Source organism: Triticum urartu, chromosome 4A, assembly GCF_056163025.1.
Source record: "Triticum urartu cultivar PI428250 chromosome 4A, HENAU_Tu73, whole genome shotgun sequence".
NCBI classification, from domain to species: Eukaryota; Viridiplantae; Streptophyta; class Magnoliopsida; order Poales; family Poaceae; genus Triticum; species Triticum urartu.
Window position 1 is genome coordinate 595215901 of NC_141876.1, and position 71052 is coordinate 595286952.

The following is a 71052-nucleotide window of genomic DNA, read 5'->3' on the forward strand; positions in this document are numbered from 1 at the left end:
AGTTCGGGGCCAGATCGTGGAAATCCAGGCCATAGTAGAACATGAGCCCCAGACAAATGGGTGGAGAGGGAAGCCCAGTCCGCAGAGGAAATGGGGGAGGAACACCACCCTCTCATGGGGCCTAGGGGTGGGGATGAGCTGCCCCTCTTCGGGAAGCCGGTGCGCAATGTCATTAGACAAGTATCCGGCCTTCCTCATTTTTTTGATGTGTCCCTCCGTGACGGAGGAGACCATCCACTTTCCTCCTGCTCTGGACATGGCTGGAGAAGGTTGAGGTGGGGTGTGCAGACTTGGGCGCTGGAGCTCGAGTGCGCGGAAATGGATAGGAAAAGGAGGAAGAAGGTGTGGATGAAAAGGTGGATCCTTATCCTCTTATATGGGCGGACGTGACTATGCATCCCCACCAGCCTGGTAAAACTCGCTTATCTTCCAAGCACCCTAATCAATGGCGCGGTTGGGTTACCCATGCCCGTATTGATGAGAATCTCAGAATAAGGGGACACGATCTCTGCTTTGACAAGACGTGCCAAGGAAACCGCCTCGCTAAACGCGCTGAGGTAGAACAGTAAAATGATTTGAATAAAGACTTGGCCGTGGTGTGATGTCACGCTACGGAATACGTCAGCAGATTAGATTTGTGTAAATATTATTCTCTCTATGGCAATATGTGGAAACTTATTTTGCAGAGCCGGACACTACCTTTGTGTTCAAAATCTTCTATGAAGTACTTGGAGGAGGAACTCGCCTTGCAATGCCGAAGACAATCTGCGCGCCGGACTCGTCGTCATTGAAGCCTGGTTCAGGGGCTACTGAGGGAGTCCTGGATTAGGGGGTGTCCGGATAGCCGGACTATACCTTCGGCCGGACTCCTGGACTATGAAGATACAAGATTGAAGACTTCGTCCCGTGTCCGGAAGGGACTTTCCTTGGCGTGGAAGGCAAGCTTGGCGATACGGATATGTAGATCTCCTACCATTGTAACCGACTCTGTGTAACCCTAGCCCTCTCCAGTGTCTATATAAACCGGAGGGTTTTAGTCCATAGGACGAACAACAATCATACCATAGGCTAGCTTCTAGGGTTTAGCCTCCTTGATCTCATGGTAGATCTACTCTTGTACTACCCATATCATCAATATCAATCAAGCAGGACGTAGGGTTTTACCTCCATCAAGAGGGCCCGAACCTGGGTAAAACATTGTGTCCCCTGCCTCTTGTTACCATCCACCTAGACGCACAGTTCGGGACCCCCTACCCGAGATCCGCCGGTTTTGACACCGACAATGATCATGTAGTTGACATAGTATTTGTGGCAAAGCCACCGTTCATAATTTCTTCATACTTGTCACTCTTGATTCATTGCATATCCCGGTACACCGCCGGAGGCATCCATATAGATTCATACTTTGTTTTAGAATCGAGTTGTAATCATTGAGTTGTAAATAAATAAAAGTGTGATGATCATCATTCAATAGAGCATTGTCCCGAAAAAAGAGAGAAAGGCCAAAGAAAAAAAAAGGCCCAAAAGAAGAAAATAAATAAAAAGGGGCAATGCTACTATATTTTTTTCCACACTTGTGCTTCAAAGTAGCACCATGATATAGCGAGTCTCATATATTGTGCTTCAAAGTAGCACCATGTTCTTCATATAGAGAGTCTCATATGTTGTCACTTTCATATACTAGTGGGAATTTTACATTATAGAACTTGGCTTGTATATTCCAATGATGGGCTTCCTCAAAATTGCCCTAGGTCTTCGTGAGCAAGCAAGTTGGATGCACACCCACTTAGTTTCTTTTTAAGCTTTCATACATTTATAGCTCTAGTGCATCAGTTGCATGGCAATCCCTACTCACTCAGATTGATATCTATTGATGGGCATCTCCATAGCCCGTTGATACACCTAGTTGATGTGAGACTATCTTCCCCTCCTTTTTGTATTCTCCACAACCACCATTCTATTCCACTTATAGTGCTATATCCATGGCTCACGCTCATGTATTGCGTGAAGATTGAAAAAGTTTTGAAAAAGTTAGAGTATGAAACAATTGCTTGGCTTGTCATCGGGGTTGTGCATGATTTAAATACTTTGTGTGGTAAAGATGGAGCATAGCCATACTATATGATTTTGTAGGGATAACTTTCTTTGGCCATGTTATTTTGAGAAGACATAATTGCTTTGTTAGTATGCTTGAAGTATTACTATTTTTATGTCAATATAAACTTTAGTCTTGAATCTTTCTAATCTGAATATTCATACCACAATTAAGAAGATTTGCATTGAAATTATGCCAAGTAGCACTCCGCATAAAAAATTCTCTTTTTATCATTTACCTACTCGAGGACGAGCAGGAATTAAGCTTGGGGATGCCTAATACGTCTCCAACGTATCTATAATTTTTGATTGCTCCATTCTATATTACCTACTGTTTTGGACTATATTGGGCTTTATTTTCCACTTTTATATTATTTTTGGGACTAACCTATTAACCGGAGGCCCAGCCCAGAATTGCTGTTTTTTGCCTATTTCAGTGTTTCAGAGAAACAGAATATCAAACAGAGTCCAAACGGAATAAAATCTTCAGGAACGTGATTTTCTCACCGAACGTGATCCAAGAGACTTGGAACCTACTCCAGGGAGTCAAAGAGGAGGTCACGAGGGTGGGGGCGCCCCCCCTAGGGCGCGCCCCCTGCCTCGTGGGCCCCTCGGTGCTCCACCGACGTACTCCTTCCTCCTATGTATATACCTACGTACCCCCAAACGATCAGAACAGGAGCCAAAAACCTAATTCCACCGCCGCAACTTTCTGTATCCACGAGATCCCATCTTGGGGCCTGTTCCGGAGCTCCGCCGGAAGAGGGCCGTCATCACGGAGGGCTTCTACATCATCCTAGCCCCTCCGATGAAGTGTGAGTAGTTTACCTCAGACCTTCGGGTCCATAGTTAGTAGCTAGATGGCTTCTTATCTCTTTTTGAATCTCAATACAAAGTTCTCCCCCTCTCTTGTGGAGATCTATTCGATGTAATCTTCTTTTTGCGGTGTGTTTGTTGAGACCGATGAATTGTGGGTTTATGATCAAGTCTATCTATGAATAATATTTGAATCTTCTCTGAATTCGTTTATGTATGATTGGTTATCTTTGCAAGTCTCTTCGAATTATCCGTTTGGTTTGGCCAACTAGATTGGTAGTTCTTGCCATGGGAGAAGTGCTTAGCTTTGGGTTCGGTCTTGCAGTGTCCTTGCCCAGTGATAGAAGGGGCAGCAAGGCACATATTGTATCGTTGCCATCGAGGATAACAAGATGCGGTTTATTTCATATTGCATGAATTTATCTCTCTATATCATGTCATCTTGCTTAAGGCGTTACTCTGTTTTTAACTTAATACTCTAGATGCATGCTGGATAGCGGTCGATGAGTGGAGTAATAGTAGTAGATGCAGAATCGTTTTGATCTACTTGTCACGGACGTGATGCCTATATACATGATCATGCCTAGATATTCTCATAACTATGCTCAATTCTGTCAATTGCTCAACAGTAATTTGTTCACCCACCGTAGAATACTTATGCTCTTGAGAGAAGCCACTAGTGAAACCTATGGCCCCCGGGTCTATTCTCATCATATCAATCTCCATCACTTTAATCTTTCTTTGCTTTTTTTACTTTGCTTTTACTTTTTACTTTGCATCTTTATACCAAAAATACCAAAACTATTATATCTATCAAATCTCACTCTCGTAAGTGACCGTCAAGGGATTGACAACCCCTAATCGCGTTGGTTGCGAGTAGCTATCGCATTGTGCAGGTACGAGGGACTTGAGCGTGGCCTCCAACTGGATTGATACCTTGGTTCTCAAACACTGAGGGAAATACTTACGCTACTCTGTTGCATCATCCCTTCCTCTTCGGGGAAAACCAACGCAAGCTCAAGATGTAGCACTCGTCCGGTTTAGACCAGGGCACAACCGCAGTAGTTCTCCCTTTACTACCCTAGCCGATGGAGCGGAACATAGGATAGCAAGCACACGAGTCGGGCAACCCAACTATTGACCCAAGACAATGATTCGGAGCTGATGCATATAAGGCCAAACTTGCGACGCCGAAGTATGCTATAGAGTTGTTCGGACTTTTACTGGCAACTCATTTGTTCCCACGCCAAGCCCCTGGCAGGTTATGCCAAGGTATTTCTGTGAAATAACTGTAGGAGCCATATTTGTTGGGGAAACAATGTGGGTGATTAGTTTGAATATTGTTTAATGGGAATTGAGCGATATGCCAATGATATATATATATATATAAGCGATCCTCCCGGCTATTTGACATGCTCGGGGTTGGAGGCGGAGGAACATGCATAGTGCAGGCTCGAGAAATAGAGAGTGCGGTCTACAAAAAGTTGTTTTGGACCTCCTATTGCACGACCGCGCCACCAGTCCTCGGTGGGGGGAATCCTTGATGGAAATAGCCCCTTAGGTGAGTGTACGGATCCGGACTCCGATAGAGCCAGTTTCCGATGTTTTACCCTGTTCGTCACCTGTTTTTAAAGGATAACGAAGGAAGACATAAAAAGAAAATAAATAATAATAATAAAAGGTTACTGAAGTGCTTGCAGGCTTGTCAGTATTGTGCTTCCGCCAATGCCCATGGTATCTTGAGTGCGTAATGATGTATGCGCGGTACAAACTTTGTAGGTGTACGGAGTGGGTGGCGGAAGCCGGGTTGCTATTTCCATTCTAGGAGTAGTTGATCCTCGGGTGGAGACTGCTTCTGACCCCCGGTTTTTTGTTGTTGAACCTTTCCGTCATCCATGTCGCTTGGCGGCCTCCTCCCCCTGTGTTCGGTGCTGAGCTTGCCGGCTTGTTTAAAGACCCAGCAGTTTCTGTTGGTATGATTAGCTGGTTTATCGGGGTGGCCATGAATCTGGCAAGGTCGGTCCAATATCCTGTCGAGGTTGGATGGTTCGTCTTGATTCTCCTTGAATGGCTTCTTCCGCTAACCGGGCTTGGGGTTGCTGAATCCGGCGTTGACCGTTGTGTCGCCTGATCTTTCATTGTCATTGCGACTGTTGTTTTTGCTTCCTCGTGGCTTGCCATTGGCGTCTCGGATTTCGGAGGTGCCCTGGTTGCTGGCGCTATTGCTTCTACGAGCGAGGCAGCTGTCTTCTCCCGCGCAAAAGCGAGTCATCAGAGCAATGAGGGCTGTCATGGATTTAGGTCCTTCTTGGCCGAGGTGGCGTGCAAGCCATTCGTCCCGGACGCTGTGTCTTAAAGTCGCAAGGGCTTCCGCGTCCGGACAGTCAACGATTTTGTTCTTTTTGACTAAGAACCGAGTCCAGAGATCCCTGGCTGATTCTCCGGGCTGTTGGACAATGTGACATGGGTCATCGGCATCCGGTGGCCGGACATGTGTTCCTCGGAAGTTATTGAGGAAGGCCTCTTCCAAGTCCTTCTAGTTGCTTATGGAATTTTCAGGCAGGCTGTTTAACCAGTGCTGAGCTGGTCCTTTTAGTTTTAGTGAGAGGTATTTAATGGCGTGGAGGTCGTCCCCACGGGCCATGTGGATGTGGAGGATGAAATCTTCTATCCATACGCGGGATCGGTTGTCCTATCGTATGATTCAATATTGATGGGATTGAATCCTTCGGGGAATTCATGATCCATTACCTCATCAGTGAAGCAAAGAGGGTGTGTGGCGCCTCTATGTTGGGCCACACTGCGACGTAACTCCGAAGGAGTCCCTTTGCGGTTTTCGGATAAGGCGTGGAGAGGTTTGACACATCCGAATAGGTAGCCATCGTCGCGCATCGAAGCATGCTTTTGCGATCCGTAGATCGGTCTTGCGTTTCCTGCTCTATTGTCCAAGTCCCTCTGCAGGTTGTCTGGGTAATTGTGACCTGTGTTGTTCTTGCCTTTACGGAGAGGTGGGGCGGTCTGGTGTTCGGCAACCTGCCGCATTATGTGACGATGGTATGGGCTCCAATGCCCCGTCATTGGACTGGTATAGCAATCTGTGCTTTGGGTAGCTTTTGGCTAGGCCGCTAAGGCCGTATTCTTCGGCGACCAGGACTTCGGTCCATCTGTCATTAAGTAGGTCTTGGTCAGCTTGAAGCTGCTGCTACTTCTTTTTCAGGCTCCTTGTCGTAGCTATCAGCCTGCGCTTGAAGCGCTCCTACTCGAGGGGCTCTTCGGGTACGATGAAGTCTTCGTCGCCGATGCTTACCTCATCTTCGGAGAGCGGAAGGTAGTTGTCATCCTCCGAACCGTCGCTGGGCGGGGCCTGTTCATCGGGGTTGGCTTGCCCGTTTTCCTATTCCTCCTGTCCGGATATTGCTCCCACAGGGTCTTCATTGCTTTCGGCACCGTCCGGAGTACTATTTTCTCCAGCGCCATCATTGCTGCGGCGTGACTTGGGGCGGCGTTTGGGGCGCCAGAACTTAGACCGTGTCTCAGGAGTTTTAGCTGGATCTCCCTTGTCTTTGCTGCGAGGCTTTTTAAGTGTATCGATCATGTACACGTCATATGAAGAGGTGGCCGTCCCATGCCTGATGACTGGCGGGTCTTGGCCTTGCTCCTTATCGGCATCGTCGTCTATGCCGTCAATGTCTTCGTAGCCAGAAGCGGGCATGTCGGTTAAGTCCTCGACAGTGGATATAAAGTGGGTGGCGGGTGGGAAGCGAAATTCTCCCTTGTTAGCCTCTAGCTCGAACCGGACATAGTTCGACCGTGAGTCTCCCATCGGGGTCAGGTTTTTCAACGAATTCAGCATGTCTCCAAAGGGCGAGTGTTGGAAGACATCTGCAGTGCCGAACTCGGTGATTGATAACCGATCCAGCTCGGTGTCCGGGAGCGCGCAAGGTTCGGAACTTATAGTCGGAAACGAGTCCGAAATTCCGTTGACGCTGATATTGCATGGTGTTGAGTTTGTGTGCGTCTCCAACGCCGCGAGCTCTGTGGCCTTGGATGTCACGATCTGCTCCGGTTCTAAGGCCGTTGCAGCAACAGGGACCATCTCCTGGATGTGATCCGATGATAGATTTAAGTCATGTTCATCGGGGCGAGGGGGAGCGATCGCTGCGGTCTCAAATCTATTGAAGATCAAGTCTCCACGGATATCCGCGACGTAGTTCAAGCTTCCAAATCTGACTTGATGGTCACGGGCGTAGCTATCGACTTGCTCCAAATGGCCAAGCGAGTTGGCTCGCAGTACGAAGCCGCCGAACACGAAAATCTGTCCGGGGAGGAAAGTTCCACCTCGGACAGTGTTACTATAGACAATTGAAGGGGCCATCAAAACTTTCGTTGACGGCACAATGGAACTCTCAATGAAAGCACCAATGTCGTCAAAACCGGCGGATCTCGGGTAGGGGGTCCCGAACTGTGCGTCTAGGATCAATGGTAATAGGAGGCGGGGGATACGGTGTTTACCCAGGTTCGGGCCCTCTCTATGGAGGTAATACCCTACGTCCTGCTTGATTGATCTTGATGAATATGAGTGTTACAAGAGTCGATCTACCACGAGATCGTAATGGCTAAAACCTAGAAGCCTAGCCTGTATGACTATGGTAATGAGTATATCCTTTCCGGACTAACCCCTTCGGTTTATATAGACACTGGGGAGGGAATCTAGGGTTACATAGAGTCGGTTACATAAGAAGGAATCTTCATGGTCAGTCATCAAGCTTGCCTTCCACGCCAAGGAGAGTCCAATCCGGACACAGGTACAGTCTTCGGCCTTCATGTCTTCACAACCCATCAGTCCGGCCAATGGATAACAGGCCGGATGCCCGAGGACCCCTTAGTCCAGGACTCCCTCAATAGGTTTACAAGATAATAAAGAGCACGTAAATAAAATCTAGGGGCTGTTTAGATAAAGACACAACTAAGTTAGTTTTAGTAGAGCTTTTGTCAACAAGAAAGTTATTTGTCCCTAGGCAATCGATAACAAGTACCGGTAATCATTCTTGTAATCTTATATGAGGGAGAGGCATGAGCTAACATACTTTCTCTACTTGGATCATATGCACTTATGATTGGAACTCTAGCAAGCATCCGCAACTACTAAAGATCATTAAGGTCGTGAAACCCAACCATAGCATTAAGTATCAAGTCCCCTTTATTCCCATACGCCATACCCCACCTACTCGAGTTTAAGTTTCTGTCACTCTCGCAACCCACCATAAGCAAACCATGAACATATTGCAACACCCTACAGCGAGGGCCCCTCACGTTTGCGCGAGACGAAGGGCATCGTAGGACAACACCATAAATAAAATATACAATCATACCAACCAAGATCACGATTAACCCATATGACAAAACGGATCTACTCAAACATCATAGGATAACCATAGATCATTAGGAAATAATATATGGATTTGAGCACCATGTTTAAGTAGAGATTACAACGGGGGGAAGAGGTTCTACACCGCTGCATAGAGGGGGAGAAAGTTGGTGTTGACGGTAGCAAGCTTGTTGATGTAGATCGCCGTCCCGATCGTTGCCCCGGCGGCACTCCGGCGCCACCGGGAGAGAGGGGGAGAGAGCCCCCTCCTTCTTCTTCTTCCTTGGCCTGCACCTAGATGGGAGGAGAGTTCCCCCTCTGTTCCATGGTCTCCATGGCGGCGGAGGGGCGGGAGCCCCTCCGAGATTGGATCTCCCTCTCTGTCTTCTTCTGTTTCGCGTCCCCCAGATCTGGTCGAAAACCGTTTCTTATATTTCCGGAGATCCGTAACTCCGATTGCGCTGAGATTTGAACATGGTTTTTTTTCGGATATAAGCTTCCTTGCGCCCGAAGTAGAGCTCCAACAGAGGTACGAGGTGGGCACAACCCACCACGGCACGCCTGGCTCCGGGACCGCGCCCTGGTGGGTTGTGCCCACCACGGGCCTCCGTTTGCGGTGATTCCAACTCCCAAAAATCACATATATTCCAAAATAATTCTCCGTGAAATTTTATTGCATTTGGAATTCCTTTGATATGGATACTCTGCGATACAAAAAACATGCAGAAAACAAGAACTAGCACTGGGCACTGGATCAATAGGTTAGTCCAATAAATCATATAAAAAGTTGTCAAAAGTATGTGAAAGTGATATAATATTGGCATGAAACAATAAAAAAATATAAATATGACGGAGACGTATCAACAGACTGCAGTTTCTCGCTCGAGTACCGAGGCTGAGTTGCGAACCATGGCTATGTTGACGGCTGAGATGATCTGGTTACGGTGATTACTTGAGGACTTTGGTGTGTATGTTGCTACCTCGACTCTCTTACCGTCAGACAGTACATGTGCTATCAGTATTGCATGTGACCCGGTGAAGTATGAGCTCATCAAGCACATCAGTGTGGATGCCCACTTTGTGCGTGCTGCTGTGCAGGATCAGACTCTCGCCCTCCACTATGTGCCCTCTGAGTTACAGTTGGAGGAGTTCATGAAGGCACAGACTCGAACGCAGCATGATTTTCTTCTCTCCAAACTTAGTGTTGTTGATCCACCATGAGTTTGAGGGGGGGCGTTAGATGTGTATAGTCCCTTTTCGGTACATCCCCATTGTATAAGGGGTTTCTTGTACTTTACCTCACAAGTATATGTAATGGCATTTGGCCCTCAGTGAATACTAGTTGCTCATTATCCAACAGGGACAAATGTTAATTTGGCACAAATAGAACAAATCAGATGGTTTGCGCCATTTAAATACTATTTGTTTCTAAATACATAATTTTATAAAATCTATTTGTGTGACTCTTGGTTCGTTGTTCGCTTGGTTTAGTGAATGTATAAACCTAGTACAGAAATACCAACCATATGTTGATCGGGCCAGGCCGAAGGGGAGCCCAAATACTTTACCATCATGATTAGTTCTATATACTTGGGCACCCGGCTAGGTGCTTTGTTTCTCTGTTCATATATGTCGCCTGGTGCACAAGTATTGTCATGCACCAAGTCAACATTTTGACTTTTTCTAGACTAACCACAACGGGTAGTAACATAGACTAGTAACATGCCCATATTACTAGTCTATGTCACTACCTCTATAGTGGGGAGTAACATATGTGTCGTAACATGGAGCACTTCATTTATTAGGCTATAGACACATCTTGCCTTGATATGTGTGATGTTACTCATATTAGTACTAACTAGCTATGTTACCACATTCATCTCTTTCTTTATTTATTAAATGCCACATCATCTATTTAACCTATATATGTGTGATGTTACTACCTATGTTACTCCCACTATGGGTAGTCTAAATCATCGATTCACTTTGAAAAAGGATGTCCAAAAAACAACAAACATGTGATAAAAGTAAAATTGATTTTGGAGGTATAGAATGAATCTCTCAATAACACCGTCTATGCCTTCTAGGCATAGCCGATCCCAAACCCGGGTAAAGGAGTTGATAGGCTTGGCGAGCCAACGTAAAAACTAGCCAGTCCAATAGATATGAAACCCATTTGATCGAGAAAAGTACTAGGATGGATGACCTCCTGGAAAGTCTTCATGAAAAGGTTTCATATCTAAGGGTTGTGATAGGCTTGGCATGATCTTTGCTTTCGTGCTTGATTATTCTATAGGGGCGAGCCGGCTCTATTAGCGGAGCGGTGACAGCGGCGCGTCGGCTGCTCGTTCTAGCGGCAGTAGTGGTCGTTCGATGGTCTTAGAATGTCAATATTTTTTTTGTTACATTTGAGGTGTTTTATACTTCCGATGAACTTTTATTAGAACTGATCCTTTTTGAAAAAAAAAATATGAGATTTGATGAAGCAACTCAAATATGTGTTTGTAACGGCAAAATACTTTGATAGTTTGCCTTCTTATATGTCGCTGTAAGGTGGACCCGGGCACATATGGAAGTGCTAAGAGAAGGAAAAAAATGCATTGCTAGCGTGCGATGCGCGCCGCCACTCCGTACTCCCGCCGGCGGAGAGCACGGGCCGGCGTGGGCGATGCGCTCGGCAAGGAGCGGCGGAGCGCCGTTGCCGTGCGAAGGCTCCTCTCGATGCCGTGCAGGGCCAGGCCACGGCAACGGCAGCGCCCAGATCCGGCCATCAGCGTCGATTTGGGGGAGGCGGCGGCGGCGTGGCGAGGGAGCCAAAGCAAAACGTGACCTGAGTGCGTTCGCCGCAGGTGAGAACTCCCGCTCATTCTCCTCTCCGTACAGTAACAGTAAGCCGCAGCGTCTCGAATCAGACCTCTAGCTGGCTGTGTAATCCGGTATATATACTGGTAGTCGTCCACCGAAATTTCCCGATTTTGGGCTTCGGATTCTTGTCCGTGTCCAAGCTCTCCATGTCCTAGTCGGATTAGAGCACTGCTCCTCGACTCCAATACGAGGTCAGCAAAGCCTTTAACCTGCCGTTGTCGTGCGGGTGCAGGTGTGTGTTGCAGACGCAGAGTCGGACCGGAGATCCAGTGGCGTGGCGTGGCGTGGCAGGCAGTTAAATATTGGGGCGAACTAGCTAGGGATTTTGAGGAGCAACTACTAGAAACGTTACGAGCGATTCGTTTGTCGGGCTCAAATAACAAGGTTTCGAGCAACCATGGCCTGCTGTCGCCTCGCCCACCCCAAGGTCCTTTCTTTCTTTCTTTCTGTGTGTTCATCCCAGCTTGCGTTACTTTTGTTGCTCTGTTCGATCAATATTGGTGTTGATGAGGCTCTTGTATAGTTGTATATAAAAGGGACGATTGTTGTTCTTTCTGTAGTTGATTGATGCAACATCGGTGCTGAAACCCCGCAACTGTCGGCTTGAGTTTCAGATTGATGCCGGTCACCTTTTTTAGATGTGGGGTTGCTTGGTTTACTAGCGTTTTGGATTGGGCGTCAATGCCATGCCGCTTTACGGACTGCCAAATTGCTAGCCCTGCACAAATAACACCCTGTTCTGCAAGACTGAATCCGTGCGCGTGTTTTTGTCACAGGCTGCTGCGACGCATCGACCGGCAAACACGGTTAAAAGGGAGGAAAGCGCGACTCCTTTCGGAGCACCTGCAGCTGCTGCAGATGCAACCACTACAGGTGCAGGTATATATATGGTTTGCTTCTTTGCCCGACCCTTAAACTGCAACTTATTAGTGTATAAGACGATCTATGCATGAAATATTTATGTGGTGGACTTGATTTCCTGTTTTTGACTTAGACAGTTGTCATTCACTCTTTCATAAGTTTCTTTCTGTATACGTAGGTGGTGGTATGCTTACAAATCGACAAGATTCGCGCCCATCAGGATTTGTTGCCAAACTTAGGAAGCAGCTTGCACGTACCTTCTTGGCTTGTGGCTTTGATGGTTTGAAAAAAGAGGTGAAGGATTCTATTAGCACAACAAAGTTCAGTGATGTCAAGGGGGTGGATGACGCGAAAGCCGAGCTCGAGGACATTGTACTGTGCCTGCGGGAGCCCAAGCGTTTCGCACACCTCGGCGGCAAGCTTCCAAGAGGTGTCCTGCTGGTCGGCGGGCCTGGCGTGGGGAAGACAATGCTGGCAAGGGCGATGGCCGGGGAAGCCGGCGTCCCGTTCTTCACGTGCAGAGGCAGTGAATTTGAGGAGGAGTACGTGGGTGCTGGGGCTAAAAGGGTGAGGGAGCTCTTCAGTACAGCAAAGAAGCGATCTCCTTGCATAGTGTTCGTCGATGAGATTGATGCCATTGCTGGGAGCAGGAGCTCACAAGATTCAAAGTCGCACAGACACACCGTCAATCAGCTGCTCGTCGAGCTAGATGGCTTGGAGCAGAATGACGGGGTGATCGTGATCGCGGCAACCAACAACCTCGAGTCACTGGATCAAGCCCTTGTTAGGTCTGGGCGTTTCGACCGTCACATTCAGATTCATTATCCAAATGTCGAGGGCCGACGTCAGATCCTCGAGGCTCATATGTCAAAGGTTTGCACTCCATCCTTAAAAATATTATTAGGCGTCGTCTTGGCAGCCTCTAATGACAAGCTTTTCTCCATGAAATTTTCGACGCAGGTGTTGAAAACCAAGGACGTGGATCTTCTGACCATCGCGAAGAGGACATCTGGGCTCTCAGGAGCAAGCCTGGCAAACTTGGTGAACGACGCCGTTCTCAAGGCTGCCAAGGACGCGGCAGAAGCTGTTGCGACGCATCACCTGGAGTATGCCACGGACAGGATTCTAGTGGGCGGTGAGCGCAGATCGGTGGCGATGCCTGATAACTGCAAGAGGATGACCACGTACCATGAGGCAGGGCATGCCATCGTTGCTATCCACACGGATGGCGCTGATCCTGTCCACAAGGCTACCATTGTTCCCAGGGGTGATTTTCTCGGCATGGTGTGGCAGCTGCCGGAGGAGGAGGATGAGTTTATATATTCAAAGAAGAAGATGCTCGCGGGACTAGATGTTCTCATGGGAGGCCGGGCGGCTGAGGAGGTTATCTTTGGCGGGAGCGAGGTGAGCTCCCTCGCCCTGACTGACCTGGGCGAGGCGACCCAGCTGGCGACGGACATGGTTGCCAGGTATGGCATGAGCAAGCAGATCGGCCCTGTCTCCTACGACAACAACGACGGCAGTTGGAATGCCAAGACCATGAGCTGGAACTCGACAACCATGGTGGACCAGGAGGTGAAACAGTTGTTGAGCAAGGCTTACGAGAACGCAAAGACGATCCTCGCGGCGAACAAGTGGGAGCTCCATGCGCTCGCTGTCGCCCTCCTGGAGCACGAGACCCTAACTGGAGACCAGATCACGGCGCTCCTGAATGAAACTCTCGCCAAAGACCAGACCATGAAACCGGCATCGACTGGCTGCAAGAGGAAGAAGAAGAAGTAAATGAATGGTCTACTCGGCAGAATCAGGAAACACGGCCTTGGTCATCCTAACAGTTGAGACACAAGACAAACAGTTTTGTCCTAGCAAGGATTTTCCTTCCTTTTTTTGGTTCATTATTTGTTGCATATAACATAAATGTGAAGATTTATGCTCTGGATTTCTCTGGTTTTTTCTCCTTTCCTACTACAGAATGTGTGATGTGTTTTGGCATATTATTGTTTTTCAAACCAGTATTTCTTTTGGTGGGAATCCTCCTGACTAAAACTGTTTTGAAACACAAACCACATCTTTCAAAATCTTGCAAACATCCCCCAACCCAAATCGGTTAAGTGAACAGGTTGCCCAACTTTAAGATCTCAGTGTGTACTTAATATACACCCTCTGTTCCAAAATACTTCAAGTTCTAAGTATGTTCTATGTCAAATTGCATAAGGTTTGACCAACTTTATGGAAAAATTGGTGAGTGCCTAGCTGTTGGATTTCAATTGTCCCAAGTCCGGAGCAAAATCGGCTTACACTCAATTTTTTTTCTACAGGAACCTTACATATAATCAGTCCCAATTACCCTCTTTAGGGAAAATCTTCATGACTAGCTTTATTATAATTTGATGAAAAGAGACACATTGTCCACAATTAAGGCTATTACATAATTTATAGGCAGATTCTCCATCCATGCACTCGGAGGATGAATCATTGCCAACTTAGCAAGCTCATGACCCACATGATTAGCATCTCACACACAATGTTCAGAGGTGATACATGTCCAACGTCCATCGTCATGTCTAGACAATCTTCAATTCACACTGCCGACGTGGACGAAGATCCTAGCCCAACCCTTGATACATGCAACAATCTCCAAGTGTGGCACCAAATCCTTTCACACTGCATTGGTCCATTCCTATTTAACGCATGTGCCACTTTAAATCTTGTGAACTCCTGCTCCCAGGATCACTTAGTTTCTGGCTGATGCGTGCCATGCTAGACGACGAAGAGGGGAAGAAGATGACGAGGCCAGTTGCATGAGGGACAGGCCTTTAAAAGGAAGACTTAAGGCCGCCACCTAAAAATACTTCTTGCGTATAAATTTGCCAAAGGTTTTCAAACACTTTCTCTCTATTTTTTACTAAAACATTTGAAAAAAATTATAAATCGGCACATAAATTTTTTAGTAGATTTGTTCTTTAACAAAAAAAAAGACGGCCAAAATGTAGCAAAATTGCCATGGTTTCTACAAAACAAAAATAATTTGTGTGGGACACATCACACATATTGATTTGCAATGGTATATACAATATAATACAACACAAAAATTGCAAGAGCTAGCAGAGAACGGCAAGGGGTAGAGCATAAATATGATTGTTTTGGGGGGGGGGGGGGGGGGGGGGCACAGCCCCCCCAGAAGTGCACATAGCTCCACCATTGATTGGAGCCACTAAGAAAAAAGCTCCGTCATTGATAGGAACACATTATTAAATTGATGGGGACACATGTTAAAAATTTAGCATTTCTTCTTCCTAGATACAAATTCAAAAATGCCATGTGGACACCCCTGTATAGCATGTTCAATCACATCCAAAAATGCCATGGAATTTCAAAAAACTTGTGTGAGTGGACTAATAATTTCTAAAACTGCAATGGTTTAAAATTCTGTATTCCAAAAATTGTCATGTCACCACTATCACAGTGTGTTCAATCGCATACAGAAAATGCCATCCTCTAACTAATAAAGATATCATGTTACCTTAAATAAAAACGTCATGTTCTCAATAGTAAAAAATGGCATGGTCTAATTACTGAAATTACCATGGTACCTATAATTAATTTGCACATGGCAAAAATAGCATGAGTCAACATTTATATGATGTTTTTGGTGATTACCTACAGAATTGCCACGAGAAAACAAATTTATCATGTGAACAATTCAAAACAAACAAACAAACAAACAACAACAACAACAACAACAACAACAACAACAACAACAACAAAGCGTTTAGTCCCAAGCAAGTTGAGTAGGCTAGAAGTGAAACCCATAAGATCTCGCGACCAACTCATGGCTCTGGCACATGGATAGCAAGCTTCCACGCACCCTTGTCCATAGCTAGTTCTTGGTGATACTCCAATCCTCCAGGTCTCTCTTAACGGACTCCTCCCATGTCAAATTCGGTCTACCTGACCTCTCTTGACATTCTTTGCACGCTTTAACTGTCCGCTATGCACTGGAGCTTCTGGAGGCTTGCGCTGAATATGCCCAAACCATCTCAGACGATGTTGGACAAGCTTCTCTTCAATTGGTGCTACCCCAACTCTATCTCGTATATCATCATTCCGGACTCGATTATTCTTCGTGTGGCTACACATCCATCTCAACATACGCATCTCCGCCACACCTAACTATTGAACATGTCGTCTTTTTGTCGGCCAACACTCGGCGACATACAACATTGCGGGTCGAACCGTCGTCCTATAGAACTTGCCATTTAGCTTTTGTGGCACTCTCTTGTCACAGAGAATGCCAGAAGCTTGCTGCAAGTTCATCCATCTGGCTTTGATTCGATGGTTCACATTTTTATCAATACCCCCATCCTCCTGCAACACTGACCCCAAATATCAAAAGGTGTCCTTCTGAGGCACCACCTGCGAATCAAGGCTAACCTCCTCCTCCTCCTCACACCTAGTAGTACTGAAATCACACATCATGTACTCGGTTTTAGTTCTACTAAGCCAAAACCCCTTCGATTCCAAAGTTTGTATCCATAAACTTCATATTTACCCTCGTTCGACTATTGTCAACTAGCACCACATCATCCGCAAAGAGCATACACCATGGGATATCTCCTTGTATATTCCTTGTGACCTCATCCATCATCAAGACAAAAAAATAAGGGCTCAAAGCTGACCCCTGGTGCAGTCATACACAAACTGCAATGCGAACGTTTCCTAAACATTCATACTATTGGCCCATAGGAAAAGAGATATATACACTATATACACTTTACAATACAAGTTTTAATCGCAATAATTATGGAGCTACCATGGCAAAAAAACTGACAACGAAAAAACAGGATTTAGATCACGATAATGAAAATTTTGAGCTGACATGATAATATATTTGAGTTTCCATTGCAACATGATACTTCACAAAACAAATGCCATGTGGGCTCGAAATTATTTCTGCAAATTGCCTACAAATTCCCATACATCTTAATTAGTATCACATCTTAGTCATTTAAAGTTGCCACACACGCATCTCAACGAATTTGACATGTTTTGTGAATTGGATAAAGTAGACATTCAGATATGTGTCGTTAAATGCGAAATTCTACTCTAGAAAAACTGGAAAAAAAATACCCAGGGGGACTTGGATCATACCCACACCGTAAGCAGACACCGTTGATGCGCACTGCTGCCCGGTCTTTGCCTCGTTGTCCTCCACGAGCACCGATGCAGCAGTAGATGGTGACGTCGCGGTGCTGCGAAATCTGGGAACATGGCCCACGCCGGCTCTTCGTCTTCGACACCTCGCACACTACCGCCGCTGCAATCTCAGCCGAGACGCCAAAGCACGAACGTGCCCTGATATGAGCACGTTGTCGGCGATGACGAGCACGGTCGACTCCTCTTGGAAGCCACCCCAATAGGAAGGCGATGGAACCACCTTGACGACCTTCGCCATATCCACGCCACCGTTGCCTTCCCGCTGCAACGGTGCAAGCAACCCAACAGTGGTTGCTGCCGAGATGTGTTGCCGTGTCCACCTCTGGCTCGAGCTCCCCGCGGGAGCCAGTCCAACACGCTGAGGTGTCGCGCCACCATCACCCTGACCGCGGTCGCCGGCCAGGAGGAGAGCTGTGGGCGCGTGTGGGTGATAGTATAAGGTCGTGTGGTGTGACACTACGGTGTGAGAGCGTTCATGGGAGGAAGCACACAAAGCGAACGTTTGCTTCCGGCTGACGTGCCAAGCGGCCTACTTCAAGATTCGTGCAAAACGATCCAACGGACGTCGAGTAGTTCGCTGGGAATGTCTAAATATCATCGTCGATTTGGGGGAGGCGGCGGAGCCAAAGCAAAGCGAGGCCTGAGTATGAGTAGTTCCGGCGCAGGTGAGCGAGAACTGTCGCTGATTTCCCTGTCCGTACACCACCGTGTCACTCAGCGCTGGTGGTTCTTCACTGAGAATTTCCCGATTCTTGGTTGGATTCCTCTCCGTGTCAGCGCCGGCGGCGGCCGTCAAAGCTCCCGATGTTCGAGTCCGGTACGAGGTAGGCGAGCCTTTGGCGTTGCCGTGCGGGTGCCGGTGTCGGTGTGCGTCGCAGAGTCGGACCGGAGGTTCGGTACGCGGTTAGATCTTGGGCGTGTATATATATGCGAACTATATATGTTATTAAGGAGCAACCAAAAGCTTTCGAGCGATTCTTTTATTTTCTCTTCTCGGGCCGAGACAATTATATTAATCCAAAAGGTCTCTCATAACCATGGCGTGCCGCCGCCTCGCCCTCCCCAAGGTCCTTCCTCTCAATCTTTCGCTCATCATTTCATGGCTATTACTCTTCTTCCCAGCGTGATTCTAATTGCTTTGCCCGTCGCATCGATGGGGATGGTCTAGTAGTCTTTCTTTCTAAGCTGATGCTCATCGACGCTGAAACAGTGAAACTGCAACTGCTGCAAAGCTTTCAGATTGACGCCACCTTTTTTAGATTCGGGGTTGGTTGGTTAGCGTTTTGGATTGGGTGTCAATGCCATGCCGCCTTATGGATTGCCAAATTTCTAGCCGTGCTTGCTTCTCAGTTGCTGTCAGAATCAAATAACACCCCTGTTTTGCTGTCGACTGAATCTCCATGTGTTTGTGTCACAGGCTGCTACGACGCATCGACTGGCACTGGCGGAGAACGCGGTTAACAAGGAGGAAGCTTCTTTCATAGCACCTGCTGCTGCTGCAGATACAAGTACAACCACTACAGGTGCAGGTATGTGTGGTTGCTTCTTTGCCCACCGCTTAAACTACAACTTGACAGGGTAAATCCACTTAATTTCCTGTTCCTGAATTGGAGTAATACTAGTAGTACTAGATCTTATCGTATTCTGTACTAGCACCCATGCATTGTTGGTTGATTCTTGCCATTCCCAAGTTCCTTTCTATAAGCTGGTCTGCCTGGTGCATGCTTAACGCAGGTGGTGGTGTGCTTACAAGTCGACAAGATCGGCGCCGATCAGGATTTGCTGGCAAGCTTAGGAAGCAGCTTTCACGTAGTACCTTCTTTGCTTGTGACATTGATGGTTCGAAAAAAGAGGTCAAGAATCCAACCAGCACAAGGTTCAAAGATGTCACGGGGATCGATGGCGCGAAAGCTGAGGACATAGTACAGTACCCGCAAGACCCTGAGCGTTTGGCTTGTGACTTTGATGGTTCGAAAAAAGAGGTCAAGAATCCAACCAGCACAAGGTTCAAAGATGTCACGGTTATCGATGGCGCGAAAGCCGAGGACATAGTACAGCACCTGCAAGACCCTCAGCATTTGGCTTGTGATTTTGATGGCTCGAAAAAGGAGGTCAAGAATTCAACTAGGACAAAGTTCAGCGATGTCAAGGGGATTGATGGCGCCAAAGCCGAGCTCGAGGACATTGTGCACTACCTACGAGACCCTGGGCGTTTCACACGCCTCGGTGGCAAGCTTCCGAGAGGCGTCCTGCTCCTCGGTGCGCCTGGCACTGGGAAGACAATGTTGGCAAGGGCGCTGGCCGAGGAAGCCAGCGTGCCCTTCTTTGCGTGCAGCGGCAGCGAATTCAACGACGACTATGTGTTCGTTGGGGCAAAAAGAGTGAGGGCGCTCTTCGCCGCGGCGAAGAAGCGATCTCCTTGCATAGTGTTCATCGATGAGATCGACGCCATCGCTGGGAGTGGGAGCAGGAACTCATATAGTTCAGAGTCGCAGATGCATACCCTGAACCAGCTGCTAGTTGAGCTAGATGGCTTCGAGCAGAATGACGGGGTCATCGTGGTCGCGGCGACCAACATCCCCGAGTCGTCACTGGATAAGGCCCTTGTTAGGTCTGGGCGTTTCGACCGTCACGTTCAGATTCCTTATCCAAATGCTAAGGGCCGAAGGCAGATCCTTGAGGCCCATATGTCAAAGGTTTGTTTGTACTCCATCCAAAAATGTTAGGCAGTCTCTGATGGAATTTCTTTAACAACCTTTTCTCCATGACACTTTCGATGCAGGTCTTGAAAGCCAAGGATGTTGATCTTAAGACCATCGCCAATGAGACGTCTGGATTCACAGGTGCAGACCTCGCAAACCTGGTGAACGAAGCCGCTCTCAAGGCTGCCAAGGACGGGGCAGAAGCTGTCACGACACAACACCTCGAGTATGCTGCCATGAAAAGGATCATCATGGGCAGCAAGAACAAAACGGCGGCGATGCCTGAGAGCTGCAGGAAGATGGTCGCGTACCATGAGGGAGGGCATGCTGTTGTTGCCATCCACACGGACAGCGCTGCTCCTCTTGACAAGGCTACCATTGTTCCCACGGTGGATAATCTTGGCATGGTGACGCAGCTGCCAGAGGAGGACGATAAGTTTTTATTGTCAAGGGAGAAGTTACTGGCACAACTGGATGTCCTCATGGGAGGCCGGGCTGCCGAGGAGGTTATCTTTGGCGAGAGCAAGGTGAGCTCCCTCGCCTTGTCTGACCTAAGAAAGGCGACTAAGCTGGCGACGGAGATGGTCGCCAGGTATGGTATGAGCAAGCGGGTCGGCCCTGTTTCGTATGACAATGACGGCGATGATGACGGTTGGGATGCCAAGACCATGATCTGGCAATCGAAGTACCTGGTTAATGAGGAGGTGAGAGAATTGCTAGGCAAAGCTTACAATAACGCAAAGACGATCCTCACGGCACATAGTAGGGAGCTTCATGCGCTGGCCAACGCCCTCCTGAAGGACCAAACTCTCACTGGAGACCAGATCACGGCCCTCCTGAAGCACGAGACTCTCGCCGGAGGCCAGACCACGAAACAAGTATTGCCTGCCCGCCAAAATGAGTTAATCGTGTAGTCAGCAGAGTTTAGAAACATCTTTCTTGCTCCTAACAGAATAGAACTACTTTTTGTACTGTTGTTGGTAGCCTGTGGTTTTCACGGCGTCATGCCATTTTTTGGCTTTGCAAACTGCAAAGTAGTGCTGTAAAAAAACAATGCCTCCCTTCCTGTCTATGTATACTGTACCACACATGTAGATGAAAGTTTATTTAGATTCTGCAGATCAAACACTGCCAGAGTTTCTTCCGAGTTATATCAAGGAACCTCCTTGCCTAAAGTTTTAGTCATCTGTAATCTGTTATTGGTCTGGTGCTAAGTTACCACTTAATTTCCTGTTGGGCGTCTGAAGCCGTTTTGCCATAGATAACTGAAGTTCAGTATGCATTGTGTCACTAGAACTATATGACATAACATGAGTTTACTTGCTAAGCACAGCCGTACAATCTCTTATTCTGGATACTTGATCTGGTCATAGAGATTTGTTTTTAAAGTGATCTCTTTATGGAATTTCATGGTTAGATATGACCTATGGTAACATTACCTGAATGGTTCAGGCTAACACAATTTTCTGATATGGTTCAGGCCATGCAAGTCATTTTAGTTCTATACATAGAGTGAACATGATGTGAGCATTATGTATGTGTATGGTGTGGATAGGGATCAGCTCAAGTTTATTGGTGGATCTTCGGCTTATTTAGGATATTTGCAACATATGTATATATGTGCTTAAGGCACGTGTATGCCTTTACTGCAGAATACACCCATGGCCAAGAATATACACCCAAAATACACACATGTAACTTCAGGCCTTACGTTCACCGTCAACAAATACAAAACTTCGGGCCTTACTATAGTCAATTCCAATTCTTTTTTTATGGAAAGCCTGCACGGTGTCCTGAAGAGGCGGGCACTACAACATCCCATTGACAAATTCCGAAATATCTCCATGCACCACAATGTTCTAGATGGAATTGTAGTCGTGTCTTTTTTTTAGGGAATCATGACTTTCCATGGTGTGGGCGTCAACTACCACGTTGGATGGCACAACACGTCCGAACAGCACGGTCCGGACATTGCGGGCGGTTTGAGGATCGGCGTTGAAGATGCCCTTACACGGCTTGCTGGGACATGGGCTGATCTTGGCTCCGCTACTAACAACAAGGTCACCCACTTTATCGCGAATAATAGAACCACAAGATCGTGTATCGTCTTCATCACAAAGCATGAGCGTTCGATTTAGCCATACTGGCTGGTGGCTTCATCTGGTTTTTTTTTTGGTTATCGGATCTGCTACAGTGCTTTCGGGTGGTGAAGTAAATCCTACATACTCCCTCCGTCCGGTAAAGAGTGTATATTTGGCTTCAAAATTTGTCCACAAAAGAGTGTATTTCTATCTTCCCAATGCATTTTAAAGTAGAAAAAAATACTTCTCTCTCATCACACGGTAATCAAGACAAATAAAAATCTACACATGGTCTTTTTAATTTCTACATGCACTTAGCTCATTGGGGGTTCGTTAATTAAAGAGAAGAGAGATGGTGACTTGCACTTTTTCAATGCATTTTTTACTTGACTCCATAATTTGTTCTAAAATCTCTAAATGTACACTCTTCACCGGACGGAGGGAGTACATTAAGTGAAAGCGGTAAAGTTTACATTATTTATGGTACAGGCGGGGAAAATTGACACAGGAAGAAGAAGCTCATAGCGCATCTCAAGTTGGCATGGCAGTGAGATGCTTTGCAGCAAATTACATTATCTACTATACCTTGATCAGATGTTTGGTTGAAACCAAAATATGGTTATGTAAACTTAAGCGTGGGTGTGGGGTTTGAAAGTGACACACTCACAACATCAGTTGGAGCATTTATTTAGGACCATAATGGGAAATTTATAGCGGCCGTTAATGTAAAGATATATCTATCTTTTGACAGACTCACAATAGAGGTAATTGCGGTAAGGTTTGGCTTGAACCTTGCTATGGAGTAAGATTGAAGTGAATTCAGATAACACGAAGGTTGTGAATGTGTTGATCGATGGCCATTCATCTTCAGTTGCTTCTTCCATCATAGATGACTGATTTTTCATGTCTTTAGATTTTTCTCATGTCACTTATGATCATTTAATAAGGAGTGTAATCGAATAGCTCATGAACTATCGAAAAAGGCTTTTGCCTTGCTTTATAAATAAAGCAACAACCAGTACATATGAGCCATACAAACACACACCAACACCAACTCTTTTCGGGATACCAGATATACAAGAGAGAAGCTCAGATAACCGAACCGGGAACTAAAAACAGGGATAAAGCACCCTAAACAAAAGGAGCTTGCTTGATCCTAGCAATGAGATGTAAGTCTTTCCGGAGCGCCACGACACCACTCATCAAGCAGGCCATTGGCCACCGCACCCACGACACAATCCAATTGTTGGGCCAGCAGATATAGGATGATACCATCAATTTGACAGAGGAGGGGTCCAAAGAACGACAGTTTCAAGAAAGAGAACGGCGTCTACGGACGCGACATCATCCGCCTGAGCAAGGTCAAGCATGACATTTGCCAGCACTCCACTAGCCAAAGGATATACTGCAGGCATGACATTTGCCAGCACTCCACCAGCCAAAGGATATACCTCAGGCCGCTGCTCCTGGATGGCTGCTGCTCATGAACTAGCCAGATTAGCTAGATTTTCTCCTCCTAGTGTTTGGATGGATGATGCTCATGCCCCTGATGAGGTCATCCCTCTCCTTGTAAAATGTTTCTACACTAAAGCCCTGTTCGGTAGTCATCAACTCTCGGAATCTGTGAAACGGGGAAATTGCAACTCCGCCAACTCCGTTTCCAGAGTTGTGGAGCGGAGCGATACCGAACAGCCGCCCGCCCAGGCCTCTGCTCCCAACCCTCGCAGCCGGGATGGTGGGCGAGGAGCTGAGGAGCGCCGCTGCTTCCGCTCGTGGCAGCCGGCCTGTGGGGAAGCCTCCCTGCCGGCCGGCCCTGCTCGGCCCAGATCCGGGAGCCGCCGACGTCCATCCGGGGAGCGGCCCGTCGCAGGTGAGTCTTCTTGTCCCCCAGCTGACACGGTGCGCGTTTCCAATGGCCGCAGCTGGAATGGCCTGCTAATCATCACCGAGATTCGTTGGTTCTTTCGGGGGTGGTGTGGTCCGAACCGAACTGAAACCTCGTCCGTCACTCCGTCCGGATAGGATACTGCGATGGCGGCCGTGTTGTGATCGATTACAACAGACAAAGATTAGCGAGTCGGATCGATCCATCTTCATATATATAGGTACTCCGATCATAACAACAGCAATCCATCGCCGAGCAACGAAACCAAATTTCAAGCGATTCTTCTTTTCTTATCTCCAGCACAGCAGCACGCCCTGTCCGTCATGGCATGCCGGCTCGCCCTCTGCAGGGTATTTCCCTCTCTCTTTTCTGCAGTATATTCTATATAAAATTTCCTTGTGCCACTCTTTCATCATCATCATCATCATGATCTCGCCCTCTTCGTCGATGATGTACTTCTTACCGACGCTGAAACCGCAGCACAGAACGCACGCACAAATTTCCTTGTACTTCTCTTTGTCTTACTTTTTCTGCGTGCGTGTTTGTGTCACAGGCTGCAACACATCTTGCAAAGCGTGGGCTGGCAACTGTGGTTTACGGCGAGGCAGCGGCGACCGCAAAATCATCTACTGCCGCAGGTATGTATGCATTGCTTGCTGCCCCACCCTCCGCCGCATTCAGGAACTACTACAGCTTCAATCGAATTACTTATGTGTCAACTGCCAACAACTAGCTAGTACTAATCCCCGGTCAAATCGAAAAAAAACACTGACAAGATTAGCATCACCCCCGCGCAAGGATGGCGCGCACAGAGAAATATAAGACTTGATTTTTCCGAATGTCCTGCTTTCGATTGTATAGGCATCATTACATTACTGAATTCTGCGCCTTGTTGGCCGACTCTTTGCCATGGAGGAACTAATTAAGTTTGTTTCTCGAATCCGATGCCTAATAACGCAGGCCGCATTCTTAGAAATCTACAAAGGAGACACGGATCAAGCTTTCTTGGTCAGAGGGTACGGGGCCACTCTCACGCAGCAGGTACCCGCCGTTTCTTTTCTTTTCGTTAACTCTTACTCCCTCTGCAAAAACCTTGTAAATAAAAGTTCACAAAGAGGGAGTACTATTTTCCCATCCCATTGCCCAAACAACGCACAATTTGCTTTACAACTTGTTTTCTGCAGGAGGAACTGCTAGATCAGAACCAGTCGACACAACGCACATTTTTTTCCGCAACCTGTTTTCTCGAGGAGGAACTGTCAAGTCAGAACCGGTCCGACATGTTCAAAGCGGCGAATGATCGAATGACAAGGGATTTTTGGATTTTCATGTTGTCCATGGGAGCTATCGCAGGTTACGGTGCGTGTAACAATAAAAGATCGGATAAGCTAGGCACTGTAACCTCTGTCAAGGGATCGGATTGGGAGGATCCAGATGAAGAATATCGTAAATTTTATGATGTGAAGAGAGCGTCGATTTATTCAACCACGGCGTACACTGATGTCAAGGGGGTCACCGGAAAAGGCCTTAACTTGGATGAAGTGAGCAAAGCGACCACAAATTCAAGCATGGATTCCAGTTATACTGACGCAAAAAAAGATACATTTAATGCAGCGAAAGACGTGTCCATGCAATCAACCACGAGATTCCGTGATGTCAAAGGAGTTGACGAAGCCAAAGCTGAGCTCGAGGATATTGTACACTACCTAAGAAATCCCAAGGTGAGAGATATCAACATCATCAATTAAAATAAACATGTATGCAGCCTGGTGTTTCAATTCAGCTCTCCTTTTTGTTTCCAGATTTTTATTGAATTGTTAACCTAGCATGCTTAACTGTTTTGCAGCATTTCACGTGCCTTGTGGGCAAGCTTCCAAAGGGTGTTTTGCTTGTTGGCCCACCGGGCACGGGGAAGACCATGTTGGCAAAGGCTGTGGCCGGGGAAGATGGTGTCCCGTTCTTTGCGTGCAGCGGCGGCGATTTCGAGGAGAAATATGTTGGTATTGGTGCTAAGAGAGTGAGGGATCTCTTCGGTGCTGCAAAGAAGCGATCCCCTTGCATAATATTCATCGACGAGATCGATGCGGCGCGGCGGGCGTGGCGAGCGCGGCCGACGCGGCGACGTGCTGGAGAGGAGCGGTGTTGAGGATGCCGGCCGCACCATCGACCGAGGAACGAGGGGAGAGGACGGGGTTGTCGTCCATGGCGGAAGCGGAATCGGCAACCGGAATAAAGGGGTTCTGGTCAGGGGTATTTGATACCATGTTAAGGAGAGGAGAAGGAATAGGATTCAATACTCATCGATTATGCTCAGAGGCTGGGTTTAAGTACAGGTTGCTATCCTCAGCCGAGCCAAGATCATGGGTATGCCACTACCTCAGGACGTGCACCACTAGCTATACAACTGCTGCACGATCCGTACTATACCGTATAGTAAACTATACAAGGTACATATAGTATAAAACTACCTAGTCTAACACGGGACTGTGATGTCCATTCTCACTTTGATCCGCATGAACAACGCTCCCGTGGAGTCGGCATTCTCGCCTCGATCCACCTTGAGAACCCTCCCAACCTGCTCGCCAACTAGCTCCCCGGTCTCCCTGCCCATCGACCCGCCCGGGACGCCGTACGCCCTGACCCAGATCGGCACCGTGTCGAAGCTGCACTCGTCCACGGTGGTGGCTCTGGGCGCAAAATCCTCCACCACCAACAGATGGCCGGCGAAGCTCCAGGGCCCGACATCCAGAGCCTTCTCCTTGTCGGCCTCCTGGCGGAAGGTGAAGAGGAACTGGTTCCGGCCGAGGTCTTCGCATTCGACGCCGGAACTGGGGCTCCAGACCGCCCCCAGAGGCGTCCCCACGTGCTGCGCTCTCGCCAGCTTATCCGAGAGGAGTTTGCCCACCGCCTGGATCTTGCCGCTCGCCTGCGGGGAGGGGCATGGCTGCTGCTGCTGCTTGCCGGTGATCCGAACCCCCTTCTTCTCGGCCTCGGTGAGCTGCAGGGTGCCCAGCTTCCCCTGCAGAAATGCTCTCCTCGAGCCCCCCATTGCCGCGGTGCTGCTACGAATCCGCCGCCGCCGCCACCACGCACCGGAAGCTAGGATTTTGGTGGTGGGTTCGCTCGGATCCCCGCTCGATCCCTAACCCTAGATTCGGATTTCAGATGGGGCAGAGGCGCTGGAACTTGAACACCTCTTGAGAGGGATGAGAGGGATTTTGGTTTTTTATTTAGGAAATCTTCCTGGAGGCTCGATGTGGGCCAGTGCAGTCCAACTCTTATGGGCCTTTTGTGTAAGGATGGCGCCTTCTTCTGGGCTAATTGGGCTTCACGTTGCCGGGCCTACATAGGACGAAAAGAAGAGAGGTTTTTCGGCCCAATCTTCCGAGCCCAGCTCCTTCCCCTTCTTTCATTCCCTCCCCTCTCACTCGTCTCTCCCCTGCCAGCCGCCGCCGCCGCCACCCGGCTCCTCCGCGACCTCCACCTCACCGCCGCCCAGATCCAACTCCGCCGACGAGCCCAACCGCCTCCGCCGTCCCCATCCGCGCCGTCGTCGCAGAGCGAGCCTCAACGACGGCCCCGTCGTCCTCCGCCTCCAGCGGGTCCCGCCGCCCCTGCTGCTCCGTCCCCCGACACCTCTTGCCACCGGAGTTGGCCCTCCAGGTAGCTTCCTCCCTTCACCACTTCTAGCGCCTCCCTCTTGGATCTCCAGTATGCATGTCCTTAGTAATCTCAGAAATCGATGCCTCTATCTATGTTGCAAACCTGGGCTGCTCTTCAACTTGGACCGGCGCTTCAGATTAGATTGATGCTTGACTGCCACTCATTTCGGATGATCAATGACTGACTGACTTCTCAGAGTATTAGATTGATGCTAAGGAATTAATTGATAGAATTCTAGTTCATCCGATGCCTATGTGTGTGTGTGTGTGTGTGTCCTGGTGGCGATTGCTGTTTGTTTCTTCAGGAAATTGCTAGCCCGTGTGATGCTGCCATGTAAGGTTAAATGTGTAATGTTTCCATGTTCTGCACAGTGTTCATTTGATCAACTGGGCTACATGATGTACGTATAACATAGTGACACATTTCTCTTCAGAGTATTACAGTTGCAGTTTCGGTGGTTGCTGTTTTTTTAAGGAGAAATTGGTTGCCACAATTCTAGTTCATGTCATTGCCTAGGTGTGTGTGTCATAGTAAGGGATGCAAGCGGTGGCCCGCATATCCTGCCTGCAAAACTCTTCAATCTTCATTTAGCACATCACTAGCTGTAAAATTAAGACTAAGTTTGTGGTATTGTCCCCTGCTTGCATCCTTGGTCATAGCGGTTATTGCTGTCAGTTTATTCAGGAATGCTACTTCATATGATGCTTCCATGCAAGGTTAAATATATTGCTTTCTTTGTTCCGCACGCACAGCATGAAGTTGTTTCTCATTCTAAACGAATTTCATCTGATGAACCGAGCTAGATGATATGTATAACACAGTGACACATTTCTGCTTTGTGCAGCCAAGGTGGTGCAATGGCCTCAGGCATCATGTTCCGACGTCTTTCCAAGACACTCACCATGAGCCCAGCAACAGCACTGGCATCTGGTATGACCAGCCAGCACCACCAGCTTCAGCAGCGTGCACCGGTGAGTGGCACGTCCAAGGGCAAGGCGAAGCTCAAAGCTGGGATGCCTCTGAGGCGTAGCGTCATAGCCAAGAAGGGGGGCGCGCCTGCCACTGCTGGGAGCGGCGGCGCTGGCCGTGGTCGCCGTGAAGCCATGGAGCGTATTACTCAGATTGCAGAGTCTTGTCTGAAGTCCTCCACTCCTCTACGGCACCTGTCCCCCAAGGAGCGTCTCCGCGAGGCAAAGCGTGAGGAGCTTGGGCTCATCTCCAAGGAACGGCAACGTGAGCTTGACGCTGCCAAGGCTAAAGCTAAAGCTAAATCCAAGGGTGCCAGTGGAGGTGATGGTGACCGTGTTCTGATGGGTCCGCCGGGCCTTGACTATATCAGTCTTGGTCTGGTGGATGAGGAGGCTATCCCTGAGTATGAGCTGACAGTTGAAGATGGCCGGCGTCTTGCCAAGGAATACAGCCGTGTGCTAATGCGACGACACCGTGCACGTCAAACTGCAGAGTCAACGCTCTTGAGGCTCAAGAAGGAGGCCATTGCTGCACTCCCTGAGAAGCTGCGGGCTGCTGCTATGGTTCCTGACATGACCCCGTTCCCTGCAAACCGGTACATGGCAACACTCACGCCACCGATTGAAGGGTATATTGAAAAGGTGCGAGATGCTGCCAAGAAGTATTCAGTGAAGGAGAAACTTCGCTGAGTCCGATTCAACATGGGAGGAAAGAGTCTTCTCCATACAAGATGCTGAGAGTTTAGACGCTTTCTTATGCTCCTTTAATTAATTCTTGGCCTCTGTCTAGGTTTGGTGACTACTTTGTGCTATTTTGGTCTTAGATAATCAGATTCTGGTAATAAGCCGTCACAATTTTTATTTGCAAGATCCTGCCATGTTATTCTGACTGAACTGTTCACGTCAGTTTTAGTCCCTCCGTTTCTTTTTACCCCGCATATAAGATTTGTCTGAAGTCAAACTTTGTAAAGTTTGATGGGTACTTTGTGTTATTTTGGTTTGTGATGGTCAGATTCTGGTAATAAGCCGTCACAGTTTTTCTTTGCAAGACCCTGCCATGTTATTCTGACTGAGCTTTTCTACTTCAGTTTTGCTGTGTACTAGTGCATCTTGATATCATGTTGAGCTGAAAGCATTAAAGTGTTTCCCTTGAAATGATGCTTATGCTGAAAGTATGCTGCCAGGGTTAGTAGAAAAATGGCTTCAGGCCATAATACTTGTTATTGCTTCGGTTCTGGGTTGTTGCATCAGTCTGTTAAGTAATTACCTTGTTCATTAAACAGCGGCGAGCATGCCAAATAGGGGCATTTTGAGACATGGTAAATGCAACTGAAAGAACTCTGTTAACTCATCCCCACCTCTGAACCCTTTCTAGAATAGTAATCTGCCGTGATGATACCTCTTGTTTTGCTGTTCCTTTATCTCCTTTCATGTCTTCATATGCCCTGATGATTTCTAGAGAAATATCTAATGCCATGCCATGTTTACTTTGTTGAACTTCTGAGGGTCAGGTCTCGGGAGTGCGCTTTTGTTATGTGCAAATGGTAGTCATAGATAGATATATTTTTCTCTCTCTTTTGTAAGCTATTAATAAATGCCCAAAAAGATTTGGGCATCAGCTGCAATGTTCAGGTCATCTCTTCCCTAATCTGAACTTATGCATTCAGTTATTTTAACATTTGGCTCCGGTAGAAGTTCTCTTGATGGAGAGCTTCTCTCTACTTGATGCATTTGTTTTGAACCGAATCAAATTTGTCATATTTGTTCACTTGCACCTGTACTATGATTTCTCTACCGCCTTAAACATCTCTAAAGGGCCAGGTGTTATTTTTTCTTGAATATCAGTTTTGGTTGGCACCATTAGGTGTAGAAGGTATATTCATGCAAGAAACCTAAAACTCCATTGTGTACATTAATGAAAGAAACCTGAAATTCTCTTTTGCATGTGTTCATGCAAGAAACCTCTGAACTCCTCCCAGAGGCCACGTCAGATGCCAGAGTGTCGTATTTAGCCCCGTTGATCTGGACCAAATCTAAACCCACAAACCAGATGCCAGATGCCAGTTTGTGGAGCAGATTGAACATTATGAAAACATTTTTAGCGCGAGCCACAACACCCGTACAATTGTAAAATAAACAAATATCTATGAGCAATTATAAGACCACAATATGTCTATAAAATGGCACACAATCCTGTTATCTGTCTTTTTTTTTTCTTTCTTATCTAATGTTATCTGTCTTATATTCTTGTTTTCTTCCACTCGCAAGGATAGTTACATAGTACACCCTCTATTTCTAAATATAAGTCTTTTTAAAGATTTCAATACATACTATATACGGATGTATATAGACATAGTTTAGAGTATAGATTCACTTATTTTGCTTCGTATGTAGTCAATATTGCAATCTCTAAAAAGACTTATATTTAGAAACGAAGGAGAGGAAGTATATCTCTTATAGGCAGCTTAATGCGCTAGCATCAAAAAGTCTAGACTAGCTATATATGTGGAGGGATAATCCACATGCCACCAAGTAAACTACCATGCTCGAAGTATCCGACCGACCTGATCCTCTTGAAGTCACCCCTGGCAACATCGGTCTTACCATCGTCTACCTTGTAGTACATCTGGTCAGCGATGCCATTTGAGATTGTCAAGAATACCTTATCACTAGGGACAACATCGTTTCGACCAAAACGACAATGGTGCGAGTAGTAGATGCAATTTCTCTCCACCCCTCCGCGCATGTTTGCTGGCACGTGAACCGCCTTAGAGAATCTCCTCCCCAAAAACAAGGCATGCTCATGCAAGCTTGTCACCTCGAGCCACTTGTGCTTGCACTGTGCCTCCGATCCGCCCGTGGAGATGTCAATGAGTTTGAACACCTTTAAGAAAGGATCGATGTTTGGCAACCATTTACGGATTGATGCCGTCGCAAGCTCGCCTTGCAGATCTAAGATGTATCTCGTGCCACCATCGTCGGTGTAGTCAAACCATTGCACATCTACCCGACGCTCAGCAACAATCACCGGTGCGCCGTCCTCGTTCAAGCCAATGTCGAACTTGGAGAGTGCCCTTCCGTAGTGTAGGCCATATAGGTCGCCGTTACAGAAGGCGATGTCGGCGAGATCTACCCTAGGGCAACCTTGTATTATCCTAGCTATAGTTGTATAATTAACAGTTTTGCTAAAGCACATAGTTACAGAAATGACCATAACATATCTATATCTATACCAATATAAAAAAACCTAAAGTGGGCAAGTGGCATATCCAATTAATCTCGGCCATCAAATCAATGTCAATCAAACGACCTGCACTGCTTTAATGTCGAGCGTTCATCACGTTTAGCATGCAGTTAATTTTCTGTCAAATATAGTGCTAATCATATAATAACACACAAATAATATCCTACTTAATATCCGCATACACTTAATATACTTCCAAATTAATGTGCATTGCACGTACACATTGACTAGAATTAACCAAAGAGAATACGTCCCTTGACTTCCCGAACATCCAAGAAGGTTCAAGACTAAAACGATCATATTTGTTTTGACCAAAAGCCGTAGGCATAAATACCGTAATGTAAACGCAGACAACCTTGTTATCCGCCTTATATTCTTCCACTTGATGGATAATTATATATTCTTACAGACAATATAATTTGCTAATACAATAAAGTCTAAATTAGCTATATATGTGGAGGGAGAATCCACATGCCACCCTGTAAACCACCCTTCTTGAAGTATCCTACCGACCTGATCCTCGTTAAGTCACCTCCGGCGACGTCTTTCTTCGTGTCGTCTTCCTTGTAGTACGTCTGGTCAGGGATGTCATTTGAGATTGTCAAGAATACCTTGTCGCTAGGGATGACGTCATTTGGACCTAGACGACAATGGTTTGAGTAGTAGATGCAATTTCTCTCCACCCCTCCCTGCATGTTTGTTGGCACGTGAATCGCCTTAGAGAATTGGTACCCCAAAAACAAGGCGTGCTCACCCAAGCTTGTCACCTCCAGCCACTTATGCTTGCAATGTGCCTCCGATCCGTCGATGCAGATGTCAACAAGCTTGAACACCTTGGAGAAAGGCTTGTGGTTTGGCAACCACCTATAAATTGCTGCCATCGCAAGCTTGCCCTGCAGATCGAAGATGTAACCGTCATAATCCATGTAGTGGTCCTTATGATTGCTGCGGTTGACCCTATGCATGGCTAACCGATGCTCTCCAATGATCATTGGTGCACCGTCCTCGTTCACGCCAATGTCGAACTTGACGGGTGCCCGTCCATAGTGTAGGCCATAGAGCTCGCCATTACAGAAGGCAATGTCGACAAGGCTTTCCCTAGGGCAACCTTGCACTGTCCACCCACCATCTGCACAACCAACTCTACATAGCGCGACGCCACATTTAAGTGTCATGGCGGCCATGATACAACTATCTGAGGTTGGCGGCTCTGAGAATACAATTTTCAAGGCATAGACCTTGCGGGGGCCATCACGACAGCCCTCGCAGATGACCCTCTCCTGTTTCTCAGACAGCATCACCTCGGCGTCGGAGAAGAGGTTCGCCACCCTGAATGAGCCCATCGTAGACGAGACGACCCAGTCGTCGTCGTGCCCGCCCGCCAGTCACGTTGACGGTGTCCTGAACTAGGGGATACTCACCATGTCGTCTCCCGATCTATTAGATTGGGCCGAGGACCCCCATGGCCGTATACTCATGGGCCAGTTCGGACGGCTACCGCATACAAGGAAGATTCCACAAGACTTGGCGATCAAGACAAGGACATCTCCCCACCGGCGTATTCGGCTAGGACTCTTCTTATTCTAGACCTCCGGTGCATTATATAAACCGAGGCCAGGCTAGTCGATAGATATACAATATATACAACAATCATACCATAGGCTAGCTTCTAGGGTTTAGCCTCCTTGATCTCGTGGTAGATCTACTCTTGTACTACCCGTATCATCAATATTAATCAAGCAGGACGTAGGGTTTTACCTCCATTAAGAGGGCCCGAACCTGGGTAAAACATTGTGTCCCTTGTCTCCTGTTACCATCCGCCTAGACGCACAGTTCGGGACCCCCTACCCGAGATCCGCCGGTTTTGACACCGACACACGTCCTCGCCCCCACGCCCACGCCAACGGGCTTGCTTGGTAAGTCCACGACGGTGCCGTCCTCAGGACAGTGGAGACGCTCTATCATGCTACCATCTTGTCGTGACAAGAGCAGCCATGGGAGCGCCGGGACGGGTGGTGCCCAGCGCGCTGCCGTCCGCCACGACCGGCAAACGGCGGCGAAGCGTGCACGGCCGCGTGGGGAGGCGATCAAGCTGTAGATGGCGACGAGGAGATCGTCCGGGAGAGTGGACGACCAGCACCGCTGCGAAGCCCTGGCTGCGACGCCTGTGCGCGCGGGCTTCGTTTCCTGTTCGGCGGCGGCCATCTGCGCCGACAACGTTGACGGACGCTACCTCTACCGATTTCGATCAAGTAGCAAACGAGTCGTAACAAACTTCGGGCACGAATCGTATCGCCACCAAAGTTAATTACTACTATTTTTTTCGGGGTAAAGTTAATTACTTTCTCTGTTTATTTTTATAAGACCTTGAAGACATTTCAAACAATGTACAAAACAGCTCATTTTGAGCTGTCTGAAATGACTTACAAAAATGAACGGAGGGAGTACTAATTATATACCGTAATAACAAACTTTCTGTTTCCTATGAAGGTCGGTCACCAATACTTGCACAAAAGTCCCTATGTTTTTTAATCAATCCGCAGTCATTGATTTTCTTTTTGGATGTTTTGATATTCATCTTTTTTTAGACAATCTCACGAAGTTTTATTTAAATCGTCACAATGTTTACAGGGATAAAACTGAGTACACCCTGATGTCCTAACCAAACATGACACGGTCCACCCTTAAATTTAAAGCGTACTTCGCTAAATTGTGAGCTTCAAAATTGGAGCTCCTAAACTCATTGACAAAACCATGAAGTAAAAGAACTATTGTAGCGTATAATTTTGTGCATGATGGCTCCATAACTAGCTAAACTCCGCTGCTTGATGTCGTCCACCACCACCTTGCCGTCGCATGCAACGTGAATCCTTTTGGGACTGTCTATTTGATATTTGACTGTTTTCCAATTCAACAACATTCAAATTTCCCAACCAATGAACAGATGATACATGTTTGTCCCGAAACCCCCCCACGGGCCACCGTATATTTTCTTATTTCGGAAAAAACGGGTTGGGCAAAACCCTGATCCGGTTTCAACTAAACAGGCACCACCACAAAACCTCGCTCGACCACCGCTAACAACTGGCCACAAACCTCCATGGATCCACAGCTAACGCTCGCCATCAATTTGCTACCCACGGAAAAGGCAAGCTCTTGGGAAATCTCCAAATCCTCCTACATAACAGCAGGGATCTCACCTAACATACACCATAAAGAAAGAAACAAATCAGGCGGACGACCATGGAAGAAAGGTGGGGCGAAGAACAAGGAGCAGACCAGAATCAGATCAGGCAGACAGACATGGGACAGAGGGGTGAACATGGAGAGGACGGTGTACCTGGAGACGAGCAAGAAGGAAGAACAAAAGCCAGACAATTGGGGAAATCCCAGGAAAATCAACAGGTCAGGAACAAAATCTACTGCTACACCTAGTACTTGAATTCTTCACCTGCTTCACCTCTCTTACAGGGAATATCTGCAAAACAAATGCGTCAGAGAAACTAGATACAGGTTAAGAAACAAACAATAGACAAAAACTAGATACTCTGGAAATAATTCATCACTAGCAGTAGACAGAACTTCGATAGTTGTATAAGTTACACTGCAAGAACACATTGTGCCTGAATGACACTGGAAAGAACAGTAGCACACCAAGAATTGCAGTGCAAATGATAGTTTGTATAAATGACACTGTGACATTGATAGCTGTATAAATTACACTGAAACTGGCTAAGAAAATGCACCGCAATAGACCAAGAATTACAGTGCAAATCCCCTAGTAAGTACATAGTAATTCCCAGCAATGTTGGAAAAAGCGGTAGGCGTAAGCGAGGCGGTTGGCCTTCCCCTAGTGCCTAGGTGGTGCTTAAGCGTCCTAGGCGCAGCCTAGGCGGTAATATAGATTCTACTATTAGTGTGTATTTATGGTTATTATATGTGTACTGATGTTAATTTAGGGCAGATAAATAAGTTAACTACCAGCTACTACCATTTGAATATGTGGTGTTTGGCATTTCAGTGCAATATGGCATGATTTCTTGCTTGGCTAAACAATTTGTTGCATGCACTGCCTAGACTACCATTTATGCCCTATGCGAGGCGTTTGGCCATCGCCTAGCGCCTAGGCCTCCTAGGCACTGCCTTTTGCAACAGAGATTCCCAGTGCAAATTGCATAGAAATTACAGTGAAAAGTCCATAGAAATTTCAATGTATCAATGTAAGAATGCATCAACTTACACCGGAACAAACCTACTGTATTTACACTGTTAAAATACAACTGCTAATTGTACTATTACTGACATTTCTATTCCAAAAATGCAGATTGGGAGCATGACGAGAACAATAAGTCTGGATGACATGCTTATACCTAGGACACATGCCATCAACTATCCCAGAGAAAAACTTTTCAGAATATCTGGTGAAGGTCGAACAAGTAGGGTAATCAGTAGATAGTTTCTGCCTCTACAACAAGCGAAAGGAAACAGAGATGAAGAAGTGAGAAAAATCAGAAAACAAAAATTAGATCATAAAAGCACTACCACATCACAAGAATAATGCACTCAAAACAGAAATAATAAGATGAACAAACTAAAACTGAATGAGAGCATCATGGCAAAAGGAGGAGGACGAAGCACACTTCCTCTTCAATGATTTTACTTCTGAAAAAACATAAAGCCAAAAGTCATCTCAACGAGAGAAAAAAAACCAACAACATAATCAACAAGCACAAGAAAAAGGAAAAAAGGAAACAAACTTGATTAACATAAAACTTGAAAAGAGCTTTGTCAAAGGATCCTTCATCACCAGAAAGATCCTGAAAAAAAGACAACACAGCCAAAATATATAAAATTGATAACATAATCTGAAAAAAAATAAGACAGAAATAACTCCCATAGGCATCAGATACGATCCATCTTCCGGGACGTCATTAGGCACGAATGGCTCACGAACAAAATCCGCACTCTCAAAATATGATACTAACGGAACATCCTGGTGATAGACTTTCCGAAGCTTACCCATTAAACTAAAACCTATAAAGTACAGAGCTAAAAGCATGAATATTACACTGCAAATTAGGGCAAAATTTACATTGTAAATACATATAATAAGCGAGGCGATTACACGGTAAAACTAGGGGCACTGTAAAAATTGAGAAGAAAGACTACAGTGAAAATTAGCATGAGAGAGTAATACAAAAATAAACAAAAAAGCCAAAATCCAGGAATTACATAACTGAACCAAGATAAATACACTGCAAAAAAGTGACAAAATACGCTGCAAATACATATATATAAACAATCGTAATTCTAGGGGAATTTACACTGGAATCAGGGCCCATATAAAATGTCAGGAATTACATAGCTGAAACGTTAAAATTACATAGTAACTCGCGTAAATTACACTGAAACTATAGGATGAATTACACAGTAATTATTGGGCAAATTACACAGTAATTATAGAGTGAATTACACTGAAGCTACAGGATGAATTACATGTAATTCTAGAGTGAATTACACTGAAACTACATGATGAATTACATAGTAATTCTAGAGTGAAATACACAGTAAAACTACGGCACGAATTACACAGTAATTGGATAGTGAATTACACTGAAACTACATGAAGAATTACACAGAAATTCTATAGTGAATTACACTAAAACTACAAGATGAATTACACAGTAATTCTATAGTAAATTACACTGAAACTACATGATGAATTACAAAGTAAAAAATCGGGCAAAATACATAGTAAATACTAGTAATTCTAGAGTGAAAACACTGAAACTATGGGGATTACACAGTAAATCTGAGGCAAAACACAGAGTAATTCTAGTGTATATGATGACACTGAAACTATAGGGATACACAACAACACTCAGGCACTCAGCACAAGCAAATATACAAACCTGCATCACATACACAGTTCCTAGGGCATTAAAAGAAGGAGAAGCTTAAAGGAATTATATTGCAAAAGCACATAAAAAATCACACCAAGGCTAGTACAGGGCTACACCACAGAATGACACATCAAAAAATAGAGCACTGACGCGCTGGGTAACTAGGAGGAACCTAACTACATCTAAACCTACACTAAGAAGGATTTATGCACTCACAAGACAAAGGGGACCTGCGGCAGAGGGCAGAAGAGGAACCTAACTACATCTAGAAACATCTAGGAACCATAGAACCAACACGCCCAGGGGAGGAAACACCCATCTACCAGCGAACAAACAGACCACCTATGACTGAACCATACATCTATCTGAATCACAAAACTAAACATGCATGATCCTACCACGAGCAGACGAGGAACAAAAATGGCGGGCACCACGAAGCAGCAATGAACGATGGCGGACAGTGCGAAGCAGAACGAACCACTAAAACTACAAGCACCTACCATGAATCTACAACAACGCGGCCCAGGATCACAACACACACCTAACACGAACACTAACTAAATCACATCAGTAAGTGACCCCTAGATCTGGAAGCTACACACTGAGAAATGAACAAAAATCACGCGCTCAAGAGAGAAATTGAGAGAGCAACCAACAGCAGGAGGCGAGAATCCAAGAGAAATGAGAGAAATCAAGCTCCACTGATGGGGGATCTCGGAATCGAAATGAACAGAAAGGAATCGCATCCACTGCCCAAGCGCATGTTCCTCTATCTGCCTCGCTATCTCCTCTCTCCCTTATCTACAGTGCCGCGGACAAAACCTGAAAGAGGGGGAGGGGGCGGAGCGGTAACGGGCTGGGACAAAAAAACGGACCCGACAGAAAAAACAAGCCTGAAAACCAGACAACCAAGCACGAATCTCCACGCAACAGCGGACGGCCAGCAATTTGAATGTTGGCGAATTGAATAACAGTCGACTGTAAAATAGCAAATCCGGTCCTTTTCCTTTGTTGGTTCAAATCCTCGGCGAGGCTAGTGCCACCCGGACAGCAAGCGCCTCCAACATCGCCGGATCAGTTATACCTCTGAACTCGATCACTGAAACTCCCATAAATTTTACATCATACTCTCGCCAAACTGTTGCAGCAGCTATATTCACCTGACTTTCAGTCTGAGAGCTCGCAGACCGAACGAATCGTTCGGGGAAATAATACTACACACACGAAAAGAAACAAATGGAGTCCCCCCCACCCCCTCAATTTTCACCGGTGGGCTCGCCTCACTTGACCAAATCTCAGCCAATCAGCTCTAACCACGTCGTCAATCCCCCGTAAACTGCGTGTGAGTCCAGCATTGCTCCGTTCGGGGCTACAACCCAATTCCGAGCAAACAGTTCCCGTTTTAGCCATCATATTCGTTGTCGCTATTTCTCCTAGCTTATCCTGTACAAACCTAGTTGGCCCAAGCTGAAAGAAGGCCAGGTACAGCCCATTAGCCTAGTGTTGCACAAAAAAAATGTCCAAAACCAAAAAAAAATGATAAAAGATAGAAAGCATAGAAAAATACGGAAAAAGGTTATGTTCACACAAACTTTGCATGTTCAATTTTTTTCTCTGAAGTAACCAAAATTAAATTTCTGAATTTGCCGTGTTAAAAATATATTTCAATGGTTTTTTTAAATGCCACATGTATTGAAAATCATAGAGATGCATATTAATGTAACAAAATTCAAAAATGCCGTGTTTTGGTAGAATAGTGCTTTGAAATTGACCGTTAGAAAAATAAACAAAAGTTGCCATGTGTCACATAAGTAAGCTAGTACTACCTCCGTCCTGATATTTTTTTAATGACATGTATTAACATGCTGTCAGTAAAACTATGGTTAAATTTTAGCATAAAATACGAAAAGAACGAATAGACTAGGACGGAGGTAGTAGCTTATTTTCTTTTTTGACGATCGGACGGAGCTTAATGTAAATCGTTTTAACCGTGGTGTGATTCCACAGTAATTTGGAGGCTGTTAATAAAATGTGTCTCGAGTGAGTGAGACGTGGGCCCATCTGTCAGCGTCACATGGAACTTCGTTCACATCCACATCCTTCGTACTCCAAGTGTGATATCCAAGCAAAGAATAAATAAAAAAAGAGAAATTAATAAACCTCGCTTAAACCTCGTCCGTTCGGTCGTTCCGACGACCGATGCTGCTCCCGCACCGGAGACCCAGCCACCGTCTTCTCCGGCAGCAGCCGCCCCCGCCCCCGCCCCCATCCCAAACGCCGCCGCCTCCTCGCCGGCGCGGCCCTCCCCCGGAGGCTCCGCCACCACCTCGCCGCCGCGCCCCTCCCCTCGACCCGTCGGCCTACGCGGGCCTCCTCCGGGCCGCGTCGAGGGGGCGGTCGCTGCCGCTGGCCAGGCTGACCCACTCCCACATGCTCCGCGCCGGCTTCCATCCGGGCCTGTTCCTCCGCAACAACCTCCTCGCCTCCTACTGCCGCGGCGGCGACATGCGCCACGCCCGCCTCCTGTTCGACGGAATGCCGCGCCGGGACGCCGTGTCCTGGAACACCCTCATCGCGGGCTACTCCAGCCAGGGCGGGTCCGGCGCGCGCCTCGCGCTCGCCGCCTTCCGGGACGCGCGGGGCGGCGGCGTCCGGGCGGACAGGTTCACCTACGCCGCGGTGCTGGCGGCGTGCGGCAGGGCCGGGGACTGGAGGCACGGCCGGGCGGCGCACGGGCTGGCCGTGGTGAGCGGGCTTGCGCAGGACGTTTTCCTGACCAACTCCATCATCGACATGTACTCCAAGTACGGGTTGATTGACGAGGTGAGGCTGGTGTTCGACCGGGCTGAGGAGCGGGACGAGGCGTCGTGGAATCTGCTGCTGTCGGCGTACGTGCGCATGGGATGGCCGGAGGTGGCTGTGCACGTGCTCGTCTGGATGCACCGGTCAGGGGTGAAGCTGGATAGCTTTGCCTTGGGTGGGATCCTCAAGGCTTGCTCCGAGCTCCAGGGCTCCGAGGATGTCCGGAGGATGCTGCACGGCTGCGTGGTTAAGGTTGGTTTGGACTTGGATATGTTCGTCGGGAGTGCCATGGTGGACATGTATGCCAAGAACGGTGGACTTGAGGAGGCGATCAAGGTGTTTGACTGCATCCCGAATCAGAATGCGGTGGTTTACGGTGCCATGATCGCGGGCTTTGCTCGCTTAGGTAATGACCCTTGCCCTGAGGTTAGAATCGAAGCTGTCAGGCTTTTCTCAGACTTGCTCCGGATGAGTGTAAAACCGTCCAGGTTTACTTTTAAGAGTGTGCTCGAAGTCTGCAATTTGACCAATGCGCTGCACTGTGGGAGGCTGATACACGCTCATGTTATATTCAATGGGTTTCAGGACGATGAGTTCATAGCAAATGCGCTGATCAACTTGTACTCCCAAGCACGGTCAGTAAGTGACAGCCTGAGATGCTTCCAGATGACTCCCAGGCAAGATGTCGTCACATGGACATCCATGATTACAGCATTCGCGCATGATGAGAATTTTGAGAAGGCGCTAGGCCTGTTCCTAGAGTTTCTTTCTGTTGGAAAAGAGCCAGACCAGTTCACCTTATCGAGTGTGATGAATGCCTGTGCTGCTCTGAGTCTACCAGCAACCTGTAAGCAGATACATTGTTATACGGTCAAATCTGGACTCGGTCAGTTCACTGTGTGCGGCAATTCTCAGATTTCTATGTATAGGAATATAGGTGATGTTGAGGCTTCAAAGAAGACATTCGAGCAGATTACATGTCTGGATATATTCTCATGGTCTGCAATGATTTTGAGCTACGCGGTCCATGCCCATGAAGGCAAGGCTCTAATGCTCCTGGAGAAGATGAAGGATTATGGTGTCGTGATAAATGATATTGCTTTTCTTGCCATTCTCATTGCTTGCAGCCAGCAGGGGCTGGCAGACGAAGGTTTCAGGTACATACTCTTGCAAAGTAATGATTGACCTGACTGTTTTGTTGTTTTTCAAAAAGTGCTTTGTCTTCCTCCTATGAATTTTTAGTATCCTCATGTGTATTATATATTTATATATGCTAGTAGCAACTTATGAAGGACCTTTCTAATTTACATTAAATGTTCAATATTCAACTCATTCTACACAGAAAGTATATGCCATAGCAAGGGAGATATGATAGTCTGGGAATTGTGTTGTGCAATGCAACATAGCTAAGTGTAGCTCCAAAAATCGATTTGCCAAATGCCCCACATTCTTGCTCCAAAAAGACTTGTTAAATTAGCTATTTACTTGCGCCAAACCTAGGGGTTACCTATATTGTGATATCATACCTACCCTCCAGACTGGAAATGTAGCTTGCGTTCAGTTTCTCATGTGAACTATATTTATACCTTTCCTAATTACCAATGTCCAGGGACTGGTAAGATCACCAGACTTGAAGTAACACCGCCAATGCCGGTCCCAAGCCCGGATGCAAAAGGTGGAGGGTTCAAGTTTGACATACCCTTCCTGAACAAAATTATGTATGCTCAGAACTAAAGTGTATGATGCTAATTGAAGAATGTGCTATAAAGGAACGTTAGAAATAGGGCAGTCTCCTCTATTTCTGGCACTTCTATCCAATTTCTCAACAATGTTCACAATTCATCAAGTATCTGTCTTTTTGTAATGCAGGCACTATGAGAGCATGCTATCAGATTATGGCTGTTTCCCAAATACGAAGCACAAAGCTTGCATAATTGACCTCCTTGGCCGTGTTGGTAAGATATCCGAGGCTGAAGATTTCATAATGGGTTCTGGGTCAGAAAATGACCCAATACTTTGGCATGCATTGTTGCGTGCATGCAGAATCCATGGGGACAAAGAGAGGGGTATAAAAACCGGAGAGAAATTAATGGAACTCGAGCCCTTCGCTGTTACTTCATATGTGGTGCTGTACAACCTCTACATGGATGCAGGCAAAATCTCAATGGCTATGAAGACAAGAGGCCTAATGAGAGAGCGAGGCATGAGTAAGGAAGCCGGGATTAGTTGGGCCGAGTTTGGGGGATCCATCCACCATTTTACTGACGGAAACAATTCCTGCCCACACAATAATGCAGTTCATGCCAGATTAGAAGAATTGTTGGTCGGTGTGAAACAGAAGACCGAGCGTGGTGGAACGGACATTTGGGAATTAGGATTCCAGAGCAGAAAGGATGGCGAGACCTCACTCACCAGACATGGTGAGCTACTGGGTGTGGCTCTTGGGCTGTCCACTTTGCCATCTGCTGCTCCTGTAACAATTATGAAGAACCAGAGGATATCCTGGGAAAGCCATGAAACACTGAAGTTGCTATCAGCAAGGGAAAACAGGGGAATAATTGTCAGAGATCCGACTCATTTTCATCATTTTGATCAAGGTTCGTGCTCTTGCAGAGACTACTGGTAGACATAAGCGATTTATAACCTTGGGAGTACAAACCTTAGAAGGGTCAGCGGAGCAGTCTGGCCGTTCTTGGAGCTGAGGTTGAAACTGGTGTCTGGCAGTTGGGATCAGAGGAATGAGAGGATTACAGTAAAGGGTACAGTGGCATTCCACTGAACAGAAGCTGTGAACATGTAGCATACGATTGTGCTTGATGATGTCCAACTCCAGCCATGCATCACTTTGCGATTAGGCGTCACACGTGCCGAGCTGTTCATCTCTGCTGAAATCGTAGGATTGCTGGAGATGTGAAGGCAGAGCTGCTTCCCTACATCTCAGCTAGCACTGTGGCTTAATCGTATATACTTGGGGCATTTTTGTGAGCAAAATGTGCTGACCTGAACTGTCGGCTGCTGCTGTTTTTGCGCCATGGTCGAATCTGAGGCCCATCTGCAGCACGTACACTATAGTCACACTGCTGTAGAAGCTGTGGTAGAAGTGTTAATATTGAGAAGTTCCTGATGGGGAGAAAAGCTCATTGTGAAACGAATGATGCGCTACACTCTCACCAAGATGAAAGAATTAATTCACTGGGAATTTTTTTTGCACAGGCTGACGTAGGTTACAGGTATAGTTGGAAACACATGCTACGTTTATGCAAGTAACTTATGATATTTTTACATAGCTATTGAGCTGAAATTGCATTTATATACCCTTGTGCTGAATCACAGAAATTCTAATAATAAAATCCTTGGTGTACATTCGTGTTTTAGATACAAATGCAGGAGTTTTCACTGATTCAAAACACATCATTCTCTTCAGACTTAAGAAACAAAATTCATACATAATAAAAAGAAAATAATCTTCTTAGGTCAGAACTATTTAGCCTCTCACCTTTTAGGGTGAAGGAGGTGTTTCTTGATTCTGCCGACAATTGTTAAAGGGTCGCGCTAACTGCCATACGTGTGGCAGGAAGGGAGACGCACCACGCGTCTCTAATGTAAACATATTGCCACGTCATCGCATGCATGCATGTAGGAATCTTTTTGGATTTTCAGTTTTTAAAATGTTTTATCTCTTAAACGAAAAATCCGATTGAAAATCCGTTTTCATCATTAAATCCCTCGCGATGAGATCTTCGAAACTAGATCCCATGTTGATATGTTTTGATGAAAAAAAATTTGGATTAAAAGTTGCCATGTCTATTGCATATGAATTGCCATGATGTTTACACTGAAGTTGCCATGATATGTTTCAGCTATTTTCTTCTACATTTAAATGTAAATTTTGACATTTATAAAACGGGGAATTAAGAAACTAGACTTGCCATGAACCATAAACTAAAATTGCCATGATACATGCACGTAAAATTGCCATGGTTCATACAAAAAATAATTTTCATGGTCAAAGTACTGGAGTTGCCATCATCAAAATACTAAAATTGCCATGATCTACAAACTAAAATTGCCACATGGCAACTTTAGTTTAAGCCCTATGGCAACTGCAGTGTAAACATCGTGGCAACTTCTGGCAAAAAAAAAATCGTCGAAACATATCAACATGGGGTCTAGTTTTGAATAAAATTGCCATGATCTACAAACTAAAATTGCCACATGGCAACTTTAGTTTAAGCCCTATGGCAACTGCAGTGTAAACATCGTGGCAACTTCTGGCAAAAAAAAAATTCGTCGAAACATATCAACATGGGGTCTAGTTTTGAAGATCTCGTCGAGACGGATTTAATGGTGAAAACGGATTTTTAGTTCGCTTTTTTATTTAGGAGATATAACATTTTTAAGCCGAAAATCAAAAAAAAATTCTACTGATGTCATCTATTCATACGTGGCAAAATGAGTGGTGATGGAGGCATGTGGGCGATGTGCAAACACTCAGATGTGTGGGCGTTAACATTTCCGTTGTTAAAACCGTTTACTTGCCCGTATACTAGTTTGGTGATCTGTGTTAGAAGTTAGAACACGGTTGTGTTGTGTGTGTAGTTATCATATTGTATAGGGGCTTCTTTGCTTATTTCCCTTTTGTGTGTATGTACTGGCTGTTGGCCCCGTTCAATACAAGAAGCTCATTTTGTAACAATCTGGTCTCCGGTGAGAGTTTCATGCTCAAGGAGGGCGCTGGCTAGCACATGAAGCTCCTTACAGTGCGGTGTGAGAATCGTTTCCGCATTCTTGTAAGCCTTGTCCAATAGCTGATTCACCTCCTCATCGACCTGTGCAGTCTTCTGCCCCCTCATGGTCATCCTCTTCCCACCGTGACTTTAAAGAACGCGGGGGTTAGCTATGACACACAGAAGATTATTCTAAAATGCCACTCTCTCCGTTCGGAATTAGTTGTCTCGGATATGGATATATCTAGAACTAAAATATGTTTAGATATATCCATTTCTGCGACAAGTAATTCCGAACGGAGGGAGTAGTAGGTAATTATTTTTTTGCACCTATAATACACATGGCACCCCCACTAGATCCACCCCTGCCGCCACCACAATCGTCGTCGTCGTAGGAAACAAGGCCGACCCACCCACTCATAGCATACCTGGTGACCATGTCTATTGCCAGCTGCGTCGCCTGGCTTAGATCAGCCAATGCACCAGCAGTCACCTCGCTCTCACCAAGCTGAATAACTCGGCAAGAATTATTTTGCACAAGCTGACAGGTTAGCAGGTATAGTTACAAACACATGGTACGTTTATGCAAAGCACCTAATGATATCTTTATACAGGCTTTTGCAGCTGGGAAAATGTATGTAGCTAGGACTGAAATTGCAATTATTTATCCTTATGCTCAGTTGCAGAAATCCTATTCAACTCTGAAATACAAATCTCAAGGGGCGAAGGGGAGGGTGTGTGTGTGTGTGTGTGTGTGATAGTAGCAGTTTTTTTATGATTCATTCAAAGTTTCAAACACACAATATGCAAAAGTGCAAAACACTTCAGACTTGTCTGAAACAAAAAGTCAGAGAACATCTCCTTTGCATTTGTTGTCATGCAGCTAAAGGATCAAAAGAAGAAGAAAAAACTTGTTAGGACAAAACTGTTTTGCATCTCTGTTGTTTTCTCATTTAATTAGTTGACGATACAAGTTCATTTATCTGGTCTCCGGTGAGAGTTCCATGCTCGAGAAGGGCATTGGCTAGCACATGAAGCTCCTTGCTGTGCGCCGTGACTATCTTCTTCGCGTTCTTGTAAGCCTTGCCAAGCAATTCTCTCACCTCCTCATCGGCCAGAGCCATCGTATGCCCACTCGCAGTCGCTGCCTTCTTCCCGCCACCACCATCACTGTTGTTGCCATAGGAAACAAGGCCGATCAGCTCGCTCATACCATACTTGGTGACCATATCTTTTGCCAGTTTAGTCGCCTCGCTTAGATCAGACACGGCGCCAGAGCTCACCTCGCTCTCTCCAAATATAAGCTCCTCAGCCACCCTGCCTCCCATGAGTATGCCCAATTTGGCCAGCATCTTCTTCCTTGAGACTTTGTACACATCTTCTTCCTCCGGCAACTGCGTCACCATGCCGAGAGTGTTCCCCCTCGGGACAATGGTAGCCTTGTGGATTGTGTGAGCACCGTCCGTGTGGATAGCAACAAGGGCCCTCCCTCCCTCGTGGTACGCACTCATCTTCCTGCAATTATCAGGTAACACTGCCGATTATCGCTCGCTGCCCATCATGATCTTGTCCTTGGCGTATTCAATGTGATCCATTGTAACAGCTTCTGCCTTATCCTTGGCAGCCTTCAGGGCAGCGTCATTCACCAAATTTGTCAGGTCTGCACCTGAGAATCCCGGTGTCCCCCTCGCAATGGTCATCAGATTCACACCCTTGGCTTTGACCTGAAAAGAAGCATCATAGAGAAAGGTCAAAGTCTTGCAACTACGAAGACACCTTATCTTTTTGGACAGAGTCTGTACCTTTGCCATACAAGCCTTGGGGATCTGTCGTCGACCCTCGACATCTGGACTAGGAACCTGAACATGACGGTCAAAACGCCCAGGTCTAGTAGCAGCCTTATCCAGCGATTGGGGGAAGTTGGTCGCCCCGAGAACAATGATCCCGTCATTCTGCTTGAAGCCATCCATCTCAACAAGCAGCTGGTTCAGGGTCTGGCTCCGCGACTCTGCAATGTCTGAGTTCCAGCTACCAGCAATGGCGTCGATCTCATCGATGAATATTATGCAAGGGGATCGCCTTTTTGCTGCACTGAAGAGCTCTCTCACTCTTTGAGCCCCAACACCCACATACTTTTCGTCGAATTCGCTGCCGCTGCACGCGAAGAACGGGACACCGGCTTCCCCGGCCACAGCCCTCGCCAACATGGTCTTCCCTGTGCCTGGTGGGCCAGAAAGCAGAACGCCCTTTGGAAGCTTGCCACCAAGGCGCGTGAAATACTGCGAAATCAAGCAATGATAGAATCAACATCAAGAAAGAAAAGAAGGAAAGTTGAATTGACAACACCAGCCAGGCTGCCTGCATGCAGGGGCTTTTGCTAGCTGATGATGGCAACGTGTCGCTCCCACCTTGGGATTTTTCAGGTACTGAACAATGTCCTCAAGCTCAGCCTTGGCTTCGTCGACTCCCTTGACATGACTGAATCGCGTGGTTGGTTTCGTGGACACGTCATTCGAGTCATCCAATCGGTCGAATGTGCCCTGCTTAACCAGTCTGTCAGCCAGACCATTGCCGTAATAGATCACAAGGCCGGTGGCCGCAATGGTCCGCAGGGTAGGCCAAAGCTCCTTGATCAACTGATCTTTGAACGCCGTGTCAAATGATGATGTCTCACCTGCGGGCAAAAAAAAAAAAAGCAAGCTGTGGAACAAATGGTATGCGGGATCAATCAAAAAGAAGAATGGCAGCGAAAGAAACCTCCAGTGTGCAGCTGAAGGGTGACGAGGGCTTTTACGTAGTCGGAGAGAGCTGGAGACTGCGTCGGATTCTTGGCTTCGAAGTCCTGCACGACCCCCTGTGCTCTCCGAAGAGCAGGCCCTGTTCCGTATCTCCTCTGTAGGTTTCCATACCCTGCGGACGCCAATGGTGCTTTTTGCAGCAGGTACCCTGGAGCTGGAGGAAGGAACAGCAGCTGCCGCACCGTAAACCGGCCTTGCAGCCTGCGACAGAAACACGTGCAGAAATCAAGACGACAGGAGAACATAACCTTATGGCTTCCAGCCCCAAAATCACTCTGAAAGAAACGCCGGAGGACAGTGCGGTGCGGTTTCAGGCAGCATTGGTAAGCCATCAGGTACATATATCAATCAAAGGAAACGAAAGCCTGATGAAATTGGACGAACAAGGCGAAATTCATGCTTGCTCGGTAGAGATGAAGAAGACAAGGAGAGAAGGAAGAAACACGTACCCTGGAGAGGGCAAGGCGGCAGGCCATGTTGCTGTCGATTTTCGGCCTGGTTTCTGCTGCCTCATCTTTGTCGCGAATCTCTAGACTATATTTATATGGCCCGATCGATCACATCATGTGGCGTGTGTCTATCTGTGCAGTCCGGCTCTACCACGCAGGCCTGCAGCCGTGCAGGCAAAGGAGACACGGACTATCGACCTGTGCAAGCCCGCGGGCGTCTAACGACGAACAGGAAACGAAGCGCGTAATCACGGCTGCAGCCATGGCTACTACGGCGGTGCGCCGGATCCGGCGGTGCTGGTCCTCGGAGTTCCAGGACGACCTCCTCATCGTCATCTACGGCATGGTAGCCTCCCCGCGCGGCCGGGCATGCTTCGCCGCCGTCTGCCGGTCGTGGCGCGCCGCCGCGCGCGGGGCGCCACCGGTCGGGCCGCTCCCGTGGCTGCTACTGCCTACTGTCGCCGCACGACGACAGCAGGTTAAAGCGCCTCCACTGCCCCGAGGACGGCACCGTCGTGGCCTTGAGCAAGCCCGTGGGGCTGGGGACATGGCTCGTCGGCGGGTACGACGGTGGCTGGGCCGTTAGTTCACGCTGGCCTCCATCAGGATCGCCAACCTCTTCTCTGGCGCCGAGTGGATGCTTGCCAAGAAACAGACGACGATAGTCTGCGAGGGCCAGGGCCATGGTCACGTGGTCGCCTTCAAAATTGTATTCTCCGAGCCGCCAACCTCAGACAGTTGTATCCTCGCCGCCATGACACTTAATTGCGGCGTCGCGCTCTGCAGACTCGGTTGCACAGACCGTGGGTGGACGGTACAAGGATGCCCAAGTGTACAGCTTCTCGACATCACCTTCAGCAACGGCGAGCTCTATGGCCTACGTGATGGAGGGACACTCGTCAAATATGACATTGGTGCGAACGAGGACGGTGCGCCCATGATCATCGCGGAACATCAGCTAAGCCATGCAAAGGATCTACCGCACCCGTCATGGGACTACCACATAGATTATGCCGATTACATCTTCGATCTGCAGGGCGAGCTTGCGATGGCATCCCTTCGCACGTGGTTGCCAAACCTTGAGCCTTTCTTCAAGGTGTTCAAGCTCATCGACGTCTGCACCGGTGGATCGGACGCACACACTACAAGTACAAGTGGATGGAGCTCCTTGTTTTTGGGAAACAAATTCTCTAAGGCGGTTCACGTGCCAGCAAACATGCACGGAGGAGTGGAGAGGAATTGCATCTACTGCTCACGACATTGTCGTTTAGGTCCAAATGATGCCGTCCCTAGTGACAAGGTATTCTTAACAATCCCAAATCAGATCGGTGACCAGACGTACTACAAGGAAGACGACATGAAGAGAGACATCGCCGGGGGTGGCTTAAAGAGGATCAGGTCGGTAGGGTACCTCAACAAGGGTGGTGCATTTCCTGGCATGTGGATTATCCCTCCACATATATAGCTGGCTAGACTTTATGATATTAGCACATTAAATTGTCCGTAAGAACATATAGTTATCCATGGGAGTAGAAGAAAAGAAGGAATGTAAGGCAAATAATAGAGATGTGTGCATTTTATAGACATATTGCAGTCTTATAAATTGCTGAAAGATAGTTTTCTTTTACTATTGCAGCCGTGTTGTGTGTCACACTTTTTTTCGAATCACGAGGAGAGCTGCATGTATTATATTAGAGATAGAGATGAAATACAACACGACCAGTACAACAATCCGCAAGTCCGAAAAACAGAACAGGATATGACTCCCAAACTCAACAAGACGATTAACACTACTATCAACTAAAGAAGAATCAGTCGTCCTGAGCTTGCCACCTCCCACTGCCTAGCCTTCACGCTTTGATCTGATTGATGACACTTTGCAAACCCGTGAATTGATTGTCAAACACCCTTCCGTTTCTCTTACGCCAAATTCTCCATACGATCAGATGCACTAACGAGTTTAGGGACTTCCTCTTATATCCTTGAATTGTCGACCTTGCACTCAGCCATCAATCCTTGAGCGACTGGATATCCCGGGGCACAACCTCGCTCAGTCTTGCCCACCGGAGCACCGTGTTTCCAAATTATCCGCACGACCATGCATCCTATGAAAAGATGATCAACATTTTCTTGATAACTATGGCAGAAACAACATGCATCCTTATGTGGCAAGCCAAGTTCCGCGAGGCAGTCAGCAGTCCAAACACGACCTCTGATGACGAGCCATAAGGACAGTTTAATTTTCAACGGCGCCCAAGAGTTCCATATGCTGCAGGCTGTGTTGCACTTAACCGCAGCACAAAAATGTGCATTGTAAGGTGACCTCGCCGTGTATTCTCCTTTCGCTTCCCATAACGAAGTCCACTTATCTTTTACAGTGGGAGAAAATTAGAATACGGCTCAACAAACTTGGCGCGATGGTCAAGTGTATAATCCACAAAGTAATCAAAATGTTAAATTGGCTCCCCAAACTTAGGTTTTCAGGTTGGGAGCTGCCGTGGCCTCAGCTTTAGATTTTCGATAATTTCATTGGTATGAATATTCACAACAATGCATTACGCATGGGACGTTATCTAGTTTCATTGAGAAATCACTCTCATCACTGTAGTCTAAGATCTGATTTTCATACTACAGGCAATCCAACGATACTGCTCCACTCAATGGACGTGATGGGTGGCGGTGCTCGATTGTCGTGTAAAAATTCTACGTCTAGCAAGATTCATCAGTTTATACATGGTCTCGCCGTAATTGTGGACATGGCAATGAGAAACGATGGGTTAAGCGTATGCCCTAGACAGGGACGCGTGCGTGTTAAATAGGGCAAGAGGCCATCGAGGTTACAGAGAGAGGTTTCGGGAGGTTAGGATCGATCTCATCTATCTACAGGATAACTACAACATCAGGAGAGATCGATCCTACCTGCCTAACCAACACGCAAGACACACACACGCCTACAACGTAATATACACGCTTTATACATATACCGTGTATATACAGAGAATACAACGTTTAACACTCCCTCTCAATCACAACTATCCAAGTTGAGATTGTGCCTGAAAGCTTCTAACTGCCGCAGAGTGAGTGGCTTGGTAAAACCATCTGCTACCTGATCACCAGTGGGAATAAACCTGATATTCAACAGCTTGCCAGCCACTCGTTCATGGACAAAATGATAATCGATCTCGATATGCTTTGTCCTGGCATGAAAAATAGGATTTGCAGATAGGTATGTAGCACCAAGATTATCGCACCAAAGTGAAGCTGCCTTTGGATGATGAATACCCAATTCTGTCAACAAGTTCTGAACCCATATTACTTCAGCAGTTGCATTAGCTAAAGCCTTATACTCTGCCTCTGTGCTTGATCGAGAAACAGCTCCACGAAATCAAGTTACTGCCAAGAAAAACTGCAAACCCCCCTGTGGACCTTTTGTCATCAGGACAACCTGCCCAATCTGCATCTGAAAAAGCACTTACAAGCATTGAATCTGATTTGCCAAGTCTGAGTCCATGATCCTTAGTTCCTTGCAGATACCTGAGGATCCTTTTTACTGTAGTCTAATGTACAGTAGTAGGGGCATGTAAGAACTGACAAACTTCATTGACTGAATAAGAAATATTTGGTCGAGTCAATGTCAAATATTGTAAAGCTCCTACAATGCTCCTATACCTGGTGGCATCCTCTGCGCTAAGTACCTCCCCATCATGAAGAGACAATTTTTCAGAGGTAGACAATGGTGTGGACGACGGTTTGCAACCTTTCATCCCCATCCCCTGAAGAATTTCTTGCACATACTTCCCTTGTGAAAGCACAATACCATTTGGCACAATCTTCACCTCAATCCCGAGAAAGAAATGAAGACTAACCAAGTCTTTGAGAGCAAACTCCTTATTCAAGTCCTTGAGAAGGGCCTCAACTGCTTTAGATGATGAACTTGTAACAATAATATCATCAACATAAATGGGCATAAAAATAGTAATCCCATGACGATGGTAATAGAATAATGATGTATCACCCTTGGATGGAAGGAAACCTATGTTGGAAATATGCCCTAGAGGCAATAATAAAATGATTATTATATTTCCTTGTTCATGATAATTGTCTATCATTCATGCTATAATTGTATTATCCGGAAATCGTAATACATGTGTGAATACATAGACCACAATGTGTCCCTAGTGAGCCTCTAGTTGACTAGCTCGTTGATCAACAGATAGTCATGGTTTCCTGGCTATGGACATGGGGATGTCATTGATAACGGGATCACATCATTAGGAGAATGATGTGATGGACAAGACCCAAACCTAAGCATAGCACAAAGATCGTGTAGTTCGTTTGCTGTAGCTTTTCTGGATGTCAAGTATCATTTCCTTAGACCATGAGATTGTGCAACTCCCGGATACCGTAGGAGTGCCTTGGGTGTGCCAAACGTCACAACATAACTGGGTGACTATAAAGGTACATTACAGGTATCTCCGAAAGTGTCTGTTGGGTTGGCACGAATCAAGACTGGGATTTGTCACTCCGTATGACGGAGAGGTATCTCTGGGCCCACTCGGTAATGCATCATCATAATGAGCTCAATGTGATCAAGTGGTTGATCACGGGATCATGCATTACAGTACGAGTAAAGTGACTTGCCGGTAATGAGACTGAACAAGGTATTGGGATACCGACGATCGAGTCTCGGGCAAGTAACGTACCGATTGACAAAGGGAATTGAGTACGGGATTGATTAGGTCCTCAACATCGTGGTTCATCCGATGAGATCATCGAGGAGCATGTGGGAGCCAACATGAGTATCCAGATCCCGCTGTTGGTTATTGACCAGAGAGTCATCTCGGTCATGTCTGCTTGTCTCCCGAACCCGTAGGGTCTACACACTTAAGGTTCGATGACGCTAGGGTTGTATAGATATAAGTATGCAGTAATCCGAAAGTTGTTCGGAGTCCCGGATGAGATCCTGGACGTCGCGAGGAGTTCCGGAATTGTCCAGCGGTGAAGAATTATATATAGGAAGTGTAGTTTCGGCCATCGGGAAAGTTTCGGGGTCACCGGTATTGTACCGGGACCACCGGATGGGTCCCGGGGGTCCACCGGGTGAGGCCACCCATCCCGGAGGGCCCCATGGGCTGAAGTGGGGAGGGGAACCAGCCCATAGTGGGCTGGTGCGCCCCCCCTTGGCCCCCCCATGCGCCTAGGGTTGGGAACCCTAGGGGAGGGGGCGCCTCCACTTGCCTTGGGGGGTACTCCACCCCCTTGGCCGCCGCCCCCCTAGGAGATACCATCTCCTAGGGCCGGCGCACCCCCCTAGGGGGCCTACATAAAGGGGGGGGGAGGGAGGGCAGCCGCACCTCAAGCCTTGGCGCCTCCCTCTCCCCTGCTACACCTCTCCCTCTTGCAGAAGCTCGGCGAAGCCCTGCTGCGATCACTGCTGCATCCACCACCACGCCGTCGTGCTGCTGGATCTTCATCAACCTCTCCTTCCCCCTTGCTGGATCAAGAAGGAGGAGACGTCATCCGCTCCGTACGTGTGTTGAACGCGGAGGTGCCGTCCGTTCGGCACTAAGTCATCGGTGATTTGGATCACAACGAGTATGACTCCATCATCCCCGTTCTCTTGAATGCTTCCGCTCGCGATCTACAAGGGTATGTATATGCACTCTCCTCTCGTTGCTAGTTGACTCCATAGATTGATCTTGGTGAAACGTAGGAAAAAATTTTGTTTTCTGCTACGATACCCAACAGTGGCATCATGAGCTAGGTCTATGCGTAGTTACTATGCACGAGTAGAACACAAAGTAGTTGTGGGCGTTGATATTGTCAATTTTCTTGCTATTACTAGTCTTATCTTGATTCAGCGGCATCGTGGGATGAAGCGGCCCGGACCAACCTTACACGTACGCTTACGTGAGACCGGTTCCACCGATTGACATGCACTAGTTGCATAAGGTGGCTGGCGGGTGTCTGTCTCTCCCACTTTAGTTGGATCGGATTCGATGAACAGGGTCCTTATGAAGGGTAAATAGAAATTGGCAATTCACGTTTCACTCGGATCATGTTTCACTTAGATGACAAGAGGGATGTCTATCTGAGTGGGAGTTCATTGAATAATTTGATTAGATGAACTTAATTATCATGAACTTAGTCTAAAATCTTTACAATATGTCTTGTAGATCAAATGGCCAACGTTGTCCTCAACTTCAACGCGTTCCTAGAGAAAACCAAGCTGAAAGACGATGGCAGCAACTATACGGACTGGGTCTGGAACCTGAGGATCATCCTCATAGCTGCCAAGAAAGATTATGTCCTAGAAGCACCGCTAGGTGACGCACCCGTCCCACAGAACCAAGACGTTATGAACGCTTGGCAGACACGTGCTGATGATTACTCCCTCGTTCAGTGCGGCATGCTTTACAGCTTAGAACCGGGGCTCCAAAAGCCTTTGAGCGACACGGAGCATATGAGATGTTCGAAGAGCTGAAAATGGTTTTCCAAGCTCATGCCCGGGTCGAGAGATATGAAGTCTCCGACAAGTTCTTCAGCTGTAAGATGGAGGAAAATAGTTCTATCAGTGAGCACATACTCAAAATGTCTGGGTTGCATAACCGCTTGACTCAGCTGGGAGTTAATCTCCCGGATGACGCGGTCATTGACAAAATCCTTCGGTCGCTTCCACCAAGCTACAAGAGCTTTGTGATGAACTTCAATATGCAGGGGATGGAAAAGACCATTCCTGAAGTATTTGCAATGCTAAAATCAGCAGAGGTAGAAGTCAAAAAGGAACATCAAATGTTGATGGTGAATAAAATCACTAAGTTCAAGAAAGGCAAGGGTAAGAATAACTTCAAGAAGGACGGCAAGGGAGTTGCCGCGCCCGGTAAGCAAGCTGCCGGGAAGAAGCCAAAGAATGGAACCAAGCCTGAGACTGAGTGCTTTTATTGCAAGGGAAGTGGTCACTAGCGGAACTGCCCCAAATACTTAGCAGACAAGAAGGCCGGCATCACAAAAGGTATATGTGATATACATGTAATTGATGTGTACCTTACCAGTACTTGTAGTAGCTCCTGGGTATTTGATACCGGTGCGGTTGCTCACATTTGTAACTCAAAGCAGGAGCTGCGGAATAAGCGGAGACTGGCGAAGGACGAGGTGATGATGCGCGTCGGGAATGGTTCCAAGGTCGATGTGATCGCCATCGGCACGCTACCTCTACATTTACCTACGGGGTTAGTTTTAAATCTCAATAATTGTTATTTAGTGCCAGCTTTGAGCATGAACATTGTATCAGGATCTCGTTTAATACGAGATGGCTACTCATTTAAATCCGAGAATAATGGTTGTTCTATTTATATGAGAGATATGTTTTATGGTCATGCTCCGATGGTGAATGGTTTATTCTTAATGAATCTCAAGCGTAATGCTACACATATTCATAGTGTGAATACCAAAAGATGTAAGGTTGATAATGATAGTCCCACATACTTGTGGCACTGCTGCCTTGGTCACATAGGTGTCAAACGCATGAAGAAGCTCCATGCAGATGGACTTTTAGAGTCTCTTGATTACGAATCATTTGACACGTGCGAACCATGCCTCATGGGTAAAATGACCAAAACTTCATTCTCAGGAACAATGGAGCGAGCAACCAACTTATTGGAAATCATACATACTGATGTGTGTGGTCCAATGAGTGTTGAGGCTCGCGGTGGCTATCGTTATGTTCTCACCCTCACTGATGACTTGAGTAGATATGGGTATGTCTACTTAATGAAACACAAGTCTGAGACCTTTGAAAAGTTTAAGGAATTTCAGAGTGAGGTTGAGAATCAACGTGACATGAAAATCAAGTTCTTGCGATCAGATCGTGGGGGAGAATACTTGAGTCATGAATTTGGCACACACTTAAGAAAATGTGGAATAGTTTCACAACTCACGCCGCCTAGAACACCTCAGCGTAATGGTGTGTCCGAATGTCGTAATCGCACTCTATTAGATATGGTGCGATCTATGATGTCTCTTACCGATTTACCGCTATCATTTTGGGGCTATGCTTTAGAGACTGCCGCATTCACTTTAAATAGGGCTCCGTCAAAATCCGTTGAGACGACACCGTATGAATTATGGTTTTGGAAGAAACCTAAGCTGTCGTTTCTAAAAGTTTGGGGATGCGATGCTTATGTCAAGAAACTTCAACCTGAAAAGCTCGAACCCAAGTCGGAAAAATGCGTCTTCATAGGATACCCTAAAGAAACTGTTGGGTATACCTTCTACCTCAGATCCGAAGGCAAGATCTTTGTTGCCAAGAATGGGTCCTTTCTAGAGAAAGAGTTTCTCTCGAAAGAAATAAGTGGGAGGAAGGTAGAACTTGATGAAGTATTACCTCTTGAACCGGTAAGTGGCGCAGCTCAAGAAAATGTTCCTGAGGTGCCTGCACCGACTAGAGAGGAAGTTGTTGATGATGATCATGAAACTTCAGATCAAGTTTCTACTGAACTTCGTAGGTCCACAAGGACACGTTCCGCACCAGAGTGGTACGGCAACCCTGTCTTGGAAATCATGTTGTTAGACAACGGTGAACCTTCGACTATGAAGAAGCAATGGCGGGCCCGGATTCCGACAAATGGCTGGAAGCCATGAAATCCGAGATAGGATCCATGTATGAAAACAAAGTATGGACTTTGACTAACTTGCCCGTTGATCGGCGAGCCATAGAAAATAAATGGATCTTTAAGAAGAAGACAAACGCGGATGGTAATGTGACCATCTATAAAGCTCGGCTTGTCGCTAAGGGTTATCGACAAGTTCAAGGGGTTGACTACGATGAGACTTTCTCACCCGTAGCGAAGCTAAAGTCCGTCCGAATCATGTTAGAAATTGCCGCATTCTATGATTATGAGATATTGCAAATGGACGTCAAAACGGCATTCCTTAATGGTTTCCTTAAGGAAGAATTGTATATGATGCAGCCGGAAGGTTTTGTCGATCCTAAGAATGCTGACAAGGTGTGCAAGCTCTAACGCTCGATTTATGGGCTGGTGCAAGCATCTCAGAGTTGGAACATTCGCTTTGATGAGATGATCAAAGCGTTTGGGTTTATGCAGACTTATGGAGAAGCCTGCATTTACAAGAAAGTGAGTGGGAGCTCTATAGCGTTTCTCATATTGTATGTGGATGACATACTGTTGATGGGAAATGATATAGAATTCTTGGAAAGCATAAAGGCCTATTTGAACAAGTGTTTTTCAATGAAGGACCTTGGAGAAGCTGCTTATATATTAGGCATCAAGATCTATAGAGATAGATCGAGACGCCTCATTGGTCTTTCACAGAGTACGTACCTTGACAAGATTTTGAAGAAGTTCAAAATGGATCAGTCAAAGAAGGGGTTCTTGCCTGTGTTGCAAGGTACGATATTGAGCTTGGCTCAATGCCCGACCACGGCAGAAGATAGAGAAAAGATGAGTGTCGTCCCCTATGCCTCGGCCATAGGGTCTATCATGTATGCTATGCTGTGTACCAGACCTGATGTAAACCTTGCCGTGAGTTTGGTAGGAAGGTACCAAAGTAATCCCGGCATGGAACACTGGACAGCGGTCAAAAATATCCTGAAGTACCTGAAAAGGACTAAGGAAATGTTTCTCGTTTATGGAGGTGACGAAGAGCTCGTCGTAAAGGGTTACGTCGATGCTAGCTTCGACACAGATCTGGATGACTCTAAGTCACAAACCGGATACATGTATATTTTGAATGGTGGGGCAGTAAGCTGGTGCAGTTGCAAGCAAAGCGTTGTGGCGGGATCTACATGTGAAGTGGAGTACATGGCAGCCTCGGAGGTAGCACACAAAGCAGTCTGGGTGAAGGAGTTCATTACCGACCTAGGAGTCATACCCAATGCGTCGGGCCTGATGACTCTCTTCTGTGACAACACTGGAGCTATTGCCCTTGCCAAGGAGCCCAGGTTTCACAGGAAGACCAGGCATATCAAGCGTCGCTTCAACTCCATTCGTGAAAGTGTTCAAAATGGAGACGTAGAGATTTGTAAAGTACATACGGACATGAATGTAGCAGATCCATTGACTAAACCTCTCCCTAGAGCAAAACATGATCAACACCAGAATTCCATGGGTGTTCGATTCATCACAATGTAACTAGATGATTGACTCTAGTGCAAGTGGGAGACTGTTGGAAATATGCCCTAGAGGCAATAATAAAATGATTATTATATTTCCTTGTTCATGATAATTGTCTATCATTCATGCTATAATTGTATTATCCGGAAATCGTAATACATGTGTGAATACATAGACCACAATGTGTCCCTAGTGAGCCTCTAGTTGACTAGCTCGTTGATCAACAGATAGTCATGGTTTCCTGGCTATGGACATGGGGATGTCATTGATAACGGGATCACATCATTAGGAGAATGATGTGATGGACAAGACCCAAACCTAAGCATAGCACAAAGATCATGTAGTTCGTTTGCTGTAGCTTTTCTGGATGTCAAGTATCATTTCCTTAGACCATGAGATTGTGCAACTCCCGGATACCGTAGGAGTGCCTTGGGTGTGCCAAACGTCACAACGTAACTGGGTGACTATAAAGGTACATTATAGGTATCTCCGAAAGTGTCTGTTGGGTTGGCACGAATCAAGACTGGGATTTGTCACTCCGTATGACGGAGAGGTATCTCTGGGCCCACTCAGTAATGCATCATCATAATGAGCTCAATGTGATCAAGTGGTTGATCACGGGATCATGCATTACGGTACGAGTAAAGTGACTTGCCGGTAACGAGACTGAACAAGGTATTGGGATACCGACGATCGAGTCTCGGGCAAGTAACGTACCGATTGACTAAGGGAATTGAGTACGGGATTGATTAGGTCCTTGACATCGTGGTTCATCCGATGAGATCATCGAGGAGCATGTGGGAGCCAACATGAGTATCCAGATCCCGCTGTTGGTTATTGACCAGAGAGTCGTCTCGGTCATGTCTGCTTGTCTCCCGAACCCGTAGGGTCTACACACTTAAGGTTCGATGACGCTAGGGTTGTATAGATATAAGTATGCAGTAATCCGAAAGTTGTTCGGAGTCCCGGATGAGATCCTGGACGTCACGAGGAGTTCCGGAATTGTCCGGAGGTGAAGAATTATATATAGGAAGTGTAGTTTCGGCCATCGGGAAAGTTTCGGGGTCACCGGTATTGTACCGGGACCACCGGATGGGTCCCGGGGGTCCACCGGGTGAGGCCACCCATCCCGGAGGGCCCCATGGGCTGAAGTGGGGAGGGGAACCAGCCCATAGTGGGCTGGTGCGCCCCCCCTTGGCCCCCCATGCGCCTAGGGTTGGGAACCCTAGGGGAGGGGGCGCCTCCACTTGCCTTGGGGGGTACTCCACCCCCTTGGCCGCTGCCCCCCTAGGAGATACCATCTCCTAGGGCCGGCGCACCCCCCTAGGGGGCCTATATGAAGGGGGGGAGGGAGGGCAGCCGCACCTCAAGCCTTGGCGCCTCCCTCTCCCCTGCTACACCTCTCCCTCTTGCAGAAGCTCGGGGAAGCCCTGCTGCGATCACTGCTGCATCCACCACCACGCCGTCGTGCTGCTGGATCTTCATTAACCTCTCCTTCCCCCTTGATGGATCAAGAAGGAGGAGACGTCATCCGCTCCGTACGTGTGTTGAACGCGGAGGTGCCGTCCGTTCGGCACTTGGTCATCGGTGATTTGGATCACAGCGAGTACGACTCCATCATCCCCGTTCTCTTGAATGCTTCCGCTCGCGATCTACAAGGGTATGTAGATGCACTCTCCTCTCGTTGCTAGTTGACTCCATAGATTGATCTTGGTGAAACGTAGGAAAAAAATTTGTTTTCTGCTACGATACCCAACAACCTAGTGACTGCAACTTCAATGACAGGCGTGAGTACCAAGCTCTAGGTGCTTGTTTCAGTCCATACAGTGCCTTATCAAGCCTACAGACATGACGTGGAAATTTTTGATTTTCATACCCAGGAGGTTGTCTCATAAACACTTCCTCTTCGAGAACACCATGCAAGAACGTGTTCTTAACATCTAGCTGTCGAATGCACCAACTTCTAGACACTGCAATTGAAAGGATCAACCGAATAGTAGCAGCCTTTACTACAGGACTAAATGTGTCCTCGTAATCAATTCCATACCTTTGCTTGAACCCTTTGGCTACTAGGCGTGCCTTGTACCTGTCAACAGTACCATCAGATTTCCTTTTTACTTTATAGACCCACTTACAGTCAATAATGTTCCTCCCTCTAGCTGGTGGAACAAGATGCCAAGTTCTGTTTTTGATAAGGGCAGCAAATTCCTCATCCATGGCCTCCTTCCATCGTGGGTCACCAAGGGCTTCACTCACACTTTGTGGTTCACCTGTGGCACAAAAAGAACCCCAACGTACACAACCATCATTGTAAAGTTTGGGTTTAATTATACCACTCTGTGATCTGGTGCGGGAGCGTTCAGGAGGCGACGAAGCCGGGCGAGAAAGGTGCTGTTGGAGCCGATTGGATGAAGATGACACATCAGATCCAGTAGCCGCAGAAGATCCGCTGGGGTGCAACTCCTGTAGAGATGCACCGGCACAGCCAGCCGCTTCTCCCATGCTGCCAATTGGCGCATCCAGGGACGCATCGGAGGACGCGGCCCCACCTGGGCCACGCGAAGAGGATCCACCTGCGCCCTCCTACAGCGGCAGCCGACCAGAGCCACGTGCGAGGGGCCCGCCTGGCCCGACCGCGGGAGCGGCCCGCTGAGCTGAGGCGTCCAGTGCCCGACCAGAGCCACGTGCGGGAGGCCCACCTGCCCTCGCCGTAGGGCCGTCCAGCCTGGGCGACGAATCGAAGGCGGGCGCGGATCCCACAAGCGATCCGCCTGCGCCTGACACGGTAGATCCCGAGGGGATTCGCCCGCCCGAGTCCACACGGGGATCAGAGCCGGGATCATCTGTGGCTGCCCCTGTGGAGTTCGAGTCCAGCATAAAATCATAGCCGGTTTCACCTGTTGCTTCCATATTTTCCTGCACACTTTCAGCAGAGGCATTATGCGACATGGACACATGATCATTAGGTTCTTCTGCACCCCAGGAACAAATTGTGGAGATGGGAGAAGGTGGGAGGGAAGAAGAATAAGCTCTTTTCGGAGTTGGGCGCCGGCGTTTGGGTGAAGTTGTGCAAAAGCAAAAACTTGTTCATCGAACACCACATCTCTAGAGACATACACACGGACAGTAGACACGTCCAAACATTTGTAGCCCTTATGAAGGCTACTATACCCTATGAACACACATTGCTTAGAGCAAAATTCGAGCTTGTGTTTGTTGAAGGGGCGTAGGTTTGGCCAAACGGCACAACTAAAAATACGAAGGAAAGTGTAGTTTGGTTTTGTGCCGAACAAACGCTCTAGTGGATTTTGATTATGAATGACTCAACTAGGGACACGATTGATAAGGTAGACAGCCGTGAGGAAAGCCTCGTCCCAAAACTTGAGAGGCATATAGGCATGAGCGAGCAAGGAAAGGCCAACCTCCACTATGTGCCTGTGTTTGCTTCAGCGGATCCGTTCTGCTGGTGTGCATGAGGGCACGACACATGGTGCATGATGCCTATGCGCTCAAAAAATGAATGGAGTTTTTGGTATTCGCCACTCCAGTCCGTTTGCATAGCAAGGATTTTGCGATCAAAAAGACGTTCAACATGTTGTTGAAAGAGATGAAACTTCGCAAAAACATCAGATTTATTCTTAAGCAAGTAGATCCAACTGAACTTACTAAAATCATCAATAAAGCTAACATAGTATTTTTGCCTGCCAACAGAGACGAGTCCAGGACCCCAAACATCTGAAAAAACTAGCTCTAAAGGAGCTTTTGACTCACTAGTGGAACGAGCATAAGGGAGCTGATGGCTCTTGGCCATTTGACATGAATCACACACAAGGAGGTGATCTTTTTTATTGGACACTGGAAGACTAAAATCTCGAAGAATTTTCTGGACCATCGGGAGAGCAAGGTGCCCTAGGCGTTTGTGCCATCCTGATGTAGATGGTTTGACCACACTGAGAGCTTGTCGGGTAGGGCATCATGGCGACCAGACACAGGAAATAGGCGACCTCTACTCTTGCTTTGAAGAACAGTTCTCCGGGTGGCTTGGTCCTTAACAAAGAAAATTTTAGGGTAAACTTCGAGAAAAGCATTGTTATCTCTAATAAGTTTGTAGGCAGAAAGAAGACTCCGATCAGATTGTGGTGCATGAATGATATTGTTAAGTTTTAAGGAGCCATGAGGGGTGGTGAGAACCGAATGATCAATGTGCGCAATGTCCATACCTTGTCCACTTGCAGTATGGATTTGATCTGTGCACTACCGGAATAACCCTATATGCCTACGACCTTATCTATGCCGACGGATTTTTGTCGGGGCCGTCGACATAACTCGAGCTACGCAGACGGCCTGGGAAAAGCCGTCGGCATAGAGAAGCCGTCGGCATACCTTCATCTATGCCTACGGCAGCCGTAGGCATAGTTAGGCCGTCGGCATATACCGATCTATGCCTACGGTGGCCGTAGGCATAGTTAGGCCGTCGGCATAGATGTGGCCCTGGTGGCCCAGGGACAAACGGCGGGCTGACGCCGTCAAATCTATGTCGACGGCCCTGACGGCGGCCGTCGGCATAGATATTATCTATATTTTTTTACTAGGAGCTGCCACGTGGCAGAGCTATGCCGACGGCAAAGCCGTAGGCATAGTTTTCCATCTATGCCTACGGCCTTGCCGTAGGCATAGCCCCGCCACGTGGCGCCTCCTGGCAGCCCCTAGCCGAGAACTATGCCTACGGCATGGCCGTAGGCATAGATATTATTTGTTTTTATTTTAAATTATTTTTATTTTTAAGTTAAATTTTGTTTAATTTAAATCTAACTTATCTAAACTTAAACATACACAAATATACATCGATTTAGGGTAGAATTTTCCATAGATTATGAATATCCAGTTTGTTTTTGTTTTTGAGTATGTTAGAAATGTGGCCTCCTATACTTTTGCATGTAGGTCCTTCTGCTTTATTAAAATCATAAGTAATTGATACTTGGATTGATTTTGACAAAATTTATATGGTTTTTTATCAGAATCTTGAAAGGATTATGTGTTATACTATGTTTCAAATTTGAACAAACTTAAATCATGTTTGCTTCATCAGATTGTTTCAAGGACTATGGTGGCGGGTGCAAAGGCAACTGGCTCAGGAGTGTGACCCTTCATGGACGCCGATGCCGCTGTCACTTGGAGGGAGGAAACAGCCATGTCGGGTTGACACGAAGGGAATCTTATGGTGGGTTTGTCCCAGACCTTTTTCTCAAGTGTTCCTATGGGCCGACCTATCACAACCAGGTGAAACCGTCCATTGGTCAAAGCTCGTCCGGTGAAAGTCAAAGGCGTAGATTTCCGGGTCAACTTATCTAGGGTTCGGCTGACCGGGGACCGGTTCGGCTGACCGAGTCCTCATACATGCCGAAAGATGTGGTGCCATGTCTAAAGAGGCAATACGCGGCTCCGGTGTGAGGTTCGCCCTCATGAACGGCGATGCAATCGAAGTAATCCTTCTGCGGTTTTGGCGTTGCATGAATATTCCTGAACACTTGGAGCGTAATCAATTCATGAGATTTTTATACAGTGCAGACACATATGATATAATATGTGTGGCAATTTCTTATATTTTTGTAAGATGCAGGAGTATGTGAAAAAATCCCCCACCATGGATTGTTCTTCGCATGTCTACGAGTGTGGTCGGGGGCCTTTGGGGGCTAGCTATGCCATCAAATCTTGTGCCAGGTCCTCTTACATGTCTGGAAGTGTGCTGTCAGGTGCAAACAAACGACATGCGGCTCCGGAGTGTGACCCCCTTCACGAAAGGCGCTGCCGCCGGCACTTGCAGGGGGGGGGGAATGGCCGCATCGGGTCGACACGAGGGGGGTCCGCTGGTGTGTTGGGCCCAGACCTTGTTTTGAAATGTTCCTATGGGCTGACCTATCACAACCAGGTGGAAAAGTACGTTGGTCAAAGGCCGTCCGGTGAAAGTCAAAGGCCTAGATCTTCGGGTCAACCGGGCTAGGATTAGGTCGGTCGGGGGCCTTGGGGGTATCAATGGTACCCAAACTTGCATTGTGTCTTAATATATGTATACAAGTGCGATGGAGGGTTGAAATAGCCAATGGAGGAACGGGTAACACATTTCATTCACAAACCAGACACGTTCTCTCTCGATAGCTAGATACTAACTCGGAGATGCTGCAGTTTACAAGCGGCCTCCGGTCAGGCTTCTGCGAAACGCGCTCAAACTTTTACCACACCCTACAAGGGGCATATGAAGACACTGTGCCGGGTCCCGAGGATTTCCAGCATCGTATGATTTTCCACAGATTTTTATGGCTTGATCTGGCATGCCACCAAGGTACATTCGCCCCCGCCCCCCCGGTTGTGGGGCTCCTCCTTCTTTGGTTGCACTAGGCCTATGCATGCTGCAAGACATCATATGTGATTTTACAAACCACTTCTGGACATCATTTTAGGTGGCCGTCGTGCAGACCTGCAATTCCCCGCATTGAAACCCTACGGATGTAGTAAATGTCTCAAATAATCCAGGCAGGCCCGAAAAATGCCATGTCCTGGCACGTGTCATGAAATGACCCCCTTTGAGAGCATGAGAATTTTTGAGGTCAACGGAGCAACAGGCAGCGCAGTTCCTTCACAAACCGAAACATTCTCTCTCTATAGCAAGATACTAACTCGAAGATGGTGCAGTTTACAAGTGGTCACCGGTCAGACTTTTGTGAAACGCACTCAAATTTTTACCACACCTTACAAGGGCCATATGACGACATCGTGCCAGGTCCCAAGGATTTGCGGCATCGTATGATTTTTCATGGATTTTTACGGCTAGATCTAACATCTCGTCGAGGTACATTCGCCCTCCCCGTGGTGGGGTTGCTCCTCCTTTGGTTGCACTAGGCCGATGCATACAGCAAATACATCATATATGATTTTAGAAACCACTTATGGACATCATTTTAGGTGGCCGCTGTGCAGATATGTGATTTCCCACATTGAAACCCTACGGATGCAGTAAATGTCTCAAATATTACAGGCGTGCCAGAAAAATGCCATGTCCTGGCATGTGTCATGAAATGGCCCCCTTTGAGAGCATGAAAATTTTCGAGGTCAACGGAGCAACGGGCAGCGCAGTTCCTTCACAAACCGAAACATTATCTCTATATAGCAAGATACTAACTCAAAGATGGTGCGGTTTACAAGTGGCCGCCGGTCAGACTTCTTCGAAACGCGCTCAAATTTTTACCACACCTTACAAGGGCCATATGACGAAACCGTTCCAGGTCACGAGGATTTCCGGCATCGTATGATTTTCCGTGGATTTTTATGGCTAGATCCGACATGCCACTGAGGTACATTCGCCCCCCAGTGGTATGGCTCCTCCTCCTTTGGTTGCACTAGGCCTACGCATACTGCAAAGACATCATATATGATTTACAAACCACTTATTGGCATCATTTCAGGTGGCCGCCGTGCAGATATGCAATTTTCCACATTAAAGCCCTACAGATGCAGTAAATGTCTCAAATATTCCAGGCGGTCCCAAAAAATGCCATGTCCGGGAACGTGTCATGAAATGGCCCCCTTTAAGAACACGAGAAGTTTCGAGGTCAATGGAGCAACGGGCAACACACTTCCTTCATAAACCGGATACGTTCCCTCTCGATAGCCAGATACTAACTCGAAGATGGTGCAGTTTACAAGTGGCTGGATCCGCCATGCCGCTGTGATCCTCCTCTCCCCTCATAGATCGCCGGCAGCCGGGTCCGCCGGACCTCGTCCTGCCGCGTCCATCCATGCGTCAGGATCCGCTCCTTCCGTCCACCCACAACCCTACCTCGTGGCTATGGTTTCGGTGGCCTCCACCTCTAGCGCTGCTCCGATGGCGGCGAGGCCAGAGGACGCCAGACCCTTCACCGGCGTGGATGCGGTTAGCACTTGCCCTCCTTCAGCGGTCCAAGAGAGTAAAAAAATTTAGAAGAAAAACAAAAGGTTGAACACAATTGCATGAGCTTGATTCCTATTGGTGGAAACGTTTGTGCCACGGATCGATGACGTGGCGCATATCCATCCATCTAGCTCTCCACCCCACATCCATCCAGCCATCCATCCATCCATCTAGAGAAAAGGAGAAAAAAAGAGCCCACGAGATAGAGCCCACCCAACTCCACCGAACGCCTCCTCCCTCTCTGTCTCGCGACCTCGCTCCTCTCTCCCCCCATGAACCCCTCTCCCTCGCCGCCGCCACCACCCACGCCGGCCTATTCCGGTGAGCTCCGGCGACGGGAAGCACTCCCCCCGAGCTCCCTAAGATCCACGCCTCCTTCCCCTCCGTCCAGAATCGGCGCTCCCACCCTCCATCGTCCCCCGTGCTAGCTAGGGTTTCGGCCGCCACCTCACCTCCGGTGACGGCGAGGCCAGCGGGCGGCGGGTCAGGCACCGGCGAGCTCCCGAGCCCCTCTCTCTCGATCCCGAGCCCCTCTCTCTCTCGATCCCGAGCCCCTATCTCTCGATCCCCTTCTCTCTTTCGTCGCCTCACATCACCGCCTCGGTCGCGGGCCGATTCCATCCTACTCCGGCGAGCTCTGTCGCTGAGCTAGCTACCCAGGGCTCCCCGTTGAGCCGCTCTACCTCCTCCACTCATTCGATTCGCTTCTCCCTGCCGCCCGTGGTCGCCCCCATCAGTTCTCCCTCTCTAGGGTTTCGATGGTGGGGAGAGTTTTGTCGTCGGCGTGCTCTTGCTCGTGGATCTAGTCGCCTGCGCCACCTCCCGTGCCTCCTTGTGCACCAGCGCCTCCTGGGTTTTGCCTGTGGTGCTACTGCCCCAGATCCGTCAGCCTCGACTACCTTATCGCATGCCACCGTGCGACGGCGGTGATTTGGCCACACCGCAACCATGGTGGTGGCGTTGCTTATGGTAAGCTCCTCAATCCCTCTGCTCCCCTGGTCATACTACTCTCTTCGGGCATGTCATGGTCGATTTGATGCTGCTCCGCGTGTCCTGTTAGTGCTTGGTGAAGGTTGGCTCACCTATTATTAGCTCAATTGATTACTGTGCTATCTTTATGGATTTGGCAATGTGGACTTTGGTCTACTTATGCTCCTGCTGCTTTACATGTTCATATTCTAGTTCTAGTTCATGTCTATGGACTGATTACAAGAAATTCTATGCTACTGTTGGTCTATCACTGCAGTTATCTTGGTCTTATAGATGTTATTGTTCCTGTCATATAGCACATGCTAGTTTCTTTATTAGTTGGCTGCTGGTTCTATTTATTCATATGTACAAGTGCTACTGTTTCTTTGTTATCGTATAAAGGATATAGTCCTTCATTTTTATATAGCTGTAACGTTCTTATTGATCAACATATACTGATTCATCTCTTTACTGCAATTACTCTGTGTAGTTCATGATTTGCTCCTGTAGTAGTATAAAATTATAGTTTCTCTTTCAAGCTGGTATGTGTGTTTGATATATACTAGTATTTATCTAAATACCATGTATTGGTATTTCTTGTATGGTTTAGTACATCATCTACTAGTGGTTTACTTGTATATTGTACAGGATATAGTCCTCATGGTTGCATGTAGTGTTAACTCTTTCTTTGCTTTAGCTATTTCAGATGTTTCAGATGATTTAGATGCATGCTTATACTCCTATCTATACCAGGTCCATGTGTTGTGCTTGTGTACCTATATACAGAATAGTACCCATGGGTAAGTGGGTGTATGTTTTCTGCACTTCTGCTTACGACAGATGTTTAGTAAATGTGCTATCAATGGCCTATTTATTCTTGTAGGTTATGGAATGTATCTTTCCTTGCCAATTCCCTCTCTCTTAAATCTGATTTGAACAGATGCTACACTGGTGTCTTCACTTTCTTTCTCTCTCTCACACTCTCACTGATAAGAACAGGTGCTCCTTAATCTTGCCATGCCAATGATGGTGTCCTGAGGCTCTCACCGTTACTTAACAACAGATGCTGCACTACTTGATCCAATGATGCAATAGTCCTAGCACTACTAGGTTGCCTGAGGACAATCCCTACTTCAAACCCTACCTCTGGGTTAGTTGGTTAGTAGTGGGTTAGTTGGATTTCATCTGAAAACTAACCCAAGCTTAATCGAGGGATCCCCTAATCATGGAGTTAGTGCTAATTTGAGTTGATCTTTGGGTCTAGCTTTGATCTATACTTTGCTGGCTTTACTTCTCTATTGGGTTATTCCTTACTGCCAATTGAACCTGTTCCTTTTGGCCTTGCTGGTTACTATTTCATTGCCTCCATTTATGCAGTGTTGGCTCTCTTCTAATGTTTCTTTTATCAACTTAATCTGATTGGGGTTTGACTAATGTTTCCAAACTCCTATGTGCTAGCTCCTACAGCAAAGGCATTTCCCTAAGGGGAATGCTACATTTTAACCTTAATCAAGTTTTTCCTATTTGTTGTTTCTTGTTTTGCAGGTTGATGAACTAGAAGAAAGAAGCAGAAGATGAAGTAGATAGTTTAGTATAGGTTTAGTTTAGGACTTTTCCTTTCTTCTTTTATTTCCTTTTCCTCTAAGTGTAATTCCTGAATTCTTGTAGTTGACATTCATATTAATAAAGTCTATTGTTTATTATTCAGGCCAAATAATTGCAATGCTTCAGTTATTATGAATATAGTTTCTTTTATTCAGTTTTTGCAATATCACTTGTCTTATTTATTCATGAATATATGGTTGCACCTATGCCTACAGCAAAGCCGTCGGCATAAATGCCATGTGGTAGCTCCTGGCTAAGTACTATGCCTACGTCATCTATGCATACGGCTTTGCCGTAGGCATAGTACTCAGCCAGGAGCAACCATGAGCTACCACGTGGCAAATCTATGCCGACGGCAAAGCTGTAGGCATAGTTTTGCCACGTGGCAGCTCCTGGTTGGTTTTACTTAGCGACGGCGCCGTCAGCTACCGTCTTGTCCTTTTTTGCCGACGGTGAAACTATGCCGACGGCTGTACGGAAGCCGTCGGCATAGACAGCTATGCCGCCGGCTTTAGTATGCCGATGGCCTAACAGAATAACGCTGACGTATTCTACGCCGACGGGGGTATGCCGACAGCAGCCGTAGGATTACCGATGGCCTAACAGAATAATATTATTGGTGCTGTCCTATGGTGCTCTCCGTGTCGCGCAAGCGTGAGGGATTACCGCTGTAGGGTTTGCAATATGTTCATGATTTGCTTATGGTGGGTGGCGTGAGTGACAGAAGCACAAACCCGAGTAAGTAGGTTGTTTGCGTATGAGATAAAGGGGACTTGATGCTTTAATGCTATGGTTGGGTTTTACCTTAATGAATCTTTAGTAGTTGCGGATGCTTGCTAGAGTTCCAATCATAAGTGCATATGATCCAAGTAGAGAAAGTATGTTAGCTTATGCCTCTCCCTCAAATAAAATTGTAATAATGATTACCTGTCTAGTTATCAATTGCCTAGGGACAAATAACTTTCTCGTAACAACAAACTTTCTACTAAACCTAACTTAGTTGTGTCTTTATCTAAACAGTCCCTACTTTTTATTTACTTGCTCTTTATTATCTTGCATACCTATCCAACAACACCTACAAAGTACTTATAGTTTCATACTTGTTCTAGGTAAAGCGAACATCAAGCGTACGTAGGGTTGTATCGGTGGTTGATAGAACTTGAGGGAATATTTGTTCTGCCTTTAGCTCCTCGTTTGGTTCGACACTCTTACTTATCGAAAACTGTTGCGATCCCCTATACTTGTGGGTTATCAAGACCTTTTTCTGGCGTCGTTGCCGTGGAGCAATAGCGTGGGGTGAATTTTCTCGTGTGTGCTTGTTTGCTTTATCACTAAGTAATTTTTATTTGCTGTTCTTAGTTGTTCTCTGTCTTTAATTATGGATATGGAATACGAAATACCAAAAAAATTAGGTGTACTTGCTACTCATGGATATGGGGAACCTCCTAAAACCCTCGATGCTGGTTATGTGAAAAATATTATGTACTACTTTAATAATCCTGAGAAAACCCCATTCAATTATGTAATGGGAGTAACGTTGGATCAACGTGAATACTTTAGGGATTATCGCCTAACACAAAAAGGGAAACTATTATGGGATCAAATTCATATATTGAAGTATTATGCTTGGCAATTATGCATGAGTTATGATTATACTTGTTGCTCTAGGATGAAGGCTCCACACCTTTCCTTTTCATGCAAATTCAATGATAATAAAACCTTAGCTTCTTATGCTAATGGTATATATGATTACTATGATGTGGAACAAATAGAAGAATTTGTTGCTTTAATGGGTGCTTATGAAATTGAATCTATGTGTAAAGAGTTTGGAGATTTTGATGATGCTGTTTATAGATCTGAAAATTTAGCTATCCTCAAATATTGCTATGAGAATTATGAATATAATTCCTATATTAATGCACTTATTGAGAAAGTCTCCGCTGTCCAGGAAGAGACT

The 71052-nt window shown here is 46.9% G+C and overlaps 6 protein-coding genes, 1 non-coding gene and 1 pseudogene across 7 annotated transcripts; 6 read left to right on the top strand and 2 right to left on the bottom strand.

The window, feature by feature from the left end:
* Positions 1 to 12182: 12182 nt before the first annotated feature.
* On the top strand, positions 12183 to 13861 carry LOC125553098 (ATP-dependent zinc metalloprotease FTSH 4, mitochondrial-like). The gene is made up of 2 exons (XM_087519126.1): positions 12183 to 12877; positions 12965 to 13861. The coding sequence occupies exons 1-2, from the start codon at positions 12191 to 12193 to the stop codon at positions 13784 to 13786; spliced, it is 1509 nt and encodes a 502-aa protein (XP_087375252.1). The 5' UTR covers positions 12183 to 12190; the 3' UTR covers positions 13787 to 13861.
* Positions 13862 to 18258: 4397 nt separating this feature from the next.
* Positions 18259 to 20837, top strand: LOC125554952 (ATP-dependent zinc metalloprotease FTSH 4, mitochondrial-like). The gene is made up of 6 exons (XM_087521053.1): positions 18259 to 18288; positions 18344 to 18487; positions 18582 to 18750; positions 18956 to 19074; positions 19204 to 19917; positions 20004 to 20837. Exons 1-6 carry the CDS (start codon positions 18259 to 18261, stop codon positions 20835 to 20837), a joined length of 2010 nt encoding a protein of 669 aa, XP_087377179.1.
* A 3780-nt stretch (positions 20838 to 24617) lies between these two features.
* On the top strand, positions 24618 to 24723 carry LOC125555058 (U6 spliceosomal RNA). Its single transcript, XR_007304512.1, has one exon. It is a non-coding gene; the product is annotated as a U6 spliceosomal RNA (small nuclear RNA).
* A 1639-nt stretch (positions 24724 to 26362) lies between these two features.
* Positions 26363 to 26938, bottom strand: LOC147976997 (uncharacterized). The gene has a single exon (XM_087521054.1). It carries the CDS (start codon positions 26936 to 26938, stop codon positions 26363 to 26365), a length of 576 nt encoding a protein of 191 aa, XP_087377180.1.
* Positions 26939 to 27199: 261 nt separating this feature from the next.
* LOC125553096 (copper ion binding protein) lies at positions 27200 to 29531 on the top strand. The gene is made up of 2 exons (XM_048716858.2): positions 27200 to 27552; positions 28397 to 29531. Exon 2 carries the CDS (start codon positions 28410 to 28412, stop codon positions 29208 to 29210), a length of 801 nt encoding a protein of 266 aa, XP_048572815.2. The 5' UTR covers positions 27200 to 27552; positions 28397 to 28409; the 3' UTR covers positions 29211 to 29531.
* Positions 29532 to 39859: 10328 nt separating this feature from the next.
* Positions 39860 to 44642, top strand: LOC125553095 (pentatricopeptide repeat-containing protein At3g13880). Its single transcript, XM_048716856.2, has 2 exons — positions 39860 to 41626; positions 42339 to 44642. The coding sequence occupies exons 1-2, from the start codon at positions 39867 to 39869 to the stop codon at positions 43093 to 43095; spliced, it is 2517 nt and encodes an 838-aa protein (XP_048572813.1). The 5' UTR covers positions 39860 to 39866; the 3' UTR covers positions 43096 to 44642.
* Positions 44643 to 46149: 1507 nt separating this feature from the next.
* On the bottom strand, positions 46150 to 48470 carry LOC125551171 (ATP-dependent zinc metalloprotease FTSH 5, mitochondrial-like; annotated as a pseudogene).
* Positions 48471 to 48705: 235 nt separating this feature from the next.
* LOC147976998 (uncharacterized) lies at positions 48706 to 49908 on the top strand. Its single transcript, XM_087521055.1, has 2 exons — positions 48706 to 48921; positions 49030 to 49908. Exons 1-2 carry the CDS (start codon positions 48706 to 48708, stop codon positions 49906 to 49908), a joined length of 1095 nt encoding a protein of 364 aa, XP_087377181.1.
* Positions 49909 to 71052: the final 21144 nt, after the last annotated feature.

Bases quoted from the DNA above. Each gene is read 5' to 3' on its own strand.
- LOC125554952 (XM_087521053.1), top strand. From the start codon at position 18,259: ATGGCGTGCCGCCGCCTCGCCCTCCCCAAG. The intron at 18,289-18,343 runs GTCCTTCCTCTC...TCTTCTTCCCAG, and splicing joins GCCGCCTCGCCCTCCCCAAG to CGTGATTCTAATTGCTTTGC. The intron at 19,918-20,003 runs GTTTGTTTGTAC...CTTTCGATGCAG, and splicing joins TTGAGGCCCATATGTCAAAG to GTCTTGAAAGCCAAGGATGT.
- LOC125553096 (XM_048716858.2), top strand. From the start codon at position 28,410: ATGGCCTCAGGCATCATGTTCCGACGTCTTTCCAAGACACTCACCATG.
- LOC147976998 (XM_087521055.1), top strand. From the start codon at position 48,706: ATGGCTACTACGGCGGTGCGCCGGATCCGGCGGTGCTGGTCCTCGGAG. The intron at 48,922-49,029 runs GTTAAAGCGCCT...CTGGGCCGTTAG, and splicing joins TCGCCGCACGACGACAGCAG to TTCACGCTGGCCTCCATCAG.
- LOC125553098 (XM_087519126.1), top strand. From the start codon at position 12,191: ATGCTTACAAATCGACAAGATTCGCGCCCATCAGGATTTGTTGCCAAA. The intron at 12,878-12,964 runs GTTTGCACTCCA...TTTTCGACGCAG, and splicing joins TCGAGGCTCATATGTCAAAG to GTGTTGAAAACCAAGGACGT.
- LOC125553095 (XM_048716856.2), top strand. From the start codon at position 39,867: ATGCTGCTCCCGCACCGGAGACCCAGCCACCGTCTTCTCCGGCAGCAG. The intron at 41,627-42,338 runs GTACATACTCTT...TTTGTAATGCAG, and splicing joins CTGGCAGACGAAGGTTTCAG to GCACTATGAGAGCATGCTAT.
- LOC147976997 (XM_087521054.1), bottom strand. From the start codon at position 26,938: ATGGGGGGCTCGAGGAGAGCATTTCTGCAGGGGAAGCTGGGCACCCTG.